Below are 71,381 nucleotides of genomic sequence, written 5' to 3' on the forward strand. Positions count from 1 at the left end.
ACAAACAATACAAACTAAAGTCCAGTGAACCATAGTGACAGAATTTTAAGCACTTTCAATGTATTAACTCCTTTACTCCCATGACAGATGTGTGTGTGTGTGTGTGCGCGCACGCGGACGTGCGTGTGCATGTGCGTGCGAACCCACACACACGCGTGCATGCTGAAACTGAGGCATGAATTCAAGACTTGGAGTTCTTGCTTAGCTTTTTCACTCAAGGCTGGCATTCTACCACTCCAGCTATACCTCTGTTTCTGGTTTCTTTGTTAGTTAAGTGGAGATAAGAGTCTCACGGACTGGTCTGAGCAGGCTGGCTTTAAACCTTGGTCCTCAAGATTTCATCCTCTTGAATGGCTAGGATTAAAGGTATCAGCCACCAGTATCCATGCATCCAATCAATATTTTCTCTTCTCACATTAAGGCGTTTGGGACACACTAGTGAAAGATGAGGGCAGAAACTGGGACTGTCCCTGGCCTGGCTCTCATAGACCACACTCAAGAGTACCCAGGTTGGGGCTGAGAATGTGGCTTAGTGGTAGACTGCTTGCCTAGCATGCATGAAGCCCTGGATTCGATTCAGTACCATACACACAGAAAAAGCCATGGTTGGCGCTGTGGCTTAAGTGATAGAGTGCCAGCCTTAAGCAAAAGAAGCTCAGTGACGGCATCCAGGTCAAGCCCCACAACTGGATTGGAAAAAAAAAAAAAGAGTACCCAGGGTGGACTCTCAGAAACTACTGACTTAATTCCAGTGAGCTGACAGGTTGTCATGTAACTGCAGCTAGAAGACATCAGATAAGTCACACTCTGCAAGGGCACCTTGCAAATCAAAGAATATGACTTAAGTCCAAGGTTCTGTTGTCATTATTACAAGGGCAACTGTGTAGGTAACAGAGGTCCTGAAAGCCTAACAAAACCTCAGAGACAGCAGGATGCAAACATCTGACACTTCCATGAATTCCTTGCTCCCATTTCTCATTAGCAGAGCAAGGGCCAAGCCTTGCCAGCACCTGGTTGACTAGGTTATGCTGCTACCCCCAGCTCACATCAGTTTGAACTGTCATGTATTTTCTGTGGATTTTGGACTTCTCAGTCCAAGAGCTGAAATGACAGCATTGTAAACCCAGGTCTTCCCCTCCGGGTTAAGGCTGTTCTGACAGGCATGGAGAGGTGGTGGGGCGGGGGGGGGGGAGGGGGGAGGGAGAGGGGAGGGGAAGGAGGTGGAAATCTTACTGTGCATGGGAGGTCTTTGTCCATCTCACGGAACACAGAAATCCAGCCATCCTGCCTGGCAACATTCCAGTTGGGATAGTCCACGAAGGTGGCCTGGGCCATGATCTCCTCTTTGTCATTGCAGAGGGTGACGGCAAGGTTTGCCTTTTCTCTGTGGAATGATTACAGATCCAGATCGAACACATGAATCAAGATGACCAAAGCAGAAGTGAGAAATAGGTCATTTTCTCCCTCCCTGGGCTCCTGGAGCTTAGTCTCTACTGCCTGAGGGCTAACATTTCAAGAGACAGGAATGACACTGTAGCCAGCTGAGGGTAGAACTTGAAGGATATTTGTTATTATCCACTCAATTCTTATTTAAAATTACTTTTCACTAGATAGATGATATAGTTGTAGAATCAGCTGTTTCCTTGGAAGACTGGCTAGGAAAATTACAACTGTAGTTTTCCCTATCTTAATCTCCATGTCACCAATACCTGTGTCAGTCTAAACTCACATTTAGGATGGCCAATGGTCCCTCTGCACAGGACTGATGGGATTCCCAGGACGTGAGACCTTCAATGCTAAAACCAGCTAAGTCCTGAGCAAACTGAGATGACATGGGCTATTGTATATCCATCAGTATTCTGGCCCTGGGGCTTGAACTCAGGGCCTGGGTGTTATCCTTGAGCCTCTTCATTCTGAAGGCTAGCACTCTAACACTTGAGCCATACTGTCAGTTCTGGCTTTTTCTGAGTGGTTTATTGGAGTTAAGAATCTCCTAGACTTTCCTGCCTGGGCTGGCTTAGAACCACAATCCTCAAATCTCAGTCTCCTATGTAGCTAGGATTACGGACATGAGCCACCAGCATCTGGCCTGGATTAGATTTCTTTGATTTGGTTTTATATAGGATCTATGTAGCCCAGGCTGTCTTTGAACTCTCATTATCTTCCCGCTTCTGAATTACCCAAGTATATCACTATGCCTGGTTGAGACTTTTATTTTTAATACTGGAGGGCAGCTCTATGTGGAAATATACTTCGTTTGTTTTTAGAGATGGAACTACATGATCCATAATGTTTATGACCTGTTTTTTCGATATGATAGTGCATCACATTACTAGAACAGTTCATCAAACAATCCTTTAATACCTATATGCTTCCTGTACTTTTAACATCATATTTTTCTTTAAAACTATTTTTGACTTAAATAGAAATACTTTAACAGAAAATTTATATCTATACTATAAATGGAACACTAGTCTCCTTTGCTATCACTAGGAAGACACTTTTATAAAAAAATAAAATTTTAGCTAGGACCAGTGTCTCTTGCTTTTAATTTTAGCTATTCCTGATACTAAGATCTGAAGGATCACGGTTTTAAAGCCAGCTCTGGTACAAAAGTCCTCATGATTCTTTCTCCAAAATAACCAGCAAATAGCTGGGCTGGAAGCATGGCTCAAGAATGTCAAACTGCAACAATGAGATGTACAAGTCCTTATGTCAGAAAAACGAAAAATTATCTTTACAACTTGGGCGGGAGGGGGGGGTTTGGAAAGGGATGGGAAGGGAAAACAAAGGAGGCAACAATGGTTGATAAGAAATGTACTCATTATCTCGCCCATGTAATTGTAACCTCTCTGTTCAGTATTTTCACAATTAAAAAAAAAGAGGGGCTGGGAAGGTGGCTCAGTGGTAGAGCACTTGCCTTGCATGCCTGAAGCTCTGGGTTCGATTTCTCAGCACCACATAAGCAAAAAGAAAAAAGCCGGAAGGGGCGCTGTGGCTCAAGTGGTAGAGCACTAGCCTTGAGCTGAAGAGCTGAGGGACAGCACCCAGAGTTCAGGCCCCATGACCGGACCCCCCCAAAAAAAAAAAAGAATGTCAAACTGAGCAAGCAAGCTAAGCAAGCCTGAAGCCCTGAGTTCCAACTCCAGTGCCACAAGATGAAACATTTAAAACAAGAGCTGCTTATGTATGTGTGAGTGTCACTAGCAGTAGGGCATCTCTGGGAAACATTGTGCTTAGGATGTCAATCTTGGCACCTGCAGTCCATCAAAGTGGATGGCCCCTCCAGTTGCTAGAATATAGTATCCACACAGGGGACCCATTAGCAAGAGGATACAGCCCTCCATGTTCTGAATTCAATGAATCCAATTCCCCTCATTCCATCCCTGAGATTATCTCCCTCTAGCTCTTAGTCTTTGGGACTTTGCTGCCCTGGATTCCCAGAACCATGACTTATGGCCTCAGGCTGGTTCAGATGAGAAAACACCCATGGCACAAGACTCCCTATATATCAGCTGGAAAAAAGAAAGGAAAGAAAGAAAGAAGGAAAGAAAAAGAAAGAAGGAAAGAAAGAAAGAAAGAAAGAAAGAAAGAAAGAAAGAAAGAAAGAAAGAAAGAAAGAAAGAAAGAAAGAAAGTGATCATGGTAGTGGTGGTGGTAAGGGAGAGGTGGTGGGGAGAGGGCGGCCACCATCCTCTCAGGGAAGAAGAGACATTGTATTCCTGGAATCCCAATTTTAACTTGACATGCATTTATCCATGGGAACCGTGGGGATGGTGCTTGGGCTCTGTAGTGTAATTAGCATGGTACCACCCTGCACAGACAGTATAGATTAAATAAGCTTTTGCCAGTTGGCCTGGGAAACCAGCCAGCAAAACTTTGTCTCAATGGGAAAACGCTCTACAATTTCCAAATGGCTACCTATCACAAAAAGTAACTTTTATAACATTATCCTTTTGTGTATATAATGTCTACCTGCTATTATTTCTTTAGTCATTACTATTTTACAGGGCAGATAAAAACCATCTTGGGAGTAAAAAAAATGGGAGCCCAGAGGAAGAAAAAGCGAAAGGGAGAGAAGGCATATTACCAACTAGATTTAAATCGCTCTTTGTAGTAATCAAAACTACAGAAACACTGTTAATGTATAAATTATTATATACAGATGTATACATAATGTATATACAAATGCATACACAAATTATGTTCTGATAATAGAAATTAGAGCTCATTTCATTAAAGCTGCATTTGTTCAATTTGTTTAGTAAATTTCCTAAGGGCAGCAACACTTACTTAAGTGCACTAGATGGAGATCTTGGTGTAAGAACATCTGCCTTTCTTTTAACTTCGCAAACAAGACACCTTGGTGTGGCCTAGCATCCATCATACACAGTGCCTTGTTCTCTCCTATCGCCTCCATGGAGTCTGCTCTGGACCTGGAGGTGGCTTCCAGCTCATTCCTTATTCTCTGCCTTGCCAAATCCACTGATTTTTGCCCTTAAAATGTAGCTAGATTTTTAAGTGAAATTGACTTTATTCATTCTGTATCTCTGTGCCTGAGCAATCCATTAAAAAATATAAATAGATGAGAAAAGAAACTAGTTGTTAAACCTTGAGATTGGACTGTCAAGGAAACAGACTATTTGGGTACCTATATCTGTTTTGGAAGTTCCAGTAAATGACAATATACATATTATTTTGCTTTTCAAAAGTATGCTAATTTCTAAGGTGGGCCAAAACTTTTTCTCTTGAGCATGAGTATAAATGGTAAAATATAGTCTATTCATTGTTTGTGGTGTTTATAAAAATACTGTTGGGGGCTGGGAAGGCGGCTCAGTGGTAGAGTGCTTGCTTTGCATGCATGAGGACATGCGTCTGATTCCTCAGCACCACATAAGCAGAAAAAGCCGGAAGTGGCACTGTGCTCAAGTGATAGAGTGCTAGCCTTGAGCTGAGGAGCTGAGGGGCAGTGTCCAGGCCCAGAGTTCAAGCCCCAAGACTGACAAAAAAATATATATATATATACATATATATATACATATAGTTGGCTTTTGTTTACTGTCTTACTAGTTTTAGTGTCCATAGTCATCTATAATTAAACAGAAAGGAAGGACAGATATTTTAAGAAAATTAAATCTATATTTTCAAGTTTAGAACATTTTAAGCAACGGGTAAGAGCAAACCCAGGCTCAGCCACTTATGTCCAACTCCTATGTAAAATGGTTATAAAAGCACAGCAGGCATCTCAGAATCAGTAAGACAATGCTGCTAAGCACAAAGCCTTATAAAAGTAATATTATTAGGTTGTCCTAAGTGCCTCCACAAGGGGCCGGGGCAGCTGAAGTTTTCACAGAGCCCATGAGAAGTCTTTCCATTTGCATTTCATTAGACACAGAGATTGGTTGTTTCCAGTGATTTGTTGCTGTACATTTTTTTTTACTACACTGTGAGCTGCCTGTTTCTCCAACCTAAGTCCCATAAGGACAGAGGCTAATAGAATTCTTAACTTTGTTTTCTAGTGCTGAGGATCAAGCCTAGGGCCTTATGCATGCTAGGCAAATGTTCTGCCACATGGCTAGTCATGTCATAAAATGGATAAACACTCATGAATTCACTCAGTTATATACTTACAGAAGATAGATGATATTAAGTCTCCCAAACAGTTTCTGGGTAAATTTTCTGATGAGGTTTTTGATACAATAAATATCCTGTGATTCTGTTCTGCGGCAATGAATCACCTCTACCTTCCCTCTGGGAGAAGTGAGTATGGACATTTTTTTTCCTATCCAAAAGAGAGAAAACAATCTATTATTAATCTGAAATGACCCGCTGGTTTGTTTAAAGTACTCATATAACTGTACAGTTTCTATAGGATCAGGACAAACATGTATGATTATATATGTATGACTCAACACTGTGTGTGTATTTCCCCTGGCAGTAGTCACCACAAACTAGCCAAAATGAAAATTAGCCTATCTAACACTTTCTGCAATTGTATCCTTTGTTTCCAACAAAAAAACTGCTTTAAAATATTCTAACAGTGGGATTATAAAATGTTGAAAGAATTTACAGATTTGGTTTCCTTCACTGGCCACCATGATATGTTATCAAGAGTTAGAGAGGACACAGGTATAGACAGCTGTTGTCCATCTTTCAAATAGGAGTTTCCCAAATCGAAGCACAAGGATGGCAGTTCTGTGAGTTATGTTGATATTTAAAAAAAAATTCTGAGGTCACATGAATGCAGAAAATCCTGCTAGCAATAGCCTTTTTGAGGAGTCACCGTGTTGACTGCACGGGTTTAGAAGTGTCTTCAGAAAGCCCAAGTACTAGGGTATGGTTGCTGGCCTGTGGCACTACTGGGAACTGGTGGAAGCTTTAGAGTATAGGGTCTACATGAAGAAAGTCAGCTCGCAGGAGCAATATCAAGGAGATATTGCTTCCCCACCCCACCCCCAAGTCCCTTCCTGGCTCTCTGTTTTCTGGCCATGATGAGCTGAGCAGGCTTGTTCCACTATGATGTTCCTAGGTCCAAAGCAATAAGGTTAAGAACCATGGACTAAAACCTCTGAAAGTGTGGGCCAGAACAAACCTTTCTTTTTTTATTAATAAGTTCTTTTATTGTGAAAATACTGTACAGAGGGGCTACAGTTACATGAGCAAGGTACTGAGTACATTTCTTATCCAGCATTGTTGTCTCCTCCTTTGTTTTTTCCCTACCATCCCTTCCCTCCCACCTCCTCAACTACACCCTCCCACCCCCCCCAACCCCTCCTAAATTGTAGTTTGTTTTTCAACATAGTGTCTTGTACATCTCATTGTTGCAATGGGTGAATCTGTATCCCTATTTAAACATTTTGTTTTTTCCCTTCCCCTCTCCAAATTATGCCAACATCAAATACAGTGAAAACAGGGGTTATAACATGGGGGAAGGGCATACAAAGCGACAAAAAAAATCACAAGGTACCTTATAAATATGTTAGAAACAATAGCAAGGAATAAAAAACCATTTGTGTCCCTATTTTGGGGTTCATTTCCCTTAACACCATCTTATCTGAGCTATTCTGCTTGTCCCAGACATATACTAGTTATTGCAAATAAGGGAGACCATGGAACCTATGTTTCTTTGGGCCTGGCTTACTTCACTTAATATAATTTTCTCCAAGTCTTTCCATTTCCTAACAAATGGGGAGATGTCACAGAATAAACCTTTCTTATTTATAAGTTGATAAGTATCTCAGGTTATTTTGTCACAATCATGGAAAGCTGACTAATCCACCCATTAAAGACTTCGAGAACTCCCACAATGAAGTAGCCTGCTTTCTTTGTAAAACAGCATTTTCCTCATCTTTAGAACCTTTTTCTTATATTTAAGTAGTTGTACAAAGGAGGTGGCATATAACAAAATAGTGTGTTAATACAATGAATCTTCATCAGCATCACCCCCTTCAACATTTGAGCAGTCTTTATTGGCAGCCAACAGTGGAGAGTATAAGTTCCAGAAAGACACTTTAGAAAATGGTTCTGATGGTTACTATAGGCTACAAACTGGTTTCAATCTCTCAGTCTCTCAATGTAGGTCTGTTTGTTTATACATCTATTCCCTCTCTTATTCCTTCCCCTTTTTCCTGTGGAAAAACTGATTTGTTATTAACTAGTGGGCTTACAACAGGGAAACATTCTGGCATTGTTGGAAGGCTGTCTCGTGCCAATCCCCTTCATAGATAACTACTGTCCTGATTTCTATCACACAAATGATCCTGGGAAATTCTGAATGGAATTGTAGGGTGTATGTGCATTTTCCTACAAAATGTAATACATCATTTGGCTTTGCGAGGTTTGAAAGCACTGGACTGAGCTTCACAGTCAGCAGAGAAAACAGAAAGCCCAAATCCCCCAACAACAAATCTCAAAGAAACAACTGCCTGATTAATAAGTGGGCTAACGACTTAAAGAGAGACTTCTCCGAAGAGGAAATAAGAATGGTCAATAGACACATGAAGAAATGCTCAACTTCTCTAGCCATAAAAGAAATGCAAATCAAAACCACACCGAGATGCTACCTCACCCCAGTTAGAATGGCTATAATCAAGAAATCTAGTAACAACAGATGCTGAAGGGGATATGGAGTCTATTTTGCCTTTGGTATTAGAGGATGGTGGAGAACTACCTGTTTCATGTGCTGTGTGGCCACTGCTGTGCACCCATTGTAGTAGGGTGACTATAGTGAACTATGGAGTCTAGTTGGATACTGTCTTGTATAGGTTCATAATAGTAGATTTTCATTTTGCAAAAGCAGAAACCCAGTATCTATGTAACATCTAACTGCCAATAAACACTTTCAAGCTGCAACAAGTCCACTCAAACTCTTTAGCTGCCAATAAACATTTTTTTAAGCTGCAGCAAGTCCACTCAAATACTAACACTCTTTCTTTGTAGATTACCAATATGGAAAAGCCCAACAATCAGAAAGTTGTTTTCAGGGAAGGGAAATGGGCTGTGGTAAAGAACACAAACTAGGAAATCAGAGTATCAGGGATGACATCTTCCATCACTTTTTAGTCATGCAACTTTGGGCAAGATACTTAAACTGTATTGCTTCAGTTTTCTCATCTATAAACTGAGATAGTACACAGAGCATAAAAGCATTTTATAAATGAGTTAGGATATGCAAAACACTGGGGTCAATGTGTAACATCCAGCTAACTGTTAAGAAAATATTAGCTATCATTACTAATATTATTATGGAACATGGATATTCTTCTCAGGTTCCTAAACAGCACACACCAAGAAGTTGCTCACAGCTCCTGGAGCCTAGAGGGTCCTCATCCTCACCCCCTATAGACATGCCAAGCCAAGGAACCCAGAGATGGACAAGGCTTTCTTGGTATCTCACACTTTGCTGTGAATCTCTATATTGTTGGTGACCACAGGGCCAATCAATCCTGTTGTTACTGATACATTTACTCCTAGGTAAACGATGTTACTTTCTTAGGGGTCTATTCAAGTTTTGATGACAAAACAAGTACTTCCTTTCCAATAGCTTTATAGATCTCAGTGGCAGGCAATCATTGAATCCATGACCTATGTCAATTATTCGTAGCTTTTTATTTTAAAAATTAGTTTTTAAGTTGGACATCTGTGCTTACACAGCTTATGCCTATTATAATCCTAGCTATTCAGAAGCTAAGACTGGAGGATTGCAGTTCAAAGCCAGCCCAGGTAGAAAAACCCATGAGACTCATTACCAGTTAACTACCAAAGTGAAGCTGTTACTCAAGTGGTACAGCACTATACTAGTCTTGAGCATAAAAGCTCAGGGATAGCACCCAGGTCCTGAGTTCAAGCCCCAGAATCAGCTGGGGTGCACACATGCACAGAGTTTTTAATTATATACACAATCAATTAATAGCCAATCATAGTGAAAAGCACAAAATTTCTTTATATATAAATCTGAATTCTGTTTATTACAGTAAAATATATAAATACTTAATTGATCATTTGAACTGTATTAGTAGTAGTAAGTTCATTCATACTATTGGACAGTTACTACTACTATCCACATCCAAAATCTTTCATCTGAAATTCTGTTTAAATATCTTTGTCCCAAAGGCCTCTTTTTTTCAGACAGGTAGAGTATACTTTAAGACAGGATTTTCTATTTTAGTAGGTTCAAACATGCACCACACATTCTGGAATATGTATCAGAGCCTATTAGGTAGATAATCATGAAAAGGTAGCACATTTCTCAGCTTTTTTCACTCCACATTTGGGAAAACATTAGCAAACACTAAAATGGCAGACTTGTTTCAAAAGAAGCAATCACTCTGTTTCTAGATATCAGCTAAATAAATGACTACTCAATTACATTTGCCGTACTCCCTGTGATCCTGTGAAGACATGGCATATTAATAGAACCAGTGTGTATGTGTGTGTGTGTGTGTGTGTGTGTGTGTGTGTGTTTAAGCAAGTGTTATCCTTTACCTTAACTGGGTAAGAATAGACTTTAAAATGCCTATACTCCTGTCAAAGCTAGACATAAATACTGTCATTCCTGGTTTACGTTTTAATTGGAAAACAAAAGGGGAAAGACAACTAGTTTATGAAACATCATATCATAAGCTATACTACGTATACATAAAAATTGTAAGTAAGAAAGAAAAAGTGACAGATTTTGAAAAAAGAAAACTCAGAAGTGTGGGAGGAAAGGCAACTCTTCTACCTAGATGGCAATGGCTGAACAGGAGGCTGAGCATTGACGGAAGTGATGGGACCACACCTAACCACAAGCTCAGCAGAGGTTTTCCACTCTAGGACAACAGGACAGACCTTTTCAAACACAGAATTGAGACTAAAGCCACATATTCTGCAGGGACTTTGGAGGACTGGGCCCCTGAGTGAATGCAGAAGTCTGGGAAAATCACTCACACACACACACACACACACACACACACACACACACACACACACACACACACACACAGAAGCATTGAGATTTTTCTACTCAAAGCTTTATACAATAAACAAAGTAAAACTTGTAATCCCAGCTACTCAGGAGGCTGAGATTGGAAGAATAATGTTCAAAGTTGACTCAGGTAGTTAGGGAGATCTAGTAAAACCAACACACCAGGTGTAGAGGTAGGCTTATAATCTCAACTGCAGGATGCATAGATAGGAAGGTGGCAATCCTAGGTTGGTCCCAGACAAAAGACACAAGCCACCATCCGAAAAATAACTGAAAGAATGAAAGGGCTGAGGTGGTGGTTCAAAGGGAAGAACACTTTCCAAGAAAGCACAAGGCCTGGCCCTCAGTTCAAAACTCCAGTATTGCCAAAAAGAAAAGGGAAAGTGGGGAAGAAGGTAAGGGAAAAGAGAGGGAGAGTGGGAGAGTAGAGAAAGGGAGGGAGGGAGAAAGGTAGGGAAGGAGGCAGGCAGAGGTAAAGATGGAAAGAGGGAGAAAGGGGGAGAGGGAGTAGAGAAGTTGAGAAGAGGGGAGAGAGGAGAGAGGGAAGGAAAGAATATTGTTCTCATTCTAAAGTTTTTGGCATCCCCATCTACACTACCTGTGTACTATGGGGAGTCAGCAAGAGCTTTAGATAATATTCTGAAAGACACTATAAAACAAGTTTAATACAAATGTCAACTAATTAGATGACTTATTAAATGTTTGATTACACTGGAATTCCCTAAAATCAAATGGAAAAAAATAAAAAGTGTGGTTATAAAGCATGAAACACTGAATGAAATCTGTCTTAGAAGAATTCCAGAGAATAAATGAAGTGCTTGAAAATAATGGTAAATGACTTTCAGAACTGAAGACATGAATTTTCAGTTCTGAAAAGGAAAATAAAAATAAACACTAAATACACAGTAGTGAAACTACAAAACCCCAACATGAGGAGAAAACCCTAAAGCAACTAGAGAAAAAACAGAAGACCTATTGAAGACTGTTTCTCATCAGCAACATTAGAGCCTGTAGGCCACAGGTTGGAAAGCTTCTTTTCAAAGGACCAGATAAGGGCTGGGAAGGTGGCTCAGTGGTAGAGCGCCTACCTTGCATGCATGAGGCCCTGGGTTCAATTTCTCTGCACCACATAGGCAGAAAAAGGCTGGAAGTGGCACTGTGGCTCAAGTGGTAGCTCACTATCCTTGAGCTGAAGAGCTCAGGCCCAGAGTTCAGGCCCCACGACTGACAAAGAAAAAAAAAAATCAAAGGACCAGATAAATATTTTAGGCTCTATGACCTACATTTCCTCTGGGAAGCTACTCAACTCTACTTTAGCATAGTAACAGGCAGAGCCAAAAATCACCCAAGGAGGGCTGGGAAGGTGGCTCAGTGGTAGAGCGCTTGCCTTACATGCATGAGGCCCTGGGTTCGATTCCTCAGCACCACATAAGCAAAAAGAAAAAAAGCCGGAAGTGGCGCTGTGGCTCAAGTGGTAGATTTAGCCTTGAGCTGAAGAGCTGAGGGACAGTACCCAGGCCCAGAGCTCAGGCCCCATGACCGGACCCCCCCAAAACAAAACAAAAATCACCCAAGGAATGTCTATATTGCAGTAGGATTATACTTATAAGCATCAAAATTTGACTTTTACATAATCTTCATGTATGGTGAAATATTCTTTCCATCTTTTCAAAGGTAAAATAGGGAGGGCTAACCAAGAGAATGAAGGATAAATATGTTCCACGTGGTTCATTTGCATATATAGAAATAAAGCAATATCACAGATTTCATAGTTCTACGAGGAAAACATTACAGAGAGAGTGGAGGTTGATAGAAATACATTGCTTACCTGTATAGAAATGTCACAGTGGCAGTAGCCTTGTACAACTAGTTTATGCTAATAAAAAAGGTAAAATAAATATCCTAAAATTCACAGGGTACACAAAATAGGAGATGAGCTGAAAATTTGCCATACGGGTTGTAGTTTTCACTTTAAAATATTTACTACTAGACTACTATTTTAGAAATACAAAGAGAAAAGTTACTATTAACCTGGAATGCTCTGCCTAAACAATCACCAAAAAAAATGAAGATGAAATCAAGACAAAATTATTGGTGGGAGTGTAAACTTGTTCAACCACTTTGGAAAGCAGTATGGAGGTTCCTCAAGAGACTACATATGGAACCCCTATACCCAGCAATCCCACTTTTGGGCACTTACCCAAATGATTACAGACAAGGCCATACTAAAGCTACCAGCAATTGTTTATCGCAGCATTATTTACCATAGCTAAGATATGGAACCAACCCAGTAGATGAATGGATCAAGAAAATGTGGTATGTGTGTGTGTGTGTGTGTGTGTGTGTGTGTGTGTGTGTACAATGGAATTCTATGTCTCCATCAGAAAGAACAATACCTCCCCATTTGTTAGGAAATGGAAAGACTTGGAAAAAATTATATTAAGTGAAGTAAACCAGGCCCAAAAAAACATAGGTCCCATGGTTTCCCTTATTAGCAATAACTAGCATATGTTTAGGACAAGCAGAAAAGGTCAAAAGCTATGTACATGACCATATAAGATGATGCTAAGCAAAATGAACCCCAAGATAGAGACACAAGAGGTTTTATCTTTGTTGCTGTTGTTTTTAATGTACTTATAATGTACCATATGATTTTTTTGTTTCTTTTGTATGTTCTTCCCCCATGGTATAACTCTGTTTTAATTGCATTTGATTCCAGTGCCCTGCATCTTGTATAAACATTTTTCTAATTTGGGGAAGGGAAGGGAAATAACAAAATGCTGAAATAAGGATATAGGTTGACCCATTTTAATAATGAGATGTACAAGACACTAATGTTAAAAACAAACTTTACAACTTGGAGAGGTGGAGAGAGGTGTTGGGGAGGTGGTGAGGGAAGGGATGATACGGGAAAAACAAAAGAGGAGGTAACAATGCTCAATAGGAAATGTACTCATTACCCTGCTCATGTAACTGTAACCCCTCTGTACGGTATCTTTACAATAAAAAATATATACAAAAAAATAAAAAGAAATCAAGACAATTATATACACAGACTGAAAAAAATAGTATTAAAAATCTTTGATTGAAAGAACCAGGCAGATATATTTCAGAAAAAAAAATTCAAATCAGAAATGAGTGGCTTACAAAGGAGTGGCCTGAAAAAAAAAAGATAACCATCAATTGACATAAGCACTGATGTCAAAAAGAATAGTAATAGCCAGGCACTGGTGGCTCACGCTTGTAATCCTAGCTACTCGGGAGGCTGAGATCTGAGGATCACGATTCAAAGCCCGGCAGGAAAATCTGTGAGACTCTTAACTTCCAATAAACCACTAGAAAACTGGCTCAAGCAGTGGAGCTTGAGCTGAAGAGCGTAGGGACCGCGCCCAAGCCCCGAGTTCAAGCCCCACTACCGACAATAAATAAATGAATAGAATAGTAATAATTTTCCCTTTAAAATGACCAATGTGACAGAATGTTTGCCTAACATGTGCAATGAAAAGAAGAAAAGGGCAACAGGAATTACTAAACATTAAAAACGTGAGATACAAGCATCAGAATCAGAAGTACTTTAAGGTGCTTGAATTTTTGAGTCTTGCTAACTTGATGGCTTAGGATTAAAAATAAAAAAGGGATTAATGCACAAACTAGCCCGACTCTTTTTAACTTTGGGAAAGTAAGATACTTTAAATCAGTTAGTGATGGAGAACTATTGCAACTATTTTGATATTGTTTCTGGCCCACGGCAGTTTTAGAAAGCTGTGTTGAAATATTTGAAATCAGTATTAATCAACGTTTCTCCGAATACCGAAAAAGTCTTTGCAACGGAGGGAGAAGCCTCTGAACTCATGAGCTACGACGCCATGACGAAACAGAGGCGCAGGTACTGGAGTAGCAGTGACAGGAAGCCAATCCAGACAAAACCAAGTCAGAGCCTAGCTCTAAAAACCAGCTGCCCACGGTGGATCTCACCTACACGCATCCCCCGCACCTGGGAAAAGCAGGAAGGATGATGGTCTGACCCTAGCAGGGACCCGAGGCGGGGCGGTGTCTCCCTGCGGTTGGTTTCCCTCGTAGCAGGCCCCACGCCACGGCTGGGACACGACCCTCGGGACCCCCCCGACAGTCGGAGCCCGGCAGCTCGCCCGGGGCGCGCAGGAATGGTAGTTTCCCGGCCAGCAGATAGATCCCAGATTGCTTCTAGCTCCCCTCCAGGGTGCCACGGCTCGGCCACCCTCCTAGCCTCCCTCAGGGTCGCCCCGGTCCCTGAGAGGGACCTGGGAGGCCGCCCTGCGGTCCCAGACCCAGGTTGTGCAGCCCTGCCGGGCCAGCGCCACTCACCCCTCAGCTCCGCCGAGCCGCCGCGCTCCGCCCACTCTCCCAGGGAGGAGGACGCGCAGCCGGTTACTACGGAAACGGCGCCGCCTTCGTCACGGTGCGTGCGTGGAGGTCAAAGGTCAGCCCTCAGAGTTCCGGTTCCGGGACTCGGTTTGTTGTGAGGGGAAGCTTCGTCGAGTCGGCGAGCTGTCCGGCTGGGTGTTTTTGGGGGGTCCGAGTGTGTGCGGGGATCTCCTCCTGCAGACATGGCGGCCTCCACCGCGGCCGGGAAGCAGCGCATTCCTAAAGTGGCCAAGGTAGGTGGCCCGATCCGCCTTCTGGTGAGCAGGGGGCCTGGGGCGAGAGGCTGCCCCACGCAGCCCGGGTCGTTGTCTGCGGGAGCGGCTCGCTGCTGCGCCGGGGCGAGGGGGAGGGAAGGGGAAGGCACAGGGGAAGAGGGCCGCGGCACCGCGCCCCTGGGCGCGCGGCTCGCCTCCGCGGTGCGTCGGCCGCGGGAGGAGTGGTGTCGGCCTGGCGAAGACGTGCTGCGCAGCGCCCCGGTGGGCAGCCGGGCCTGGACGCGGGTCCTCTTAGTCGCGGTAATCTGTGCCACGAGCCGTGGCGCCCACCGTAATCAACGGCGGGGGTTGGGGGGACGGATAATCCTCTAGCGAACTTGGCGGTGGAAATGACTAAAGCCGAGAACTGAGGGTTGAACAGCTAAGAGAGATTGGAAGTCGACGACAGGTGTTTGGGGCACTGGGGCACAATTGAAGCAAGAGTTGTGTTGTCTTGCTTCTGACGACGTGGCAGGCCTTGGTCTAATCTTAACTCTTCTTCCTGCCTGTCTCCCCCCCCACGTCCCCCCACACACACTCGGCTCATCCTTTCCCCACCCCTCCCACACACCCCCTCCTCCCTCTCCTCCCTTCCTCCATTTATTTATTTACTTGCTTAGGTTTTTTTTTTTAAGAGCTATAAGGCCCTTAAGTCCCCATTAAATATGAACTATCATGATCAGTTCCCCATGCATGGCGTTAAATAATGTTTCTTAAGAGCAAGTCCATAGGCATATGGTCAACGTAGTTTATTTGCACCGAACCCGTTGAAATCGTTTAAGTCGGGAGAGTGACAACAGGTGAGGTTAACGGGATTGTTTACAAGTGTAAAAATACCACAGTGAAATCCCCTTTGTAAAACGAACGGATGCTAATAAAGCCGTCAGACACTTAAAACAACTTCTGTTGGATGCTAGTGGCTCACATAGAAATAGAATGCTAGGACATATCTAATTTAAACGTTACTTGTTAAGCACATTTAAAAAGCAAAAAAGTGGTGTTAACTTTAGTGCTATAATTGTATTCCAGCATATCCAAAAATATTTTAATGTTTACTCATAATGAGAGGAAGTCTTAAAGACCATTGTATATATTGCAACATGAGTCATCCCAACTTGTGACTTACAGGTAGTGTTGGACAGCACAAGTCTTTAAGACCCCAAGAAGATTACAGTGTAATGAAAATACCTTTAGATTAATTTTAAATGCCATAAAAATCAAATCATCCACCAAGGTTATTGAAATATGTATTAATCTATGGTAGAGGTCATAATGCTAAGAAGTAGTACATATTTGATAAAGCAAAAATCTCTGGTGAGAACTTTACCTGAACAGCCTCATGTTTATTATTATCCTCATCTAAAATGAAAAAAGCCTGCCCTTCTCACCCTTTTTTTTTTTTCTCTTGAGAGTTTTGCCCCTGGGTTGGTAATAGATCCTGTGTATGAAATAGAAAATGTAATCTTTTTTCTTTTTTGTATCGTGAAGAAATGTCAACATGTGGTATAGGAGGAGATCTTTTAATCATGCTTAGAAAGTTCACATCCAGAAAAAAAGGGGGGGGGGGAGTCAGCGGTTAAATCTCTGAAGCACACTACCAAAACATAGAAATGTCTGTCTTTTCGCTCCCCCTCCCCCTGTTTCCTTCCCTTTGAAATGTTTATTTGATTGTTAAAATTGATTTTCACTCCCAATTTTAATCAGAGTATGTTTTACATTAAGCTTGAGGGCATAGCTGTGACTCAGTATAAATACATGCAAGTAGTTTTCATTTACATTTACAAAACATTTTTAGTAAAAATATAGAAGTTCAGTTTTCCATTTAAAAAGACTTTTTTTTTCCTTGTGGTAGAGCTTGTACTCAGACCCTGGGCACTGGTCCCTTAGGTTTTGTGCTCAAGGCTAGTGCTCAACCACTTGCGCCACAGCCCTACTTCCAGCATTTTGGTGATTAGTTGGAGAGAAGAGTCTAATGGACTTTCTTGCCTGGGCTGGCTTCAAACTGCCAGTCTTTTGAGTAGCCAGGACTATAGGCATGAACCACTGGTGCATGACAAAAATTTTGTTTTTAATGGGTTGTTTAGCAACATCCTTCCATTGACACTTCAAGGAAGGAAAAAAAAAGAAAACTAGCTAATAGTAGGATCATCTAGTACCTAAAGTTTGGTGACTAGATAATTCAGACTTCATTGTAGTTTTAAGTATTTTCTGTGTGCAAATTAATTCACTTATATGAAGAAATGTCTTCTTTCTTAAAAGGTAAAAAACAAAGCTCCGGCTGAAGTACAGATAACTGCTGAACAACTCTTAAGAGAAGCTAAAGAACGCGAGCTTGAGCTTCTCCCACCTCCACCTCAACAGAAGATCACAGATGAAGAAGAATTAAATGATTACAAGCTAAGGAAAAGGAAGGTCAGTTCATGTGATATCTTTCAGTTTATTGCCAAGAATTCATCCGTATTTGAAGAGTTCCTCATTTTTGATACAATGAGGTTAACGTTTCCAGCTACATGAATAATACAACATTTAGTGACCAGAAAAGTGTATTTTGCCAAAATATATAAATGTTACAAGTGGTCCAGAGCTATAATTTTTGGTGATGTGTCACAGAGTAGCAGATGGAATCACTGGCACTTGAAGAGAGGTACACCTAGCAGGGAGGCGCCATTGTGCACTTCTGTCTGAACCACCATCATTTGTAGTAGTTACTGCTTAGAGGAAAATCATGAAGAGAGCCTTTGGGATCTGATTTGACATCACTCTATGTGGGATTATTATTTTTAAAATATAATTTTATTGATAGTAAGGTATTGTATAGAAGGGTTACCATTTCATAAGTCAAGTAATTAATCTTTCCTTTTTTGACAGTGTCACCCCATCCTTTACTTTCCCCCAGTTCTCCCATCTTTTTCCATATAGTGTATACTGAGTAACATGATTGCATTTGTTCAGTCTTCCTCCCTATGTAGTGTTACATTCTGTGAATTACTGAGAGGACTTAAAAGTAACATTCAAAAATGTTTTCTTTGGGGAACAGGAATAGCGTCTATTAAAGTATCAGTTGTCAAGGGCAGCAGGAGAAAATATGAAAACTTCTGCCAACAAGTCTTCATTTTGCTTGCATGTAACAACTGCATATGTAACTTTCAATAGTGAGTTTCTTATTCCTCAAGGACTCCAGGATGTAATTTCTCTTAAACAAGAACAAAATAATCTTCTTAATACTTGTTTTTAGTGTTTATTATCTTTCAGTAGTTGTGCAAAGGAGTTGCCATTCAACAAAGCAGTTTATGAATACAGTGCCTCTTGATGAGTGCCACGCCAGCATTCTCACCCATCCCTCCCAGCCCACCTCTTAGTTTTTTTCTTAATTGTGTTTGATATGCATTGAATTTCTGACTGCATTCTCCCCTACTTTTTCTCTTCATTTGTCTACCCCACTCTCTGCCTCTTTCAAGGATCTCTTTCTAGGATTTTATTTAGTTGAACTGTGATTTCGACTTTCTAAGGGATTACATTGAGTTCTCCCCTAAAACTACTAGTATTTCAGTTCATAAATTTGTATACACTTGTATACAACCCAAAGTATTTACTTATATATTTATAAACTAATTCTAGCTTCCACATACGAGAGAAAACATGTAACCCTTGTCTCTCTGGGACTGACTTCACAACATAATTTTTTCCAGGTCCTTTTCATTTCTTTGCAAATGATGCAGTTTCTTTGTTTGTTTGTTCCTTCCTTCCTTCCATCCTTCCTTCCTTCCTTTTCTTTTGTTCATTCATTCTTTTTGGTCAGTCGTGGGGCTTGAACTTTGGGCCTGGACGCTGTCCCTGAGCTCTTCAGCTCAACCCACAGCACCACTTCCAGTTTTCTGGTTGTTTATTGGAGATAAGAGTCTCACAGACTTTCCTTCCTGGGCTGGCTTCGAACCGTGATCCTCAGATCTCAGACTCCTGTGTAGCTAGGATTAGAGGTGTGAGCCACCAGCTCCCAACTTGCAATATCATTCTAATGGATGATTAAACTACCATTGTGTATATATACTGCATTTTCTGAATCCATTCATCCTCTGAAGGGTATATGGACTGATTCCGTATCTTGCCCATGATGAATAGTGCTTCAGTGAACATGGTTGAACTGGTGGCTTTAGTATATCTAGCTTGTAATCTTTTGGATAAATTCCCAAGAGTAGGATTGCTATTTGGATTTACTTTATGTCTTTCTCTTGCCTTACTGCTTTTGCCAGCAATTCCAGTAAATTTTTTTTCTTTTTTTTTTTTTGGCCAGTCCTGGGCTTCAACTCAGGACCTGAATACTGTCACTGAGCTTCTTTTGCTCAAGGCTAGCACTCTACCACTTGAGCCACAGTGCCACTTTCAGCTTTTTCTGTTTGTGTGGTACTGAGGAATTGAATCCAGGGCTTCATGCATGTTAGGCAAGCACTCTACCACTAAGCCACATTCCTAGCCCCTCCAGTAATATTTTGAAGAGGAGTGGAAAAAGTGGACATCCTTGTTTCCAATTTTAGAGGAAATGGTTTTAGTGGTTTGTTATTGAAAGCCTTTATTATGTTGAGGAATGTTCCATGTATTTCTAGCGTCTTTTATTATTAGACTGACAATAGACAAAAAGTGAAGGTAATTTTAATATTTTCCTCTTAACATAACCTTTTTTGCCTCTTTTTCAGACATTTGAAGATAACATAAGGAAAAACAGGACTGTGATTAGTAACTGGATAAAATACGCACAATGGGAAGAAAGTCTAAAGGAAATTCAAAGGTGAAATTGCTAATAATATAATTTTTAAATATAAAGGTTTTGTAAGGTAACAGATGAGGAAAAATTTAAGCACAAGTAAAAAGTTGTGCTTCTGGTAGTCATTTTGAGCTCTGCTCCCTGGGAAGCCCTAACGTTTTTTTGAGAGACACTGTGGAAAGACAGTCTTGAGAGCAAGGCAGGAAGAACTTATACTGGTGGTTCTGAATCACTAGTACATGATTGTAGCTAGAGAAGCACATTTCCATCTGCTTTCTATATGGTGAGATTTTAATATAAAATGTCCAGCTGAAAACCAGTGACCAACAAGATAAAAACTGGAACCTGTGCCTCTGTTACCTAGTCTTTCTATGTTCTCCCTTACACCCCTGCCCTCTTGCCTGTTTACTTGGCAATTCCTGAACACATCATTTCTATTCCCTCTTCCTGAAGATGGACATGCCTCCCCACCAATGTAGACCTCTTGGTAAACTAGAACTTTCTTTTAAATTATTAATTCTGAAGTTACCTGCTACCTAGGCTGTTCCACCAGTCATGTACTTTCTCTGCTTCCTGTGTAGATCCAGTATAATGTTCATTACATTGCATTATTATTATATGCTCATCTACCCTTCAGACTTTGTACTATAACTTGAGAATGTTGTGCCTTTTCATCTTTTTATTTATTTATTTTTTTGGCCAGTCTTAGAGCTTGAACTGAGTGCTGTCTCTCAAGGCTAGCACTCTACTACTGGAGCCACAGCACCATTCCAGCTTTTTCTGTTTATGTGGTATTGAGGAATTGAACCCAGGGCTCCATGCATGCAAGGCAAGCACTGTACCACTAAGCCACATTCCCAACCCTTTTTTTATCTTTATGCCAAGAATTTGGTTTGTGGTGTGCATTCAAATAATATAGCGTATTGAAGGTAGTCTGAAATATGGTGCTTCAGATGCTGTATATACTGCTTTTGATACTTTCCAAATCTTGCTTCCTAAGGGCCCGATCCATATACGAGCGTGCTTTAGATGTAGACTATCGAAATATTACACTCTGGCTGAAATATGCAGAAATGGAAATGAAGAATCGCCAGGTCAATCATGCCCGAAATATCTGGGACCGTGCCATAACAACACTGCCACGAGTCAATCAGTTCTGGTAAATTTTTGATCTAACCAAGCAGTTTGTATGTTTATTTTTTTTACAGAGTTGGCAACTTTTTTATATTTTATATTTAACTTTGCATCTTTAATTATTCTATCTTGAAATACTTTAAATATGCTATAAGTGCTTTTTAATTTCTATGTCATAATCTTAATGTTTATTAATCATGTGATCAAATTAACATTGTAGTTACAATCTTAGAATCTTCTTCTTGAAGTAGACGATTTTAAGAAAGTATGTGCTTCCCCATGTTTCACTATTTCCTCAGATTTTTATTTTAATAGAAAATATGTTTGATTTAACCTTTAGGAAAGGTAAAATTTAAAATTTCATGTAACAAAGGAAGCAGTGTAAATTGCTACAGATCATGTATTCCCTAAATCATTATGACCACAGCAGGTATTGATTTTGTTCAAGGTACAAGTACACATATATGGAGGAGATGTTGGGGAACATTGCTGGTGCCCGGCAGGTGTTTGAGCGCTGGATGGAATGGCAGCCTGAGGAGCAAGCCTGGCACTCCTACATTAACTTTGAGCTGAGATACAAAGAGGTGGAGCGGGCACGTACCATTTATGAACGATATATCCTTTGGACAAAACTTGGACGGTTCTGTTGTCCTGGCTCCTCTTCCTCTCTTAGAGATGATGTTGGGTCAGGACACATGGTTGTTAATGTATACAGGTTTCATCACACATTTATTTTGTAGGAACATACAACCAGTTTGCATAGCAGTCTGAAAGTTCCTCAAAAAACTAAACATAGATCCTCCCTAGAGCCTAGCCATACCACTCCTAGGCATCTACCCAGAGCATCACAAGCCATGTTCATTGCTGCACTATTTACAATAGCCCAGCTATGGGAACAGTCCAGATGCCCTACAATAGATGAGTGGATCCAAAAAATGTAGTACCTATACCCGATAGAATTTTACATGGCCATTAGAAAGAATAATAATATGTCATTTACAGGGAAATGGATGGACCTAGAACAAATCATGTTAAGTGAGTTAAGCCAAGCTCAGATACATGGTGCATGTTTTCTGTCATATGTAGAAGCTAGATCCAAAATACACTGGGATATGATAGGCATTCACACAGAGTGAGCCAAAGGAGGATACTGTTAGGGGAAAACACAAAGGTATAATGCCTCTGTGTTTCTGGTCATATAAAATATTTATCAAAATGAAAGAAAGTCTCTTTTGGCTCATGTTACCAATTTTTTTGTGGCATCTTTTCCATCCTTAATCATTAGTACAAATATATAATGGTATCGTATATAATGGCACCATTTAGTGATCATGTCCTTTGGGACAGAAAGTAAAAGGATTAATAGAGGGAGGTTGGTATTAGGTTTCCTTATTTGCATGTGAAGAAAACAGACAAGTTAAAAGATATGTCTTAGGGGCTGGGAAGGTGGCTCAGTGGTAGAGCGCTTGCCTTGCATCCCTGAGGCTCTGGGTTCTATTCCTCAGCACCACATAAGCAAAAGGAAAAAAGCCGGAAGTGGTGCTGTGGCTCAAGTGATGGAGTGCTGGCCTTGAGCTGAAGAGCTGAGAGATAGCACCCAGGCCCAGAGTTCAGGCCCCATGACCGGACCCCCCCCCCAAAAAAAAGATATGTCTTAGGTTATATGACTGGTAATCAATTTGAATTTTCTTACTTCATTATACTTGTACTACATTGAATAAGCAAGGAGGCAGATTGAGGTAAACCAGATTACCCCACCCCTCATGGAGATCACAGATTAGTAGTGATACACCTATGTATGTCTTTTATCACCTTTACTCAATGGTCAGGTTTTGAGGTGGCTTGGTGTAGTTTGTTGACTATTCATTTTTTTTGTTTTTGTTTTTTTTCCCCCTGGTTGGTAGAGAGGTACTGGGATTTGAACTTGGACCTTGCACTTACCAGGAAATCACTTTACTATTTGAGTCATGCCTCCAGTACTTTTTGCTTTCATTTTTCAGATAGTCTTGCATTTATTACTAGACTAGTCTGAACCATAATTCTCCCATTTATTCTTACTAAGTAGCTGGGATGACCAGTGAAAGCCACCACTCTGATTTTTATTGGTTGAGATGCAGTCTTGTAAAGTTTTTACTCAGATTGGTCTTGAAATGCAGTCCTCCCAGTCTCAGTCTTTAAGTAGTATTTCATGTGTCTAAGCCATCATGCCTGGCTTTTTCAAGCTGGGGATTGAGCCCATACTATTGATATTCTAAGCAAAAGCCCTACTACTCAGTTTGTTCTTCCATTGATGCTGGTACTTGGACTTAGAGTCACAGACTTGAGCTCTTGCTTAGCTTTTTCTGCTCATGGCTGGTACTTGAGCCACACTTCTACTTCCAGCTTTTTGCTAGTTAATTGGAGGCAAGTGTTTCTTAAAGATTTATCTGCCTAGACTGCCTTTAAACTTCAGTTCTTAAATCTCAGCTTCTTGAGTAGTTAAGTAGGTGTGAATTGACAGTGCCCAGCCCTTATTTATTTTTTCAAAGTTGTGTTGTCCTTCCTGGTATTCCCTTAATTCTCCTGCACTTGTTCTTGTGCACCCGGATGTGAAGAACTGGATCAAGTATGCCCGCTTTGAAGAAAAACATGCTTATTTTGCCCATGCAAGGAAAGTGTATGAGAGAGCTGTTGAGTTCTTTGGAGATGAACATATGGATGAACACCTTTATGTGGCCTTTGCCAAATTTGAGGAAAACCAGAAAGAAGTAAGTATATTTCATGGACTTGATTATATTACTAAACAATTTAGCAAAAATCACATCTATACACAAGATAATTTGTTTCCTTTTTTTCTTATGCTTAAGGAAAATGTTTTCAAAATACAAAAGCAGTGTCATACAGAGAATAGCATATGTATGTGGTGGCTGTACAGATTGGGAGCTGAATGATTATAAATTATATATTCGTTGTGTTTTGTTTGAAAAAAATTAAGCCTTTAAATCTGAACATCTGTAAATAAGAGTCATTTGGCATCCTCACTAAAGACTTTTGTAGGAAATAAATCTGGGAAACAAACTAAAAAGCCCTTAGAACAGAAAACATCATTTAGAATAAAAACAGACTATCCCCAAAGAAGTCCATAAGGCATAAAACTGTATAGACTTGAAAGAGATAAGCCAAAGTCTTAACAGATAATTACATGATGGGGGTTCAGATTATGCTGTAAAAAGGATGCACTGAGGATTTTTTAGTGGGAGAGAAACTGAATATGATTTATATTTAAAGAGATCTTCTGGCCAGTTTATGGAGAATAAATCAGGAAGAGGGTGGCAAAAATGGAACTAGAGAGGTCAGTGGGTTGAGTCTTGAAATAATCTAGTTAGGAATGGAGATGTGTCTGCAGGGGGAGGAAGAGAATAAAAGGTCTGTGCTGAAGAGGTAGAGTGGCAGGGCTTGATGGAGTAGTAAATGTGGGAAATGAGAAAAGATCCAAGGTGACTCTTGGTCTTTCAGTGAGAGCCAATAAATGACTGAATGTATTGCATGCTGAGAAATGAGAATGTTTCAGGTTGGATGGTGAAAAAAAACATAAGCTCAATTTTGGTCCTAGAAATGTTAGGCAAACAGTGTTAAATGTAGAGGTCAAGGAAGCGTATCAGTTCTTTCTGACAGAAATATCTTCAATAAAAGAGAAATCTTATTCTGGATATTTTGAGGTCTCAAACTGTAATTTGCACGTAATTTATGTCAGTTACTCTCTAAGCTCTGACTAGAGTGGAAAAATGGTGTTGAAGATAATCATCTTTGTTTAGTTTGAAAGGGTACGAGTCATCTACAAGTATGCCTTAGATAGAATTCCAAAGCATGAGGCCCAAGATCTCTTCAAAAACTATACTATCTTTGAGAAGAAGTTTGGTGACAGGCGGGGTATTGAAGATATCATCGTGAGCAAACGGAGATTCCAATATGAAGAGGAAGTGAAGGTGAGTCTATTGTAGGTTAACTGCAGATAACTGAGATACGCTAATTTATACTAGCTACAGAAATATAAGTAACAGCAAATTAGACCATCAGTGATTATTCTTGGGATGTGTTTGTGATGAGTTGGCATCTGTTTCAGACTAGTTGGAATAATGACTGGTAGAATAGGCAAACAAACTATGCTTTATAACTCAATTGTGGAAAGTCCTTTTACTAGCTGCTGACCATGTACTATGGCATTTAAGCAAGAGCCAGGCTTGGTGGATCATTTCTGTAATCCCAGAATTTAGGATAGGTAGAAGCAGGAAGATGGCAAGTTAAAGGCCAGCATGGGCTCTATAGGGAGTCCCCAACAAATCCAGGTGTTGTGGCTCATGCCTAAAATGGCAGTACTTGAAAGGCTGATAAAGGGAGATGAGAGTTTGAAGCCAGCCTGGGATAAATAGCAAGACTTTTGTCTCCAAAACATTTTTAAAAAATGGGAGAAGGAGGCAGAAGTATCACAAGTTTAAGACCAGCCCAGGCAAAGCTTGCAAGACCCTATTTTTGAAACATGAAAGTAAGGGCTGGGCTTCAGTGGCTCACGCCTATAATCCTAGCTACTTAGGAGGCTGAAATCTGAGGATCATGGTTCAAAACCATCCCAGGCTTTGAATGAATTAGGTTTTGCCAGGTGTAGTCATACAACTTTTGTTAGTTGTGGGGCTTGAACTCTGTGCTTGGGCATTGTCCCTCAACTCTTCAGCTCAAGGTGAGCGCTCTACCACTTGAGCCACAGCGCCACTTCTGGTTTTCTGAGTGGTTTATTAGAGCTAAGCGTCTCACGACTTTCTTGTCTGGGCTGGCTTTGAACTATGATCCTCAGTTCTCAGCCTCCTGAGTAGCTAGGATTACAGGCATGAGCCACCGGCTCCCAGCTTGACAACTTTATAATCTCAGCACTAGTGAGCTAAAGCAGTAGAACCCAAATTCCAGGCTTGGCCTAAACAAAGAAAAGGCAGGCTTTGGGATTGTAAGCATAATGCCATTGTAGTTTTATTATCAATACAGTGATGCACAGTCGTGTGCACTTAGAATAGGAACCTCATTATTGAGTAGTTACCTTGGTAGAGAAAGGAGCTTTCTTGTGGAGCAACTAGTCAGTAACGTGCCCTCTGTATTTCTTTTCTCATTCCTTTTATGCAATTTTTAGGGATTATGTTTTAAAATGAGGTAACAAAATGCAGAAGGAAAAATTCCTAAAATATAGAAAGGTATTTTATTGCCTTCTTTCATCTCGTATAAACTTGCCAGTGTAGATTTTTTCACTTGTTTTTCTAGGCTAATCCACATAATTATGATGCGTGGTTTGATTACTTGCGCTTGGTGGAAAGTGATGCAGAAGCTGAAACGGTGCGAGAGGTTTATGAGCGAGCCATTGCCAACGTCCCCCCCATTCAGGAGAAGAGGCACTGGAAGCGCTACATATATCTTTGGATCAACTATGCACTCTACGAAGAGTTAGAGGCAAAGGTAAAAAAAGTAATAAATATGTGCTGACTCTGGTTTTTTTTTTTTGATGTTTTGATTTTTTAAATTTTATTGTAAAGTTGCTGAACAGCGTGCTGACTCTTAATGATTTCTTTTCCCCTCTACTCACAACTTCTCTGTTATGGATAGCAGCTGTCCTTTAAAAAAAGACATTTGGTTTTAGTTTCTTATAGGTCTCGATTCAGTCATATAGATACTCTCAGATACTCTCTATAGGTACTTTAAATTGTCAGTGTACCTGTTAGAGATGCATGTGAGAAGATACTCTCTATAGGTACTTTAAATTGTCAGTGTGCCTGTTAGAGATGCATGTGAGATCTTTGTGTTTGAAACCTTCAGGCGCAACACCATTTCATTTGGAACTTGAAAGACAGTGACATAGCCCATGATTTAAATGTTATCATTTCCTAATTTATCTGCTTTCTCATTAATAGGAATCGGTTAGGTTGTACATTTTTGCTTTTAGTAAATACCAGTCACATTTTCAGAAATTGGTTATGTGCAAATAGGTAAAGATTAACCCTTTATTGTTCTGAGACTATAAAAAATCTTTTGTTTCTTTATGCTGTCAGGCAAAAGGCCTTCTACAAAGAAGCGCTCAGAATTTGATGGCCATGTTGTTGGTGATTCTTAAAGTTTGATGGCTAAAGGTAGTTTATACTTTCTGATAATAAACAGAATCTGCATTTGAAAGTAACAACTTGAGAAAAACTTATTCCATGTTGGGGATGTACATTTTTACTAGTATTCATAAAACTAGAAAGTAGTAAAATTAATTTTAGTAACAGACCTCAGTGTTTTGTCACACTTTCTTACTATAGGATCCTGAGAGGACAAGACAGGTATATCAAGCCTCTTTGGAATTAATTCCTCATAAAAAGGTATGCTTGCTCAAAAGTGTTTAGTCTCAACTGGGTCAAAATCCTGTTGCTTGTGAAATAATGGGATGAAATAAAACTTACTGAATATTTCCCAGTATGTACTAGGCACATGGAAAACAAATGAAATCTCCTTGCCTCTGTAAACAGACTAGTTGGGTTTATTTCAGAGGATAATTTGTGTTGAGTGACAAATGAATAATATAGAATATAATAAAGATAATGTAGAAACTCACAAGAAGCTGGGTAACTTGAAAAGTATGAGTAGAAAGAGAAAGAGACCACACAGCATGTGTGGGACACAGAAACCACTATGCTGACAACTAAGCGCACACATGTATGGATTAATACTGCCCTACCTGGAGTTGGGAGATACCTTACCTCTGCCAGGTTTCCAAGCATAAGAAAAAAATGTTTCCTGCTCTGGAAGTGTTGACTGACTTACCTTCCTAGAAAAGAAGGAATACTCTGCCTGACAAGGAGCTCACAAAATGAAGCCTGTTCCTAAGTAGAGCATATAGTATCATGAAGTACATGGCATATCTTTAACTATTGGGAAATAGTCATCTCATTTTGAATTTTTAAGGAATTTAAATTGCCAGTGACCTTGGATTAAATATAATTGAAATGAATCTTTTAAACTAGATATTTCCATGCTTTTGTTTTCTAGTTCACATTTGCCAAAATGTGGTTATATTATGCACAATTTGAAATAAGACAGAAAAATTTACCATTTGCCAGAAGAGCTTTGGTAAGTAAAAAAATATATATGCTTATGTTTTATAAAAGGAAATTAAAGTTTTCATGCCTAAAGGTCATACAGTTCCTATGTTTAAAAATCAGCAGATAGGGGCTGGGAAGGTGGCTCAGTGGTAGAGTGCTTGCCTTGCATACATGAGGCCCTGGGTTCGATTCCTCAGCACCACATTAGCAGAAAAAGCTGGAAGTGGCGCTGTGGCTCAAGTGGTAGAGCTCTAGCCTTGAACTGAAGAGCTGAGGGACATGCCCATGCCCAGAGTTCAGGCCCCATGACTGACCAAAAAAAAAGCAGCTATTTATACTATAAAAGTGTTCCATTTTATGGATATTCCACATCATGTTTATCATCTCAAAATAAGTAAATAAAACAGCACAAGGGCATTGTGAGGTATGTTCATGATACTAACATTCGAAAGGCTCAGGGAAGAGCACAGCCTAGGCTACATGGAAAAACCCAATCTCACAGAAAATAAAGCAATAGGCATATATTTCTTTATAGCCTAGTCAGAAAACACACATCCCTTGAAAAAACACTGGGCTTAACAATGGAAAGATGTAGAACTACTCATTACTAGAACTAGTGATTTGTTTCTATGGAGCTTCCTCTTACTGTGTCCTTAAGGTTTCTTAATAGTATCAAATACTGTTTAAATACAATTTTCCTTCAGATATGCTCTTTTATTTCTGTGGGCAGCAAGTCAGGTTTTATTCTTTGATGCTTTTACATTTAAAGAAGGTTTTATGTATCTATATCCCCTAAGGAATTCTGAGCTAAATTTAAAACCGCAAGTAGTTTTCTGTATAATTCTAGAATACTACCCTTTGCTAACTAGATACCAGTGACCACAGGCCATCTTGTCAGCCAAAGGAATGTCACCATAGAGCAACAGAATGGCCTCTTGTGTTGATTCCACAAGGTTTTTCCTCAGCAGAAGACAGCTTCTAGGACAGGTTAAGGATGATTGCACAAGTTGAACCCACTAAGGTATCACAATGGTCTGGTCGTTTTAATTTTCCAGGGAACTTCTATAGGCAAATGTCCAAAGAACAAGTTATTTAAAGGCTACATAGAATTGGAACTACAGCTTCGAGAATTTGACAGATGTCGGAAGCTTTATGAAAAGTTCTTGGAATTTGGACCTGAAAATTGTACCTCATGGATTAAATTTGCAGAATTAGAGACAATCCTTGGTGATATTGAGAGAGCCCGGGCAATCTATGAATTAGCCATCAGCCAGCCACGCTTAGACATGCCAGAGGTGAGGATCTCAATTTCAATGTAGTTTCTACACAGTTCTTTAGTATACTATACCTGTTTAAATTTGTTTGGTGTTTCAGAGTACAGAGATGACCCAAATTACCTAGTCTCAGATTAACATTTTTTTCTATTTGCAAGGCAGGAAGAAGTGCTGATGAGTCAGCTTTAAAATCAGCCCCCTACATGTAGACCAGAGCAGTTAAACACAGATGAATTTAGATAAAATGGAGTGGATGATTAGTTCTCTTCCTTAAACAAGGAAGGCTAAAGGGAATGTGGGAAAAGCCTGGCAAAGAAACTGCCAGGAACTGCATTTAGCAGTATAAAGGGATGAGAGTAGTGAATGCACACCCTACATTCTAGAATAGTTTTGCCACAAGATGGCACCACACTACAGCCAGCTAGGACCAGTTTGAGTCTAACAAGAGCCAAGTTAACAGGACCCTGTATGTTAAGCTTCAAGCCTCGCTGACCTTACTAGGGTGGGGCTTTCTGTATCACCTGGTTCTGTTGATCTCAGCCTTTGCCCTGAACTGCTAGTTCCTAGGTGTCCAGGCCAGTTATCTTTGTGCCCTGACAGGCTATAACTAAACATTTTAAATTTGAACTCAAGTAACAAGGAATTTGCAGTGGAGGTACAAACATATGTAGTGGCTGACTTGGTATATTTTCTTCCAGAAGTTATTGTATGTGGAAGGATCATGAAAGTACCTAGAAGTGAGCTTAAAACTGAATCTAAGGTCTTTTTTTTTTTTCTATATCTTGTAGAAGTCTAGCTAAGTTTTGACAAGCTTATTTTACCCACATGCAGTCTATTAATTGTGGCATGAAAGTCCATGTTCCTAGATGTAGGTTACAGTGATAACATGCTTCTACTCAGTGCCATTTAACTCAGTGTCAGGATTGACTAATTATGCTGTTTCTTAGGTGCTTTGGAAATCATACATTGACTTTGAAATTGAGCAGGAAGAAACTGAAAGAACACGAAATCTTTACCGACAATTGCTCCAGAGAACACAACATGTCAAGGTATCCTGTGCCTTGTAAATCTTTGATTTTGCAGGAACTAGCAGTCCTAAAAGTTATACTGTATTTAAGTGATTCTTAAAGAAAATTTATTTTAAATATTTTCTTGATTTTGGAGAGAGCTTATTTTTCTTAAGTATCAAGATTTTAGAACATTAAGCTTATATATAGTCAGTTTATATTGTATATAAATATCTTGAGTGTCACAGAATTGAAATATAGTTTGACTATATCAGACACCTAATTAACTATAGAAATATACTGCTTCATTACTTATGAGGAAGCACCCAGTCTATGTTCATGTTCTTTGGAATGCCACTGATGGACACATATATAAATGTCATGGGCTAGAAATTTATGAATTGTACTGCATTCTGGTCTTATGGGTGACATGGTTAATTTGGCTCTAACTTTTTTTGAAGGTATGGATCAGTTTTGCTCAGTTTGAGCTGTCGTCAGGAAAAGAAGGAAGTGTGGCTAAATGCAGACAGATTTATGAAGAGGCTAACAAAACCATGCGGAATTGTGAAGAAAAGGAAGAGAGACTTATGTTGCTAGAATCTTGGAGAAGCTTTGAAGATGAATTTGGAACAGTATCAGATAAGGAGAGAGTAGACAAACTCATGCCAGAGAAAGTCAAGAAGAGAAGAAAGGTCCAGACTGATGATGGGGTAAGAGCTGTTCCTTGGCACTGTTCACCATTGATGAAATTAGAAATGCATTGGACTGAACTTTGTGGGGCTTTTTTTTCTTTTTTTGGTGTGGGTCTTGAACTTGGCCTGAGCACTATCCCTGAGTCTCTTCATGCTCAAAGCTAGCTCTCTACCATGTGCCACAGCATCACTTCTGATTTTTGAGTTGTTAATTGGAGAGGAGCCTCATGAGGACTTTTCTGCTTCAAACTGCAATCCTCAGATCTCAGACGCCTGAGTAGCTGGGATTACAGTTCTGAGCCACCTGACTTTAACTTTGTATTTTAAAATAGTATATGTACTTCCTAAAATGGAATTCTGGAATAAGTCAATTGCCATCTGGCTAGTTGGGAAAGGTAATTATCGAGAACATAAGCAGGAAGTCATTGTGGAGAGAAATGAAACATTAAGCCAATCCTAAAGATTTGTATGATTAGTGGAAGGAACGTGGGGAGATCTGAAATTTCAGGCTCTTATGCATAAAAAGACAGGATCAAAATGCTAGCTTTTCTAGAACTTGAGGGACTTACATTAGAGGAAGATAACTTTTTAGTGTGGTGGTGTGTTTTGTTTTTGTCCTGGGGCTTAAACTCTGGGCCTGGGTGCTGTCCCTGAGCTCTTCAGCTCAAGGCGAATGCTCTATCACTTGAGCCACAGCACTACTTCCAGTGTTCTGGCGGTTAGTTGAACTTTGCTGCCCAAGCTGGCTTTGAACCATGATCCTCAGATCTTAGCCTCCTGATTAGCTAGGATTACAGGCATGAGCCACCAATGCCCGGATAGTGGGGCCTTTTTATAAATCAAGGGAGAGTGGAAGCTGGCAAGGATGGAAAACATCTAACCATATGGCCCTGGAAATCATTTGGTACACGACAGGACAGACATGTATTCTTGTCTTCGTCTGCCTGTGTCTGTCTGTATTGATAATATTGTATGGCCCTACAAATGTAAATTCCCAAATGAACTTTGGCTAAAAAAGGTTCCCCACCCATTTAGGGCAGTATTTATAATTAAAATCAGTGATCTGAAACTTACAGGCAAGTATGAATAATGTAATGCGTACATTTATGACTGCTACTAAATTAATGGCACTTTAATTCTTAGATTGGCCTTTAATTTTGTACAATTAACATCAGTTAACACTGAACTTTGTTTCCCAGTTAAAAACTCTCCACTTTATGTGAAACCTTCATGTTTCAGCCATGCATTCACTTGCCTTTCATTTCTTCAGTCTGATGCAGGCTGGGAAGAATACTATGACTACATCTTTCCAGAAGATGCTGCCAACCAACCTAACCTCAAGCTTCTGGCTATGGCCAAACTTTGGAAGAAACAACAACAGGAAAAAGAGGCTGCTGAGCAAGACCCTGATAAAGACATTGATGAAAGTGAATCTTGAACACTCATTCATATTAAGAAGCATTTAATGTTTTTTTTATAAACTTAGTTTGGGACTCTTGACTCCTGGAACTTTTTATATATTTCACTAGAAAGGGTTTCAAATCTTTGACAGATATATTTTTTAATTATTATAAAAATGTTTTGTGTTAGTGAGGGGTGGGGAGTTGCAAGTAAAATCATTTTTAACTGATTTTTCTTTATTCAATTATGTCCAAACTTTTCTAATGTTTGCCATATATATTGTATTAGGAAATGTAGTTAAGGTAATGCTTAGCATCTATTTTGGGCAGACATATTTTGAGTGTTTGTCTTTTTTAAAAGTTTTCATGTTCAGTCATACCATTATTTTTCAGGTATAGTTTTCTGATGCTTGTTTTCTTCATGAAGATGTATGCATCCATCTGAAACCTCTAAATTTTTGCTGTTAAGTTCAATTCTCAGCACTTTCCTTAAGTGATTTTCAGTTTCCTCAATGGGGTAATTCTTTGATGGCACATTCTGAAGATTAGAAAAGGAATATTCCTGATGCACAGTAAGTGTTCGGTAAACTATTTGCTCCCAGCCACTTGTGTATATTCATTCCTTTACAGAACTGAATGTGTTTAGGTTCGTTTAGCTCTAATAACTCATAATACCAGCAAATGTTACCATTCTTGTGCTATGTTAAGCTTTAATATGTAGTTACCATAGGTATTCCTCACACAAGGAACCAAGAGTATTAGGTGTCAGTTATGAGTAGGCGTAACTGTAGCACACTGGGAAGTATTAATTGGTACTTCAGGCAGAAAGAATGCAAGGTTGCTGGAGTTTGGGAAACTATGACATCTTCTCTATAGAGCTACTTGGTATTATTATTAATCTTGAAATTAAGATAGTATATGAAGGTGGGATAAATGTTTTTCATCACTGGAGCAGTTGATGCTGAGTCCTGAGATCTGTTAGCCAGTAAGGAGGGAGTTTTTGTGATTTTAATTATCCTCTAGGTGATTTTTCAGAGTTAAGGGGTCAGAATGCTGGGATCCGAATCTGTGAGCATGTGCCATTGGCTTTTAAGAGGAAGTTTTTCTCTTGAAAGACCAGAACATTCTTTCTACTTTAGTGTATCACCAAAAGACTTCTAGGCTCTCTACCATTTGAGCTATTCTGCCAACTCAAGGTTTTTTTCTAAAGGCTTTATTTTTCCCTAAAGCTTTGTAACAAACTGTGATGGAGTATGTCCCTAATATTTAGTAAGCTAAAGCAGAAGGGTAACTTGAACCCAGGAGTTCCAAGCCAGTGTGTACAGCCAGCAAGACCCTAATTTCCTATTGTGTGTGTATGTATATGTGTGTACATATGTATGTATATATACACACATGTACATACGTATATTTACATACATGTACGTACATACATATATATACATATTTTTAATTAGTATAGAATAGAATTTTCTTTACTCTGTGGGTATTTCCCATATTACAGGTAATGAAACTGAACATAAAAATACATGGTATGTATGATCCAATTATATGGTTTTGGGAGATAATGTTTTTTCCTCTTGAAAAAGCAGACTTTAAGCACAGAAGTAGTAGAAGCATGGATCCAGGACCATCAGTATAAAAACAGGTAGGCAGAAAGAAGGAATCTTATCTGGGCAGACATCATTTCAGATGTTCACATCTTTCAGAAAACATTCATAGTCAACAATGTATTTTATTATACATCTAAATTTATACATATTATATATGCTTTTAAAGCTTCAATCAACAGTTCAGTACAAAATAAAAAATACATGTATATACAGCAGTGGTTCTCAGGCACAGAATTGAGGTGGCTGGAGCAATATGCCTATTGTGAACCATGATAGTGGAACATATCCTACTACATAGCTGCCTTCTTGACTGGATTTTATTACAGCAAACCTATTTGCTGTAAAACAATGAATGAGAGTTGGAATCGGTATATGTTCTTGAAGTCTTACTTCTCCTAAAAGAGCTCCAATGTCATTCATTGAAAATACATAGACTACAAACTATCTGGAACATCTGCCTAAGAACCACTGCCTATGGTTATTCAATGTCTTCAGGCCTTACTGGATGAGGTAAGGGTATGATGGATTTCTTCTCAGTATCCCTGGAAAGTGCTTTCCTCATATCTGTTAGGATGAATAGCAATAGGTTTTAATTATATCGATTAAAGTTCCCAAAAGACCTAACCAGAACCCACCCAGGAAGTAGCTTATCAGAGAAATGGTTTTTTATTAACAGTGAAGTAATAATCTATAGGAGTTAAGTATAACTAAGGTATATTAAAAGATCAAATGTGATTTTAAATTTATTAAGACTATACTTCTTTTGGAGTTACTGTCAGGAAAGGGAGCTTACCATAAGCATCTTCATCAGGCTCCCCATTGCTGGCTGAATAGTACTCTATGACTGTCCTGTATACACTGTAGCCCAGCCGCTTGTACATGTTAACTGCAACTTGGTTAGACACTCGTACAAAAAGATCAACAAAAAATCCACCCTTTCTTTAAACAAAAAAAAAGAAAATGTTAGGAAGTAATAGGACTACTCAGAATGGTTATTATTGATGACCTAAAAGCAATTTTAATTATTTAGGATTTATGGCAATCATTTTGCAGTACAAACCTGGTTCCTAAAAATTAAATTGCTATGTGGCCATGGCCCAAGTATAGGTAAAGGAAGCAAGTAACAGCCAAGTCTCTGCTTAGTAACATCCCCTTGTTCATTCAGGTCCTACCTTTCATTTCTAGACTCTCTCCTTCCCATCTACTATAAATTTACCATCAACTAGTTTCTTCTGCTTATGAATTTCAGATAAATAAGAAGTAGAATCCTACTTAATACATTTCTACCATAGTTTTACCTACTGATTAAAAATTCTATGAATCAGCTGGATACCAGTGCTTTACGCCTGTAATCCTAGCTACTCAGGAGGCAGAGATCTAAGGATCATGATTTGAAGCCAGCCAGGGTAGGAGAATCCCATGAGATTCCTATATCCCATTAACCACCAGAAGTGGTGCTGTGGCTCAGAGGGCTAACCTTGAGTGAAAAAGTTCAAAGACAATGCCTAGGTCCCAAGTTCAGACCCTATAACCAATTTAAAAAAATCCTGAGGCAAGATTGCTGGTTTGAAACTTAGTTTGATAGGTTACTTAAAATACTATGCAACAGATATTATTAGGTGCCCTGAAAAGCCTGAAGATACTGACCCAGAAGAGGTTTCTTGAATTTGCTCTGTATCCTTAACCATTTCTGCCGGAATGTTCTCTGAATCTGTTTCTGGGTACATATTCAGTTGTTTCATGTTTCTCTATATGCAGTGACCCTTACTTCAGCTATAATGGAACTATTACCAATACACATGTCATCTTTATTACAATTTGCATTACTTTAAATTTTTTTCTTTTTCTTAAACAGAATATAGGCAGTTCGGTCTCCGTGCTAGTGGGGATGTAACCCAGGGCCTTTCACATGCTGGGTAAGCACTCTATTGCTACTGGAATCCTGAGTCCACTAATATTTTGCTAGTTCCTCTTTAATGTATACATGTAAAGATACATACATATAAGCAGATACCTTAAAAGTCATCCTAAAAAGGGAACTTAATTTTCTACTCAGATAATAAGTTCTATATGTGGAAGGCAGTTTTAGACCCCATTTCTAGCTCTCTCTCTGCCACACAATAATGCTTTTTTTTTTTGCCTGTCCTAGGACTTGAACTCAAGACCTGGGCACTATCCCTGAGCTGCTTTTGATCAAGGATAGCACTCTACCATTTGAGCCACAGCACCATTTCAGCTTTTGCTGCTTATGTGGTACTAAGGAATTGAACCCAGGGTTTCATGCATGCTAGACAAGCACTCTACCACTAAACCACATTCTCAGCCCCTGCTTTTTTCTTTTCCCCCAACAGATATCAGTAATACTGTGTTAAAAAACTTTTTGAAAAATCAAAGACGAGCATAGATCTTCATTTCACCACTCAGTTCCTTAAGTCTCTGAATTCATGTTCTACTTGAAACAGAACATTTATAGCCACAATTGTTTCTTTTAAAACTTGCCTTTATTAAAGCTAATAATAACTGTGTGGAAACTGTAATAAGTCTCCAGAACTGTCTCTCCACCTATCCTCTTGGTCAGAGACATTTCTCTCCTAAGATAGGAGCTCCTATCACTTTTTTGTGATTTAAAAAATAGAACACACACACGACAATCAATGGAAAATAGGAGTGTAGGTAGTTGTATGTACTAAATCTGTTCCATAGTTTGAAGTCATTTAGTGCCCAACAGGTATATACCCATTAAAACCCATGGCTTAAATAAAAATACATTTTAGCTTGGGCATATCTGTATTTCTAGCAATCAAGAGGCCAGTCTGGGTTACATAATGAAATCTTCTCTTAAAAAGAAAAGAAGAAACAACAAGGAACACCAAAAAATATGTCCAGGGCAATCTGAAGAGAATTCAAGAGCATCTGCTTAGTGACAAGAACATTAAAAGAAACATTACTTGAAGGCTGGTCTTTGATCAGTTCTGCAGCTTACAGGCCTCACTTTGCAAACCAGGAACAATAATACCATTCTTTCTGAGTGACAGAATTGTTGTGCGAACGATAATCCTATAAATGTTCAACAAATAGATGATTAGAGTTCCTAAATTATAAAGTAGTGTGTTTGAAAAACAAGATCTCACCTTTCTGAAATCTCTTCTAATAATTCCATAAGTTTAGCAGCCAAACCAAGGCGTCGAAATTCAGGGGCAACAGACAAAGCTGTGACATGTCCATGCCATTCTTCTCTAGCAACTGAGCCTTCTGCTTTACCCATAACTATCAACAACAAAAAATACAGGCAATAGTTAAGACACACTGATTTACACAGAATATAGTCAGTGCTTGATGCATCATTGTTAAGCAGAAGTGGGGAGAACCTTTTTTCTGTCAAGGGCCATTTGGATAACAAAATTATCAATACAGGCATACAGCAACAGGCAGCTGACGCAAAGCATATGTAGTTTTGTCCCACCATGTACCAGATGATTTGGTTGGTTTTACACAGCCCACCAAAAAGGGAAACTAATGACAGGGCTTTTAATTTTTTTAAGTTTTTAAAACCATCAATTAATGATTAGTACTTTTATATGTTTCATTCCAGAGATAGATTTAGGTAATGTTAAAAAAAAATGATAGAGTAAAAACACAACTAATTTTGAACAAAGAACCTGAATATGTATCTCACATACATCTAACATTTCTAGTGAGTATGTCCATATAGCAGATACCTCATAGCTCAAGTTGTTAGCAAAGCAACTAAGTAAATGATGATGTCTTATAACCTTGCATTATATACCAAAAAAAAAAAAAAAAACAAATTTAACATACAGAATGAAAGATCCAAGATGACTTGAGATGATTTTATGTTAGGTTCACAACTACATACCCTGGACCTAACACAATGCCTAAAACTGAAGAGACAAATGTAATGTTGAATGACTGAAATATAGAATTGGGAGGCATCAAAATTCAAGGGTATCATGAATATGATGCCTCCAATTGTATATCATAAAGCAGTCAGGTTGAAATCGTGTATTAAAAATCTTACCTGCCCTAAAAAGTACTACAAGTATTATACTTACTATAACCCATTAATTCTCCACCAGGCGCCTCAGCAACAATGAAATACTCTGGCCAGTGGGCAAGATACTGTAAGTAAAAAGGAATCCCATACTAGAGTCCTGTTAAGGAATGTGAAAAGTAATGGACAATAAGAAGTTCTTCATTTAAAGGGAAATTCTGAAAAAAAGTTTTCTTAAAAAGTATATTAGTTGTAACTTTATCCTCAATTCTATATATGAAAATTTTCTATAAGACATTAACATGGAATATTTAGCACTGATTTTTTTTGCCAAACAAAATACCATAAGAGATAAAACATCATCCTAAAACCAGGCCTCCAAAGTTCTTGTCAAGTCTGATTTCCTACTGGGAATGTCTCTGGGTGACATTTATTATCACCTGAGACTCTTACTTGTGTACCGGGTGTCTTCCCTTGAACTGTGGATGTCAGGTTTACTCTCTGGTGCTTGGCACATAGCGGATGCTCAATACATTTATGGTTCCCTAACTGGATTGGAAAATTAATGGCTAGTTCTTGCTTTTGTTCTAGCAATAAGATGTTAACTGATTCAATTTCTAACAGCTCAGCTAAAAGCTGATCAAGAAGAGTAAATGCTGAGATAATTTGCTTATCACTTAACTCTTCAATTCTGGGGTGTCCTTACAGCTGTATTTGTTTTATGGTGCAATTCTTTAAGAAAACATCATCAATAATACATGAAAGTGTTCCTGGGAAACCTCTTCAGTGTTTACCATTGCTTTGAAAACTCCTCAACCCTTGACATGGCCACCCAGCCATTGATAACCATAACCACCTCTCCAACCCCAGAAACAGCCATCATATCTCTGGCCTCCTAAATCAACCACTAGGGTGAGCCAGCAAGTTATGTTCAAATATGTACTCATTTGTACATTGAGACTTTTACTGTAAACTTTAGTCACTGGAGGCACACCATCTAAATTAACTCACATCCTAACATTTTCTTTTACTAGACAGTGAAATTCTGAAGGTTTTTTTTTTTTTTTAGTTTTCACTCAACTTTGTCTGATATATTGTCATGTTGCTTGTACCTGCAGTTAATTTTTACTGCAGTTAATTTTTACTTATTCACTTGCATGAAGAGACAAGTTAAACCTCCCTCCTGCCAGACAACCATCTGTGGCATAAATTACTCAATTTTTTTTAAAAAAAGTCTCACAAATGCAATTTAATTTGTGCAGCTATTTAACACCATGGATATGTTCCAGTAAAAAATTGCTAGCAACAAGCATGCATCCAAATGTGGCCCAATGACCTTTGTTTACCAACTTCTGACATAAGCTGCTTCTATTTCATAACATTTTTAGCTTTCAGGAAATGGAATTATGATACATTACATTTCCAAAGAGCCTTCTAGGAAAAACTGTACCAATTGGTAAGGCCACTAAAATTTTATATTATTTCTTAACTCACCATCGTGAAGCACTGAGTTCCAATATCATAAACATGGCTCCTCATATTTGTTTCAGCTTCTGTATCTTTTGACTGGTGAGACTGAACTCAGGTATTCTTGGTATGTACATTAGTCTCTGCAATTCTCTTTTGGTAAATTAGTTTGTACATTAGTCTCTGCAATTCTCTTTTGGTAAATTACTAGTTAACAGGTGGAGGGGCACAAAAACAATCCAGAAGTCCAATTTGTGTTTTAAGCCAGATTGTGAAGGTTGTCGTATTATTTAAGCATAATCAAGAATACTCTGTCTTTACATAGTTTTGACCATTTTTTATTGGAAGAATAATAGAAATTGCCAGCTGTTATTCCAAGTCTTTTATTCCTTTTAGTATCAAACCTTGACATACCAAAGAACTAGGTAGTGGAGGAGGCAGCCATTGATCAGTGAGACTCAGGTCTGAATGGTGCTTCCCAAAGATACCCTTATAAGGGAAGGACACTCATCTCCCCTGTCGATTCTTCTGCCAGAAACACATATGAGATGGTTTGCCTTGGCAGTCATCTGGAACAGGAAAATTAAGGCTACCTTGGTAGAGTGGATGAACTACAAGAACCTGGCTGCTGCTGATTTTATGAAACCACCGCTTTCACAGAACGGGCTGTCATCTCCATACTTTGTTCACATCAGAAGAAAATAAGCTGTCTTCCTGAGGTCACTGTACTTTCTGATGTGTGCAGCATGCAGAGGAGCTGTAATGTTACTGATTTATATAACAGTGTGTCAGGCAGATTTAAGGCAACCATTTGTTTCATTTTTTCAGTGTGGTTTGCTTTCCCAGTTAGGAATTTTTAAATTTTTCATTACCCAATCTGTTTTTCCTTTTGTTTTCTTTGTTCTTGGCAAACCTTTTTTTTTTTTTTTTAAACAAAAAGGATACAGTTTCTGTAAGAGGATCCAAGTTACTGGAAGAAACAAGAGAAATATCAATAGTAAGCAGTGTTCACAAACTGTAAAACTTTAAATATGCCACAAGGAAAATAAAAATGTGCTTAATATATACTTTCAACTACTTAGCAGCTATGAAACAGCAAATATGAAAGTACCCATACTTTTTTTTTTTTTGGCATGTTATGGGGCTTGAACTCAGGGTGTGGGTGCTGTCCCTGAACTTTTTTGCTCAACGCTAGTGCTCTACCACCTTGAGCCACAGCTCCACTTCATTTTGGGGGGTGATTAATTGGAGATAAGTGTCACATGGATTTAACTGCCTAGGCTGGCCTCCAACCTTGAACCTCAGATCTCAGCCTACTGAGTAGATAGGATTACATGCATGAGCTACTGGCACCTGGCACTTATATACATTTTAACTGCTGCTTTAATAATGATTCCATCAGAAGTTTCTCTCTTCTAAATAACAAAATATTAAGAACAGGGAGTCACAAGACTCACAGTCAAACTTGCCTGTTGCTATTGTCTTTCCACAAGAATCCACCTACCTGTCTAGACAAAGGGTCTTTCCTCACAACTTCTTCCTGTTTCACCTTCTAATGGTTGGCATTCTCCACACTTTTTTGCTTCTCCATTCCCACTAACCCTGCTCCTTCAACTTTACCCTAGTACTGAGGGTGCCTCCCAGCATTTCCTTGCACATGTTCCCCAAATTAACATTCTTAAAACCGATACCCATCTTCAACCAGTCTTGGTTCTTCCCATTCAGTTAACTGTACTCCTTACTATTTCTATTTTGTTATGTTCAACTGTTCCATTCCTAGTCAGATTTTTGTTTGGGACTCAATGTTTGATTCTAGACAGTCACACTACATTTCTCTAGTTCAGTAGTTCTCCAACCATTTTGGTTTCCAAAATCCCTTTCACACTAAAACATTGCTAAGCTTGTGTTTATTTGGCTATATATTTATATTCTACAATGTAGTCACTTAAAAGGACTGCGTATTTGCCAGGCACCAGTGGATCATGCCTGTAATCTTAGTTACTCAGGAGACTGAGATATGAGGATCACAGTTCAAAGCCTGCCTGGGCAGAAATGTCCCGGAGAGGGGCTGGGAAGGTGGCTCAGTGGTAGAGCGCTTGCCTTGCATGCATGAGGCCCTGGGTTCGATTCCTCAGCACCACATAAGCAAAAAGAAAAAAGCCAGAAGTGGCGCTGTGGCTCAAGTGGTAGAGCACTAGCCTTGAGCAAAAGAGCTCAGGGACAGCATGCAGGCCCAGAGTTCAAGACCCACGACTGACAACAAAAAAGCAAAAGAAAAAAAAATTGCATATTAACATGAATAACCTTACCAAGAAATCTTTTTAAAATACTACTGACAATAATGGCAATGGTTTAACACTTTCACACTGTCAGTTATGCCTGGTACAGATGACCACGTATTTGAAAACTCCATTGTACTGTAGTGAGAAATGAGTATAAAAAGACAAAAAATCAGGATCAAAACAGCTGTGGCCCTGCAGAAGTCCTGAAACAATCCTGGGGAGCCCTGGCACCCTGGCCCACAATTCTTGGCTTCTTCATCTCCTCCATCCTCAGCTCAGCTTCCCAACATGCTATCTCAACAGTGCAGCAGAAAGAAGCTCCACCAGTCACACACTGAGCCCACAGACGATTCTGGCTCTTCTGTCAAACAGTGGAGTACCTGACAGACCTGGCACACTTTACCCCTACTCAGAACACTGTCCCTTCAATTATTTCTCTTTGGCATTTGTCAAGAGAAATTTCTGCCCCTTTCCTAGAAGAAATACCAAATACGATGCACACTTAGCTACTGGCAGCTTGACACAGTTCCCACTCTGGCCTGAAGTTCTGTCTCATGGGCTTGAGACCCGACCACTGGGTTTTCCTCAGTTGGATTCAGTCTTCCTTATTCTGGCTCTTGACATCGCTGGGTATTTCCTAGAGGCTTTTGTTTTCTCTGCACTCATATTCCATAACTGGTGTGATCTAGCCTCTTGGTCAACTGTCGTCATCTACATAGCACTGAAGCTAAAATGCTACTCCAGACTTCAGACTCCCATGCCCACGTGACCACTCCACCTATGCGTCTCCATGCACTTGGCAGAGAAGCCCAAGTCTTCACAAGACCTTGGCCTTGTAGTTTGACATCATCATTATTTACACTTCGGCATGCACTCCAGGTGTTCTGGCCACCACCTCCTGTTCGTATGAACTTTGCACTGATGTTCCATCTGTCTGGGAGACATCTGCTCCCTATTCACTTCCCTAACTTCCCCAAGTCTCCTTCAGCTGAATCTCCTCTCACCCTTCTGTGTTTTTTTTTTTTAACTCAACACTTAGTTTCCCAGGTTTTATTTCTAAAATGTAAATGTCATAAAGACACCAACATTTCTGCTCATTGCTGTTTCTAATACTGGCACATAGTAGGCACTCAAATATTTTTCTATGAATATGGTTAACTAATTGCAATAGTCTACACCCATTGCTTTTTTATTTCCTAACAAACTGACCTAATAAAAGTAGTAGGAAGATGGTGTTCCCTTAGTGACATATTCTGAAGAGGCCTTAGCACATCAGGTGATCTGCAATGTAATATTTTAAGTGTCTGCATGTAATTTTTTCTCTATCCATTTTCATATAATATAGGGTTAAAACTAACCAGTTTAAATAAACTGGCCAAAAGACTTAGCCTGTTTATTGCCAAATCTTCAGGTACTATGTCACCTCCCAAACCCTAAAACTTTGTCAAATCAGATGCTTCCCTGATTTACCTTCTATGAGAAGAAACAAGGTTTTCTGTCAAACTGTCTCCACCACTGCATACTAATATTTCCTGGTACAGATAATTTCCTGGAATGACTTGCTTCTTCACTTCAATTGTAACTGTCACCTGTGTTCTTTGTAACCAGCCAGCATGTCAAAGGCCAATGGAGTTAAAGAATAGAACCCCCTTGATTGGGAACTTTCCACTGACTTTACCACCATCCTCCAACTGTAACCATCACCAGTTCTGTTCCCAGCAACCTGTGACAAAAATGTGCATCTTTGCCTCAAAGGGCAGTATTCCCCCATCTCTGTAGGAACCTTTCACTGATGGTTCAGTGCTAACTTCCTTGTATAACCAAGCATAAAGAAGACATGAACCTGACTTGTTAGCAACAAGGAGGACTGTCACCCCTTGAGTTAGGATAAAATGAAGCAGTCCACCCTGTCTAGTGTGCCTGCCTACCTCTGGGGAGAGTGGCAGAACATCCTTCTGCACAAAAGTTAACTGCCTTGGGAAAATGTAACTCTCGTGTGTTACTGTCTTAACACCAGGGGGTGGTGAGTTTCCACGAGTAGGTGACTCGTCTGGAATCCCTCTTCCATCTGGGAAGGAGAGGCCCTCGCTCCCCCTCCAGAGGAGACACGTCTTGCTGCCTGCTTGTGGCAGCCTGTGGTTGGGCTGGCACAAGCGACTTCTTGGATCAGCATATAAACGTGGACTCCTGGAGACTTTGCCATTGTGGGTAAAGGAGCTCTAAAGACACTTATTGTGATGACCCTGTAAGTCTATTCACGGGCCAGAGGCAAGAAACGGGTGACAAAATATTGCTCTGGTGTTTAGGACTGTGAAAAATGGTATGATGTGTGAATGAGAGGGGGCAGGTGGCACAAATAAGGATGAAATCCTGATCTACCCTACAGGAGCAAGCTCTTGTGACTAATGTCTGTCTTGGATTCTATTTCAGTCTAACTGATGCTGGGTGACTTGCCAATTTGCTGAGGTGCCTAAACCCCCTGGTGGGACAGGGGCTAAGTGAAAAGGATTGAAAGAAATATCCAAGGAAAAGAGAAGTCTAGACAAATCCTCCAGACTGAGATCCACTGTCTTTCCTTTCCTCCTAAGTTCCCTACCTCCTTGGCTCAGGCACCAGTCCAGTTCCCTTCTCCCTCCCACTCCCCTAGTCATTATCCCTCACTGCCCTAAAAACAATTCACCTGAGACTTTGAAAACCTCCCCTTTTCTCTAGCAGGTTTTCTCTTCATTTCTCTCTGGATAGAACAGGCAGGGTACCCACTGAAGGGTGGAGCCTGCCTGCTGAGCTCATCACATACCCAACTATTCCAGGGCTGGATTGAGCATGAGACCTCCAGGAATCCCAAGCAACACTACACATTCCCCTGAGAGGAGGCCCTGCTGTTATGTAGGGTAGGGACCGAAGTCTTTTTACCTCTCTATAAGAAGAGGCTCCACCCCCACCCCCACCCTAAATCTTGTGGGCAACAGGAGAGAATAGTTGCCACTATTGGGCAGTCTTGGGGATAAAACAGTTTTGCCTTGGGTGATACACTGATCCCGAAGCACTGATTTTAGGATCAGGCACAGAAAACACAGGAACAAGGTGCTGTGGCCTGCATCTGGCTTTACTCATCTCTGGCTTTTCTTGTCAACCCCAGGGTCTCTTCCATCTTCACTTGAGTCTGTTCCTTGAATAGAGGTTCCCCTTCGGGAAGGGGATATTGGATTTATCACCCTCACTAATTCTGAGGTCAAAAACCTAAAAAACAAAAACATTGTAACCTCTGCTGCAGGGCCCTTTCAGAGTCTCCAAGCAAGTCAATCCGTTTCCAGGCTCACAACTATTTGGTCTTCTATTTTGCTCTCTCTTAGAAAAAAAAAGGGTGGGGGGAGCTGTTGGCAAAATCCCCTCATCAACTTTCCTGTTCATCCTCATCAACCTAGTGCTGATCTAGACCTAGAAGAAAAGCATAAGCCAGCCTGGGAGGGACCCTTCCTGGTCTTCTTAAACATACGCTGTTCAGACTGCTGAAAAGAGTTGGACCTTACATCCTTGAGTTAAAGAAACTGACTCCAACTCCAGACCCAGTAGAACAGATAGTCATCTCATACCCAGAAAGCACTAAGCTAACAATAAAACTGTAATTCCCCAGGTAATATTATCTGGTAGCTGCTGGTAGGGACCTAAAAAGGCCCAGTCCCAATAGGTTCAGGTCCCCTTAGTCATTAATATTACTAATAGTACCCTCAAATCATCAAGTCTGATGCATGGCAAGCCATGAACTGGAAAAAGAGACTATTACTCATTCAGCTGTAAGCATTTATGTCCTGAGCCCAAAGGGTTTATATATCTCATATATCCCATAGGGGTTACAGTAACTCAGGGGAAGGTGACTGGTTTGCTACCAGATACAAAAATCAAAAAGCACTGTTACCCTAGGATTTTAGAGCAGTAGGAAGGGTATTTGTGTTTGGGATAAATGCAACTGGAAAGGATCCAGTAGGAAGGATTAGGATTAACACAATAGACAAACCTCAAGTATTACTTAAGACAACAGAGTGAAAAATGCAGGATCTAAGACAGACAGCTGTTAAATTAGGTGTGGGGACACCAATGCCTGGCTAAAGGGGATTAAATATTCTGTCAGCACATTAAATAAGAGTGACTGTTAGGTCTGGGTGACAGAAAGACCAAAGGCTCAAGCCATCCCATTCCTGCTGTGGTGGCACTCTAATTCAAAAGGCACAACATGTATTATGGATTTTTTCTAGGCACTAAAATTGAGGAGTCCTATAGGATGTTGTCACTGCTGTTCCCAGAGACCAAGAGTCCTGTAGGTTACCCACCCCACCAGGACTATCAAATTACCTTCCCTAGACATTAATTATACCTCATACCTTACCAGGCCAAGGGGGAAAATGTACAAATATGTGTTGTTTTTAACTAGCCAACCATGTCAAAGGTATGAGTCCTTACCAATGGAGTTAAAGAATGGAACTCATTTAAGTGGGAACTTCCCACTGACTTTACCAACCTCCTTCCACTGTGGCCATCAGCAGCGCTATTCCCAGACCCATTTCTAGCAATGACAAGAAGAATGTGCACCTTTGCCTCAACAAAACAGTACCCCTCCCCATAGGAACCTTTCACTGGATGGCTGAGTGCATTCTAACCTCCTTATGTTATCCCATTACCCATTAATAAATGTAAAGAAAATATGAACCTTACTCCTTAGTAACAAGGAGAAGGGACATCACCCCTGAGTTAGGATAAAAACCTGGCAGGCCACACCACCAATCACCTCATACTCCCACTGAGTTCACTGGTTATGTGTAACTTCATATAGAACAACTGTACATGCACACATTTCTTGCACAGATTTATTTTCTAACCAGCACTATAAGAAATATTTACAAAGCACTTGCATTATATTGGGCGTTATTATTAGAGACTATATGGGAGGTTTTCAGGGCATTTATAATACAACACTATTGTAAATGAGGAACTTGAGAGCATCATTAGGCTTTGGTGTCCATGATGGGTCCTGGGAACAATTCTATGGAGTCTCAACATAGACCAGTAGTTCCCCAAGTGACAATCTGAATGCCTAAAATATTTTCTGAGGTCAGGGATCTACTTTTTTAAGAACTACCAAGGGGGCTGGGAAGGTGGCTCAGCGGTAAAGTGCTTGCCTTGCATGCACAAGGTCCTGGGTTTGATTCCGCAACACCACATAAGCAGAAAAAGTGGAAGTGGTGCTGTGGCTTAAGTGGTAGAGCGGTAGCCTTGACTCAAACCAAAAAGAGATACCAGTACACCACATAATTGTAAAGGCTAAGGATTATTCCATAAGCCCTGAGAACAGGTATAGGTGATAGTAACAATTCAATACAGGCTCCATACAACGTTCCCACAGGATTAAAAAAAAAATCTCAATCCATCCACAAGAGTCAAAGACGTGTTTCACCTGTTTTCTCCCTGACTGCTCAGTTACAGACACCCATCACTGTATTCACACGGATCTATGTTTTCCAGCCACACCTATTCTCACCAGTGCGCCTCAACTCCTTCCTCCCAATACCTCCTTCGTGTTTCAAGGTTTGCGGTGACTCTTTGAGAGATTCCTAATCGCTTCATTGCCAAGTTCTTCCCACCCTCCTGACACTTGAGTCACAACCCCTTGGTCTCTGGTTACCTGGCACTGACTTGCCCTGATGGTATAGGTGCGCAGGCAGAAATGTGACAAAGGCCATGTAGGCGAAACGTCAAGCGCAGAACCCAGGCAGGTGTTTGGACAGGAGCGCGCCTCAAACAGTAATACATAACCTTTCAGCAGGATGCTCATCATTTTGCATGCTAACGTATCTTCTTTTGGAAACTGGTACTTGGCAAGTCAAGGGTCTTAAATCGGATTGGAAGAGACTGCCTGGAGGGGGGGGGCGGTCTGCGCAAAGCGGGTTCTTCCCCAAGCCTCTCCCCACTCCACAACTCAATAGAGAAAGAGAGAGAGAGGAAAGAGGTCCGGTCCGGGGCGCGCGCGCACCGTGTCACTCCAGCGACACGGACCCGACAGGGACCGCCCGTGCCGGGGCTCCGCGGGGACGCGCTCCGGCCGGGGTCGGCCAGCGCCTGGGGACGTCGCGAGCCCGGGCCCGCTCCCCCGTCCCGCCGTCCCCCCGCGCGCCCTCCCCGCGTCCCGGGGCGCCAGCCCGGCCCCACTGACACGTGGGGTGACGCTTGGGCCGCGGTGAGAGAGGCCGGCGCACCTCCACCCCGCGGCGCCCCGAGGACGGCGCCCGCGTCCCCCGCCCGGGGTGAGGGCGCCCCGGCCGGGAGGGCGCGGCCGGGCTCGGACTGGCAGGACCAGACCAGAAGCGAGCGACCTGCAGCGCCCACAGGTCACTCACATGTTGTTGAAGCGGAACAGGTCGTCGCAAGTGAAGGCCCGCAGGGTGGTCATCGCGCCGCGGCCCCGCACCGGCTCACCGCGACCCCGCGCCCGCGCCGCCGGAAGTCACTCAGCGCGCCGCCGACGCGGGGAGGGGCGGAGGGCGACTTCCGGGGAACGAGCTGCGACCGGGCTCCCTCTGGTGGCTGCATCGGGAATTGCCAGGCCTAGGGAACTAGGAGGTTCCTAGAGGAGGTCTGTAAGCCAGGTGTGGGTGTCGGTGCCCCAGAGTTGAGAACATTAAAAACACAGGTAAGGTGATGTTAGGAAAATGAACCCTAAGATATGTATTTAAATGTTTTTTTTCTTTCGTGCATTTGTTTCTAACACATTTATAAGATTATTTCTTTGTGGCTTTGTATGTCCCTCCCCCACAGTATAACACCTGCTTTCACTGTATTTGATGTCGGTATAATTTATGGAGGGAAAGGGGAAAAACAAGTCGTTTAAATAAGGATACAGGTGGATCCGTTGCAACAATTAGAAGTACAAGTTGTCATGTTGTAAATGAACTTTACAACTTTGGTGGAGGGGAGGATGGGGGGGCGCAGGGGGAGGCTGGGAAGGGATGGGAAGGGGAAACAAAGGAGGAGGCTACAATGCTTGAGAAAAAATGTACTCACTATCTTGCCCATGTAATTGTAACCCCTCTGTACAGTATTTTCATAATTAAAAAAAACAACAGGTAAAATCTGTTTGCTAGTAACATTTTTACCAAGGCTATGCGAAATATTTCAACATGTCATGAACACAAAGATATTAATGAAATATTTTTACCTTCTTTCAATTGTAAGACTTTCAAATCCATGGTGTCGTTTACATCTGCTTCATACCCCAGAGTGAAATTGCCATTGCCAATGCTTGGACCACATTTGTTTTATACAACGTATGTACAAAGGAGATTCACACATCCAAGTGGTACCTAAAAATCAGGATTGTTTTTTAACACTTTTAAGTTTAGCTAAAAGTTAAAAAAAAAAACTCCATTCAGGTGGGTCAGCCACATTTTAGGCACCTGATAGCCCCAGGGTAGTGACTGCCTTAGTGGTCAGCACAGGTGGAAAGGTTTAGAAATGAGTACATTCTGTTGCGTTTGGGTGGTTCTTTTCCTTGGCTCTTCTTTGCTAAGCAGCTATTGTGGTAGTCTGGGAGGAGGCAGTTGCTAATAACTAACCAAGGAGAAGTTTAAGTTCCAAAGCCCACACATGCATAACTCCTCTAGGTCCTAGCTGCTATCCAGGAACCTTGTAAGAATAGGCTGCTCAGATCTGTGGCCCAGCAATAATAGAAGAGAAATCAGATGGCTGAAGAAGTAGTTAGCTTCAGTAACAAAGCTCTTCTAAGGACTTAGTTCCAGACATCGTTTCCAAATCTCAACAAAAAAAGTGTAGCTGGGCACTGGTGGCTCACACCTGGACTCAAGAGGCTAAGATCTAAGGATTGAGGTTCAAGTCCTGCCCAGGCAGGAAAGTCTTTGAGACCTTTATCCCCAAATAACTATCCAAAAGCAGGAAGTAGAGCTGGCTCAATTGGACAGGAGCTAGGCTCTGAGTTCAAATTCAGAACCAGCACAAAATAAAACTTACAAAAGTACAAATGCAGGTATAATAATCCTTGGGAGAGTCAAGTGATGCCTGGGACTCCACAGGTAATGCAGCAACAGCCAAAGGGCAGAAAGAGACAGCGCAGCTTCTACCTGCTATGCATTTAAACAAGGAGGAAATGTAGAAGCAATTGCACATTAGCAAATGTGCCATAAATGAACATTAAAGGATGTGTGTGTTCACACAAGCACATGCACATGCTGTTCCAGAGGCTTGAAATCAGGATCTGAACCCTGTCCCTGAGTTTTTCCATCTCAAGGCTGGCACTCTACCACGTGAGGCACACTTCTATGCCTGGCCTTTTGGTAGTTAGATGGAGATAAGAATGTCATGGATTTTCCTGCCTGGGCTGGGTTTCAAACTTGATCCTTACATCTCAGCTTCCTGAATAGCTAGAATTACAGGTGTGAACCACCAGCACCTGGCTGGCTTACATTTTAAATCTAGTCAATCTCAGATAACTTTAGCAGTTTCACATTGGAATTTGCACCCTAAAATTCAAATTGAATCAATCATACATAGCAGGTGGGAAAGTAAGCTGGTATAGTCTCCCTGGGAAACAATCTAGTAGTTTCTTTATAAACTGAGCATATGGTTATCATTTCACTCAACAACTACACTCTTAAACATTTAGCCACAGAGTTAAATGAAAACTTAAATGTTCACACAAAAGTGTTCCATGCTTATTAAGCCAAATGGTGATGCATGCCTGTAATCCTAGCTACTCAGGAGTCTGAGCTCTAAAAACTGAGGTTCAAAGCCAGAGCAGGCAAACAAATCCAAGAGACTCTAATCTTCAGTTCATCAGCAAAAATCTGGAAATGGAGATGTGGCTCAAGTGGTAGAGTATCAGCCTTGAGCAGAAAAACTCGGTGAAAGCATGAGTTCGATCTCTTGTCCCAACACACACACACACACACACACACACACACACACACACACACACACACACACGGGAGCGCGTGTCTATAAACTGGATGATTCCATTTGTATACCAGTTTTGGAAAAACTAGAATTAATTATAGGAACAGAAATAGATCAGGATTTTCCTGGGGCTGCGTTGGGGGGGGGAAGGGAACACAAGAGGAGCAGGGGTAGGAAGATGACATTGGTGATAATTGTGGTCACATAACCAAATGTGTCTGTTAAACTTCGTAGAATGTATAGGTTAAAAAAAGTGAATTTCACTACGTGTAAGTTATGTCTCAATAAACCTGACTTCTAAAAAGAAAAAAAAATCACCATCGTTTTTACATTATTGTCACAATTTCGATGAATTTATCTGTAAAGCACAAAATACTTCACACCCCCAAAAGATTTCCCCAGTCCTTTGGCCTGGGATATGCTGCTACTGATTTCTCTGTCAGTGCATTCACTTTTATTGTTATCATACAGGAAAACATCATTTCTTTCCTGGTTGCCCATTTTCCCTACATTAAAGATGACTCATAGAACTTTTTACAGTGAGTAATTCCTTTTACTGCTTCCCTGGAAAAAGCTACATTTTTTGTTTTGTTTTTTTTTTAAACCACATTTAATCGCAAAACATTTTCCTGCTCATTGAAACAAAACACCATGTGCTGTCTGTAAATAATGCTGACCCAGATTCACATCCCTTCTTGCAAAATACCCCATTTAAAACAAGCAAACAGCTTGGTCATTTGTCTGTTATTGTTTCTTTTCCTCCAGATCATGGGAGAAGTATAACGTGCACAATAAACATCTCTCTCTCTCCCTCTCTCTCCCTCTCTCTCTTCTCTCTCTCCTCTCTCTCTCTGTATCTATATCTATATTTGTATATCTATATTTATATAGGTACATTCTAGGCTAAAGAGTTCACAAAAGAACAGCTGGCATGCGTAAGTGCTTTCATTTAAGAAATTATGTTTTTAGCCAGGTGGATCACACCTATAGTACTACCTATTTAACAGGCTGAGATCTGAAGATAAAGGTTTAAAGCCAGCCTGGGCAGGAAAGTCTATGACACTCTTGTCTCCAATTAACTATCAAAAAACTGAAAATGGAGTTGTGGTTCAAGGGGTAGAGCACCTGCTTTGAGTGAAAAAACTAAGGCATAACATCCTGGCCATGAATTCAAATACTAGTGTCAGCACAAAACAAATAAACATTATGTTTTATAAAATAATACCGGGCAGGGTAAACAGGTTGGCCCTGGCCATCAATAGAATAAGCTATCTTCAGTTTTGCTAACTAAGGTATATAGATGCACTTACCATGGAAACTTGAAACTGACTATAGCTTTCAATTAAATAAGGCAAGCAGTATACATCATTTCTCTACTAATACCTCACTACAATAAAAAAAATTAAGGCCTAAACACAAGAGACAAGAGATCCGAAGAGGAAACAATAGTTTCTTGACAAAGTGATTTTCAGCAAGGTTTTGCCTTATTCCTAGCAAGCAGCACAGCTGTTTTCTTCTCCTCCTTTTTCGGGATAAAACTACAGTGCATCTACTACATTTATCTGCACAAATCCCAGAGCCCCAAATATGCTCTGGATTAATGTTGTTAAATTAAACTACAATGCATGTGTAAGTCATGTGGGATTTTGTTAAAACACAGATTCTGGATTTCTTGTTTGCTTTGTAGTGCCACAGATCAAATCCAGGGCCTCCCTTGTGCTAGGCAAGCACTCTACCACTTAGCTACACTCTCAGCTCAAATGCAGATTCTAATTCAGCACATTCTAATTCAGAGATTCTAAGATGCTCCTAGGGAGTCTGGGGGTAATTGGTCCATGGATTAAATTTTCAACTGAGCCATCTTACACTATCTGGGATATGAGATTTTTGTAATCATTTTTGTACTCCCCCAAGTATTATATTTACACATGCTAAAAAAAAAGCAGAAGCACCAGGTGCCTGTGGCTCACGCCTGTAATCTTATCTACTCAAGAGGCTGAGATCTAAAGATCTGAAGATCGTGGTTCAAAGCCAGCCTGGGCAGGAAAGTCTGGGAGAGTCTTATCTCCAATTAACCACCAGAAAACCAGAAGTGGTGCTGTGGCTCAAGTGGAAGAGCAATTGCTTTGAGCCCAGGCCCAGAGTTCAAGTCCCACAACCTACAAAAAGAAAAAAAAAAGAAGCTTTCTAGGGGAGCTGGTTCATTTATATACTTACTTCTAACCGGTTAAAGAGCATTCAGCAAGTTTTCATTCTTTGTAGTTTCTCTTTTAGTTCCTAAGTGATATTTATGTCTATTCTGTACACATTACACATCAGTAAATTGAACAGAAAGGAAAATGAGATAAAAAAAAAGGGACACTGCAATCTGGCAAATAAGCTTATTCTTCTTAAACTGTAGAACTGACAGGCGTTAGGAAGTCTAGATAAAAGAAATAATGAAAATTAATTCTATCAAATGCCTCATTATTCTGATAAAACACAATGCTTTCTAAGAGTAACCCTGTCGAATGACAGAAATGCCCATATTAGTATCTAAATAAGTAATGGATATAACATAAAATTGGGCAAGTGACTATCGTACTTTTAAACGAAAATTCTTTCTGGGGGCATTACACTCCTGTGGGGGCAGATAGGGCCCATCCCAGGCTTTTGCGCTTGCCATGACTGGAAAACCACCAGGGTTTGTCTCTGCAACTTCTCTTTTGCTTTTTCTAGGCACAAATTCTACTGTAGAGAATTCTAGGGGGAATGAGCATTTAGGCTGGGCGTCCTGTTTGTGTATGTTTATAGATCATTCTCTCGTGTTTACCTTTATAGATCATTCTCTCTCTCTCTCTCTCTCTCTCTCTCTCACACACACACACACACACTACCACCAACATCTCCACCATCAATAATAAAGTTAATGAACAGCATAGCATTCACTTTTTGATCCTCTCACATTGGGTTTCCTGCCTATATGAACACAAAAGACAGGAAATTCTTCTCTCTCTTCTCCCCCTCCCATCCAATGCCCTTTCCCCCTCTTCCACTACTTTTCTCCACTCCTCCCCCTCCCCCTCCACTCCCCCCTCCATCTCTCTCACTCACACACACATACACACATTCACACATTCTGGGAATGGAATCCAGGGCCAGGCCTCACTAACTAGGCTAGCACTCTACAACTTACCTACATTCCTACCATATAAATATGTGTCAAGGGCTGGGAAGGTGGCTCAGTGGTAGAGCGCTTGCCTTGCATGCATGAGGCCCTGGGTTCTATTCCTCAGCACCACATAAGCAAAAAGAAAAAAGCCAGAAGTGGTGCTGTGGCTCAAGTGGTGGAGTGCTAGCCTTGAGCTGAAGAGCTGAGGGACAGCGCCCAGGCCCAGAGTTCAGGCTCCACGACCGGACCCAAAAATAAATATGTATCAATACTGGTGCTTGAACTCAGGGTTTTGTAAGTTTTGCTTGGCTTTTTTTACTCAGGGCTCACATTTTATTACTTTTCTATCTAATCACTTGAGCCACACCTGTACTTTGGGCATTCTGGCAATTAATTGGATATAAGAGTCTCATGGATTTGTCTGCCTGGGGTAGCTTTGAACCATGGATCCTCAAATTTCAGCCTCCTGGGTGGCTAGGCTCACATGCATGAGCCACTGATACCTAGCTTAAATATATGCTAAAAACCTTTCTGTTACTCCTTTTCTTGCAACTTCACGTGGGAGCTTTGTGCCAGTCGCCACTCATTCTTTTATGTGAAAAACAAAGAAACAAAAACAACCTAAAAAGCAGATCACTGTTTTTAGAGAAGTTGTCTCCTGAGACCAACACCAGCTCTTTCCTCCATTCTCTCTCCCTTTCTGCATGTCTTCCTCTCTCCCTCTCCTTATTATCTGCTTATAATTCTTCAATATAATCTTTTAAAGTGTATTTCCAATTTGATTAGGCCTTTTTAAAACCAAATGGCAAACAGTACTTTTGCTCTCAAATTCACCCCCATGAAAATGGTCTGAAAAATGACGATACTTAGGATTGTACCTTCAAATACTGCCAGATGATTGAAATACTGTGTCCACTGGATGCTGTGGACCTTGGCAATCTTTCTGGGCCATTTCTCTCAGAGGAATCAACTTGCTTCACGTCTCTAAATGAACCAGAGGTCACAGCTGCAGTGGAGGTGAGAGCACACTTGTGAATGGAAGCATTCAGGCTGGGCTTCCTGTCATCTATGTATGTTTGTAGATCTAAAGTTGTAGCTGCCACATGGGGTGAATGATTTTAACATTTTCTATTTCTATGCTGTGTCCCCAAGGGGTGGGTGGGTGGGAGGACACTTGGCAGCACATCCAATATCAAAAACAAAATTCCTTCCTCTGGCTGGTGGTCCACTTTGCACATATTTTTAGCTTTGGAAATGCGTTCTCCTCTCCCTCTGTGCAGCATGTATATTTTTACTCTTCTGATTCCATCCTCACTTCCACAGAGTCTGTTTCCTGGCAATTTGAGAAGTGAGAAATGCCTGCGTGGAGGAAAAAAAAAATGAAGACACATGGTGTGTTGAAATTCTGACAGGGAAGCATTGCCCAGTGACAAAACCAGGGCTGGTCTTGTGATGTTTCCTTTTGCTCACATTAGCTTTAACTATTCTCATCTGGCTCTTGTCTTGCCAGAAGCTCCTCAAGCTGTCTCCAATTCAGATATCGTGACCTGTTTTCAACCCACTGAGGGCTGATTTCTAAGTATGAGAACAGCACGCTGGGCTTTGTTGAGAACGTTAGGAGAACACTTCCTCGGACTCACCTGTGATCCTTTAGCCCGTGGCAAATAACAAAAGCAGGTGGATCATCTAACCCTTGTTGTGATCTCTAAAGAGCTGCCATACTGATGGCTTAGAAATGCTTCTAAACTCATGTTTTCACTCCACAAGGATCGAACGTTCACAGAGGATCTGTCAGGCCGGGTTCCAAGGATGAGGAATACAACAGTGAAGAAGGCCATGCCTCTGCCCTGTTAATTTCGCAACCACACTGAACTCTCAGTCAGGACAAGCCAGAGGTTGCCTAAGGACAGGGAGGAGCTGTCTGCAGGGTACTTACTGTGTTGAGTAACTGTGATTTGTTTTAGATGCAACTGAGCCAAGTTCTATGTAAAACCCTTTCAGATCAGAGAATGACTTTTTTTTTTCTGTGCTGGTATTGGGGCTTGAACTCAGAGCCTGGGAGCTGTCCCTTAGCTTTTTTCAGTCAAGGCTGGTGCTCTACCACTTGAGCCATACCTTCACTTCTGGCTTTTTGCTGGTTAACTGGAGACAAGAGTCTCATGGACTTTGCTGCCAGGGCTGGCTTTGAACCTCGATTCTAAGATCTCAGTCTCCTGAAGAGCTAGGATTACAAGTATGAGCCACTGGTACCCAACCATGAGGAAAACTTTTGTTCTCCTCGCACTTAACTTTTGCCTCATCAGTCCATAAGCTTCTGAACAATGTGAGCCTTCTGTTTACTCTTCCTGGATACTCTAACCACAACCACAAGCTCAATCAGAAGTAGACCATCATGTAAATTTCATGTTCCATTTGCATAATGGTCTTTTGGTGCCTTATTACACTATGACTCTAAAACAAACACAAACACACAGAGAATATTGGAAAAACATTATTTTTCACACTGGATTATGGTACAGTATTACAATGTATTATGTGCAAAATTTCATTTAAAAAATCATTTACAAAAGGAAGCACAACACAGTATGTGCTGAGGGTTCTAGTACAACAAAAATCAAGGCTGAAAAGGCTCAAGACACAAAGCCCCCAAATTCGTGATGACACATCATAGCACAAAAACATAAATTTTCAATGACTTGCGTTACATTGATATATAACCTTCCTTGTATGGGCACCCACAACCGTTTTTTAATCAAAAATACATCTAACATCACTGTCTATTGCTTTGTTTAAAAGACTTTCTTTTTGGAGTGCTGAGGATTGAACCCAGGGCTTTATGTATGCTCAACAAGTGTTCTACCACTGGGATGCACACTTGGCCATTGTATATTTGTAGTACACAGAGTTTCTTTTTTTCTTCTGCAACAACATCTCATTGAGCTCAACAAAAGCCACATTATACATTACTTAGTGGCTGCCCCAACTAATTGGATGGTGCTAGGTTTCACTGATGTGGAAATTGAGTGAGGGGAGATATCCTTGATTATTTTTTTTCTCATGGGCTTTTTCAACATTTCCTAAAGCAGGTAACGTATGGCATAGACTTTTGCCAAATCTCATTGCTTATTTACAATATTTTTATCATAGGTTCCTTCTGACTCCTTTTCTTACATTCCCCCATAAGCCTGAACCAGCAGACTGAGCTCCTTAGTCATGTATCAGAATCTACATTTCTCTCTCTACCTCTCTCTACATTCATTTCTTTTCTTATTCTCAGCATCAAATGGAAAACACACACACACACACGCACGCACACACACACACACGCACACACACACAGCATAACACCCCTAAATCTGCACAAGGTAACAGTACATCAGATTTCCAAAGGCATTCTGTGGCCAGTGTCAGGAATACATTGCTCTAAGAAATCCAGCAGTCTCTCTCCACAAAGTTGCCAAAATATCCAGTTACAGAAGAGAGACTTTTAAAATGGGATACTCTCAGATCCAGCAAGAGATTTATTTTCAAATATTAAATGTTAAAATCACATGCATAATTATAGAAATATTTTAAAGTTACAAAAATAGTTTAAAAACCAATCCTGACAGTTAACCGGCAACTGCTATAAACATTTCTAGAAATATATAAAAACACAAAGACTCTTTGTAAAAAAAAAAAAAAAAAGAAAGAAAAAGAAAGGAGAATGGAAAGGAGAGGAATAAAGGAGAGGTGAAGGGAAGAAAAAAGGTGGAAAAGAGGGGGAAGAATGGAGCCATCTTCAAAACAAGAGAAGTACCTGACGCACTGCCAAGGAACAGTCTTGTCAAACACCTGCTGTTGAATTCAAGAGAAGAGCTTGTACCTTTAAATGTTCATTCAGCACATACACATACATGGAAATCAATGTGGTGTGTGGAAAGGCGGTGGACAATCTCAGAGGACATTTGAACCACCAACTGCGACTCTCCACTGCTGGAGGAGACATTTTAACTGTTTCAATTCCAACTACCTTGCCTGGCAATGTGGCTAAAGATGCCCTTGACCGAGTCAACCTGTGGATGGATGGATGGCTCAGTCACTGAACTGAGGGGGTCTTCCAGGAAGTGACTGCCTTCCAAGCTCAAGTATGTGGCAGCCAGAAGGCTAGAGTAAGCTCCCTTGTGGAAGCACCAATGGGAAGTCCCGTGTGCTTTCTATGAGGGGGTGAGGTCTTCTCCGTTCTGGAAAATGACACCATAAGGATCATTCTTGATGCGCTTGTATACAAAGTGGAAGATATGGGGCTGGGGCCGACTATGCAGCTCAGCCTTGATTTTTTGAGGGTAAGTGTCCTCTGCCAGCTGCTGCCACGTTTCATCCACAAAGAGAAAGAGGCTGTACTCCTCAGGGTCTTCCACCTTAAACTTCTCAGCACAGAGCTGACACACATCTTCCGTGGTGATGTAGGGTCGCACAAGAAGGGTCTTTCCTGTGCAGCCACTGTTGACCTCTTGGAATGCAACCCGGAGGTAATTCTGCAGATGGAAACAGATGTCAGAAAGAAAGAGACAACCAGACAGCAATAAGCCTCATGGTGAAAGGCCAGTGCCAAGGTGGTGGAATCTGTGAGCCATTGCATGGCTCTGACTTATCTGGTGATATCTGAGGTTTGGCCATGAAGCTTGAATTGCAAGGAAAGAGGCTGATCTGAATTTGGGCCAGGAGAAGGACTACAAGATGGCCCAAAATGGTCACATGTAGCTCATTCGCAAACAGAAGCAATAGGAAGCCCACCAAGCCCTGGTTCCACCTTGCTGTAGCCCTCGTGAAAGCCTACTTAAGAAATCCCTGCGTAAGAGTGTGAACCACTTCTACAGTTGGGATTATTCCCAGCTTGAAACATAAACCAAAAAGCAGAAGAATCGGATCCAGGAGTCAGCAGGAAGAGATTTTAAACACCCAGACCCAACAGCACATAACTGTGCTTCCTTTGGCCACAGTGTTTTTCTCTGGAGCCTAAGCAAGAGCAATTATAATTATGCTGGGTTGAGCCCTAAGAAACTGCTGATGTTTGAGCTCCCTGAACAATGATTTCATGTGGTTAAACTTAATAGGAGGCTCCAAGTGGCTCTTGGTGTAATGTTTGGGAAGGGGAGTGGAGAGAAAAACCCAGAGGGAGGAGCATGTGGAATCTGCCAGAAGACTGGAGCTGAAGTGGATGAAGCCCAAAGTGGCAATGCAGGGTAATGCAGAGAGACATTTGCAGGCTTGGACTTGAGAATGGTGCCATGTGTCTGCCATCCCGAAATACAGGAATTCTGTGGCCTCCTACAACAGCCCAGATGAAGGCACAGACAGTCCAAAACTCATAACCAGAGTCTCCTGGATTTAGGTTTCCCTGGATAACTCCTTCAGCATCCCCGTCCTTAAGCGTGACATTTCCACATAAGATGGAGAAGGCCCAGTCCAATTTGACTTGCATCTAAAAAGCAGTTTTTATTCCCTTTTTCTAGACCTGGTGACTCTGCTTGGAAGCTTGCTCACTGCCTAGGCTCTTTTATGGTTGCCATGACGGCTGAATAGGCAACCTAAGATGTTTTACATCTGCTTCTACAGAGGGCATTTGTCAGCCGATGGCTTTGCAGAGGTGAGTCAGTGGGAGGATCCAGACTGACACTCTTGGATTTGAACACATGGTGTTTAGAACACAAAATACATCCCATCAGTCCACATCCCTTGTCCTCTCTCCCACACCATCCTCTCTGCCAATCCTTAGCTCTAACACTAGGTATACAGCATTTCCTCAATGGTTGCTGAAGAGTGAAGTCTACATTGTCTCTACTTAACCCCTGGAGAAACTGAGGCACAGGGCGGCTAGGGAACTTGCTCATGGCCACAGAACTAGAATGGGACAGAGTCAATCTTCTGCCTTTACCACCTCCCATGTGCAGTGGTGTTTGGGTATGTGACTTCCGATATAGCAGTTCCAGCTTTGGGTGCTGAGAATTTCGGCATCTCCAAAGTGAGCAAGAGAAAGGGGAGGGCGTTTGCCAAAGAAAGAGTCTACATGGTGACTCGGAGCCTCCAGGTTAGAAGCTGCCGATGGATAGACAGGGGGAAGAGAGAGGTCCTTGTGGCAGGTAAGGAGATGGAAGCGTACATGTGTCTCACAGCAGCTCAGGAACTCTTTGCATGGTCCAGGGACCTGGATGTGCTAAAGCACTTTACACTTGGATGTTCTTAAACAGCCCCCAACGGTGAGGGGAGCACCCAGCATGCCTTCTCAATTTCTAGATTTATTATCTGAAAGAAATTTCTGAGAATTCTGTTATCTTAGAGAAGAACATGAGGATGTTGCCTTTCAACCATGGGTTGTCACCAAACAAAATGTGTCTTTTGGTTATTTTCAGAACATAGGAAGGGGAAGGAAGGCAAGGAAAATGAATTGGGATCCATCTTGCCTTGCTTTTCTAATTCTCTGCTAGGAATCTTGCCACATGGCACACAGAAAACAAAGCACAGAGGGTTTATTGTTTCATTTTTTTGGTTTGATGTTGCTTTTGTGCCAGTCCTGAGGTTTGAACCCTGGGCCTGGGCGTTGTTCCTGGGCTTTTTTTTTGGCTCTAGGCTAGCATTCTACCAGGTAAGCCATACCTCCACTTCTAGCTTTTTGGTGGTTCACTGGGGATGAGTTTCACAGATTCTGTTGCCCAGGCTGGTTTTGAACCATGATCCTCAGACCTCCTGACAAGCATGACAAGCATGAGCCACTGGGGCTTGGCTCATAGTGAGGTTTCATAATTCCATCTCTAATCTTCAGACTCTCATTCAAAGGCGTCTGCAGATTTAACTCATAATTGTACAGATGGCAAGCAAATCAGGAAACGTTGGGTTGTGCCAAAGTTTCTGTAACCTTCATCCCAGTTCTCTTGTATAAGAAACAAGCTTGCTGGGAATTGTCCTTCCCCAGACAGCAGCTATCAGTCATGAAAACTTGAGCCTGAGGACCTGACAGGGATTTGGCTGAGATATTCACTCTCAAAGTCTGCTCTCCCTGATCATGGCAAGAGCTGCTGCTGCTGTGAGATGTGGGGGAGTGAGGGAGAAAAAGGCGAAGGAGAGGCCATCACTGTACCTTCTCTACCCAATGAGCACGAGGCCAACTGTAGCAGGTAATGCAGTATGATACACCTGTGCCAAATTGCTCCCTCCTTTTGGGCTTCCTGTCTGGTCAGGTACTTGGTATCTAGACTAAATGTGTTGGTAAGGAGTCTGCTTTCATTTGACTTAGTTGTCTTACTGGGGATGTATATGTGCGTATATGAATATGCATATATAAATAAATAATCATACATCGTATTTAATATGATGGTGCATTCATTGGAAATGACACTTCAAACTTGGAAATTGGGGGGTGGAGATTAGGCAATGAACTCAGGGCTTTGCACTACCACTGAGCTATACTCCAGTCTGAATGTTTGATCTTTTCACAAGCTAGCCACACTGGTTCAATCCTATCTTGCGATGCTGGGGTGCTAGATGCCGGCAGCGATCAGACCCTCCTGATTGCACAGTGGGTCCCCTGTCATGTAATGATTTGCCAAGTCAGGCTGCTCAGTAGGTGAGAGACATTCAAAGCATTTTCTGCTTGTGGTATATTTAACCTGACAGCCTCTAAGTCAAAGAGCATCCGTATTATACATTCATAAAGCAACAGCAGTAAGACAACAAGGCCCAAGAAGTAGCTTCACACATCTGTTTTCCATCAAATGATTCAACCCAGAAAAGACCCGGGGCAGGAAAAGGGTGGTGGGGAGCTGAGAGGCACAGAGGGAGCCATCTCTGCCTTGCTGGGGAAGGAAGAGGGGACGGCCATGATGGTGGCTCCACGTGCGTACCTGAAAATCATCCACAGAAGGGATGGTCCGGTTGGTGGTTCTCCGTTTGTGCCACTGCCTCAGGGTGTCCCTGGTCTCTGAGCTGAGCAGGCGTGCAGCTTGCTCTTCTTGGAAGTTCTTTATCAGAGACAGTGCTCCGTAGGCACTGGTCAGGTAATAGCCTCCTGGGAAGGGGAGGAGAGGTGAGTAACTCAGAGGATCACTCTGGTGATGACACATGGAGAGGCACTAGTGTTAGAAACCATAACTGTGTTCCCTTATCCCTGGCCCTCATGATGAAGATGGGTCCCAGGATTTCCTGCCCCTTGGAGATCAAAGCCCTGGGTACTAGGTCCTTTCTATGAAAGGGTGTAGGATTTACATGTAACCTATGCACATCTTCCTGTACACTTTTAAAGTATTCTAATCTCCGGACTCTTTCTAATGCCTAAAGCCATCTAAAGACTACTTAAGTCATTGTTATAGTAGTGCATTGTTCAAGAAATACAGACAAGGAGAAATTTTGCATACATTTCATAAGAAGTATTTTCTAGCTATTTCCAATCTGTGGTTGGATGACACAGAATCCATGGATTTGAAGGGCTAAGTGTCATTTCCCATTTCTCCCACAGAAGCACACACCCAAGATCACACCTTCATCTATCCACTCCACCCATCTGGCAGAGGTTTATGAGGTGGCACAGGCCTGGGCCAGAGGCTGGGAGCCCCTGATGAACTGACAACAGTTCTGTTTCCACTGATGGCATTTCCTTTCTAGTAGATGAGATAGTCAAAGACTTTATTAAGGGACAATTGTGAAAGTAGGCTAGCAGGAAAGATCAGAGTCAGAGCCCACTGCAGAGATGGGGAGGAAGTCAGGCAGGTGGGGGGAGGCTGCTCAAAGGCCACAGTCACTTATTTAGTCCATGCATCTCCTGAAAATACTGTTCTTTGGCTTTTAAAAAGCGCATAGTTTTTAATTTTTAGGTAAACAAAATATGTTGAAAGAACTGCATCGTTCACAAAAGCATGAAAACTTAAAATAAGCTCCATTTTTGAAACACTTTTATTATTATCTTTGAGTAGTTGTACAAAGAAGTTAATAATCTCCCTCTTAATTTCCTTTCTTCTTACTTGTAGACAATGCAAATGTCATTTAAGAAAAATACTCAAGCCAGGTGCTAGTGTCTCATGCTTGTAACCTTAGCTACTCAGGAGGCTGAGATGTGAAGATCATGGTTTGAAGCTAGCCTAGGCAGTAAAGTCCCTGAAACTCTTATCTCCAATTAACCATCAGAAAACTGGAATTGGAGCTATGGCTCGAAGTGGTAAAGTACTAGCCTTGAACAGAAAAGCTCAGGAACAGCATCTAGGATCTGAGCTCAAGCCCCACGACAGAACAAAAGAAAAAAAATTAAAAAAGAAAAGCTAGTGATGTCCCTTTGATGATGTATTTAGGATTGAGCTCTTGTGTTCATGGGGATAGAAGAGGCTATGAAATGCAAATGAATGGCTAATAGCTTTGTCCTAATATACAATTTGGTGACTGCCAAGCAATGTAAACAAGGTGCTCAGGAGCCACTAGGGGGCACCTGAGTATGTTTTTAAAATTCCCTAATTGGGTACTATGCATTTTTATATTTAGGGGCATTCTTTATGAAAATATCCATCTAGTGAATCACTACTGTGAGCCTAAGTCAGTCATTGAGCATGGGGTTTGTAAGATATAGAATCCAATCTCTAAAATGTATACATTTATTTTTTAAAAAAACACATGGGCAATTTATCCATGCAAGGAACAAAAGTTTGTTGTGGTTGAGGTGTGTGTGTGTGTGTGTGTGTGTGTGTGTGTGTATGTGTGTGTGTGTGTCCCACTTTTATGGCCAAAGTAGCCAACTGCTCATATAACACTGGATAGAGCCCTCTGGTCATCTGACCAACATGAGGGAAGGAAAAGGCTCTACTGTTTGGTATGTCCAACAAAAGTTGGACATAAACTTGTCAGAGAATGCCTTTGTTGTGTTCAGGTCACGGATGGAGAAGTGTGTGTGTGTATTTGTGTGTGTGTGTATGTGTTGCTAGAGATCAAATTGAGGGCTTCACACATGCTAGGCAAGTGCTTAACGATTGAGCTGTACCCTTACCAAGGTTCTGAAGTTTCCTGACCCACCATCCACGGTGTAAGTTCCCTATAGTAGTTTAGCAACAACTAGTCCAGAGCTCTGGATTGTTGATCTTTATTTAGTATTTGCCTCATGATCTTTATGTAGTATTTGCCTCACAAACAAACCAGCACAGAACTGGCTGGGAAATGACATAATATAGAACTTAAATGGTACACCAAAGACTTCAGATGAAATAGTGATACAGACTTAAGTAATCAGAAGAGCTGTGAGGAGGTTCCAGTATTTAGCGAGACTCAAAGTTCTGCTACAATCCTTGTAGAGTAAAAGGGGGTTCCTTTGGATCACAGGTTTTAGACTCCATAGCTCCACTATGCTCAGGCCACTAAAGAGAAAACTCAGAATACTTGAAGCCTGCATTTTGAAACATGTGGATGCTATTAGAGGAAGGTTTTAGATTTCAGCAAAACTGTAATCCTGAGAAAAAGCTATGCACTTCTAAGGGATTCTATGACGCCTGTTCTGTAAATGAGAATGCCTGAAAAGCCATGTGGTTGCTCCTTTGCAAACCAAAGAGGGCTTTGGGCAGACTGTGGGGAGGACAGATCTGTAAGGACTCACCACAGTTCCTACCAGTCTGCAGAGCTGCTGGGCAGCCTGGTCTGTAAACACAGCTAAGCACATACACTCTCCCCAGGAAGAAAAGCCAAACAGTGCTACATGCAGCCCCAGACACAGCCGGGTGTAATCAGGCTCTAGGGAATATGTGGGCTCATGGATCCCTTTGTGGGATACTAGTATGTCGTCTTTTCTCACATAGGATTCCTGGAGTTGAAGAGAGTCAGATGCCCGTGTGTCTCCCATACTGCCTTGCTTTGGGACACGGCTTGGGGAAGAGGCAGGAAATGGTTGTCCCTATCCTGAAACCACATAGATACAAGTATCTGTTTGTCCTACGTCTATCATCATCCTAACAGCATGGTGGTTTTCTAAGGAAGACTGATGTGTCCTTTTCCCAAAGCCCCAAAAGGCCTTCCTACTTATTACTACAATTAAACATGATTAAAACTAACCAAAAGGAAAAAAAAGTAAAAGGAAAGCATAGCATTGAGACTAACGTGTGTGTGTGTGTGTGTGTGTGTGTGTGTGTGTGTGTGTGCCTGGACAAAGCCACATGTATTTCTCTTCCTGCTGAATTCCAGGATGTGTGGATAGTCCTGGTGGGTTTCCCAAAAAGTGTGTAGATCCCTGGTAGGGAAAGTTCATGAGGGGACAGGAACAGGTAAAAGGATGACAGAGCCCATTTCTGTGTGTGCATAGTGGGAGAGAGCATGGGGATATTCGTTACTCAGCTTGCACTGACAATGCTCAAAGAGGGCCGGGGAGGGCTGGGATTCCAGGAAGCACAGTCCTCTCATAGGAAAACCAAGGATTGATGAACTTGGGTTAGAGGACATTAAAAGACACATTCTTAGAATCACAATACATTTAAGTTCTCTCCATGGGAAATGCCTGGGTGATATGTACCTGGAGCTGGTGGACTTTCGTATTCAAGCTCACACTGAAACTCACTGGTGGAGGGGAAAGGGAGTGAAATCTCATCTTCAGGGTCTGTCTGGTCCCAGGGATATATAAAGAAAAATTAATACAAGCCCTGATTTGTTCTCAGGTAGACTGCCAGCTCACAGGAGAGTCCTACTTCGTGTTGCTTCTCAAGGTTCAAGCATCAGGGGACTTGCTGGGTATCATTCCTGACTGATGTGTAAGGAGGAGGGATTTTTTTCTCCCAGACACAAGGCAGGAACAAGAAAGAACTTGAACTACTAAGGGAAACTGAAGGCAAACTATTTGCGTTTTCCGCCACTGTACTTTAACACTGAGCAGATATCCTTTTGTATACTGAAAAGAAAACTAATGCTGTATGTACGTATGTATCTTTTGCAAATACTAGGATTTGAACTCAGGGCCTCAGTGCTATCCCTGAGTTATTGTTCAAGGATAGTACACTACCAATTGAGCCACAGCTCCATTTCTGGCTATTTCTGCCCTTTTCCTGCCCTTGCTGGCTTTGAACCTTGATCCTCGGGATCTCAGCCTCGTGAGTAGCTAAGATTATAGGCATGAGCTAATAAATAACAGCACTGGGCTGTGCTGTTTTTATTTTTAAACCCTTTTCTTTAAAGATAAAAACAAAAGCCAAGCGTTATTGCACTGATGTGGTCACAGGTTATTTTTCTGGTGATGGAAATATTTGCTAATAAGAAGTTTACAATTTCCTTTGGGAATCAGAGAAAACATTACTTTTGAAAAACGATGTTTATTCTATTGCATGGTATTTTTATTGTCTCTGCAGGGTCTTGTGAAGTATTTATTTATGGCAGAGTTGTATTTTCTCTTTTTACTTCCTGTCTCCCAAACTTTCTTATACTTTTTTTTCTTTTTCTTTTGTGCCAGTATTGGGGCTTAAATTCAGGGCTTCATGCTTGACTTTTTCCATTCCAGGCTGGTGCTCTACCATTTGAGCCACAGCTCCATTCCCTGACTTTTAATTGGAGGTAAGAGCCTTATGGACTTTTGTACTCCGGCTAGCTTTGAACCACCATCTTCAGATCTCAGTCTCTTGAGTAGCTAGGATTAGAGGTATGAGTCATCAACAGCAGGCCTGATTCCCAAATTTTCTTTTCTTTTCTTTTGGGGGGGGTCCGGTTGTGGGGCCTGAACTCTGGGCCTGGGCGCTGTCCCTCAGCTCTTCAGCTCAAGGCTAGCGCTCTACCACTTGAACCACAACGCCACTTCCGGCTTTTTCTCTTTTTTCTTATGTGGTGCTGAGGAATCGAACCCAGGGCGTCAGGCATGCAAGGCAAGTGCTCTACCATTGAGCCACCTTCCCAGCCCCTGATTCCCAAATTGTCTATACCAAATACATATTACTTTTGTAATCAACAAAAAGTCCTGAGCACAAAAGCTCAGAGACAGCATGCAAGCTCTGAGTACACACACACACACACACACACACACACACACACACACACACCCTTGGAGTTAGAGGTAGTGGCTGTTGACCACTATGAATGTACAAGAATACCGGTAAATTCTTCTCTTTAAAATGGTTGTTTATGTTTCCTCAAGTTTTTCTCAGTTACAAAAATAAAAATGAAACAAAAACCCACCAAATCCCTCCGACTTTTCCAAAGTGTATCCATTACCTTCTCCATGTAATAAGGAGGGGTCTAGGAGCTCCATCATGTACTCGATTTCAGTGTCCAACTCAAGCATGTCACACTGAGCTATGACATAGGTCAGGACTGGTAAGAAGTCATCAGCGCCGTACATCCTCCCTGGCAAGAGGAAGAAAGGGCGGGGCAGGAATATTTTTTAAAATCAGCTTTTCCTTCTTTCACATCCTACTTGCTGCTTTTATTAGATAGCAAGGAGTCACTCTGGGGGAAATGAGCTATTTATAAACAGATGTGGGTGTTTCTGGAATCTTGTGTAGTCCTTGACTCTTTCAGCTGCTAAATGGAAAGACAAGCTCTCTGTCAGCACTCCAGATTTTCTCTCTACTTTGTTCTTTCTTTTCCCTTTTTCTCAGGGCCTTGAACTTACAAGGCAGATTCTCTATCACTTGAACTATCTCTCTAGTCACTCTTTTGCATTAGTTATTTTCAAGTAGCCTCTCATTTTATACCCAGTACTGGCTTAGACTGTGATCCCAATGTTATGATCTGCATACGATTGTGTATGTGAACAGAGTATCTTTAAATATTTTTAACTCATAGCAAGTCATATGTGTTAATAATATACTTATGTTAATTCTTTTTATTTTTATTTATTCTTTGTCTTTTCCACTTCCTAATATGTTCATTGTTGATGTGTCATTTCCTATTGGTTTCTGTGAACATTAATCATCTAAGGACAAGATCAAACACAACCTGGAAAAAAAATAACTTTCATGCTTTACTTAATGTGAGCACACTTAACTATGCCAAATCATATCATTTTAATTAGTATACAAAGTGGGTTAGTAACATGTGGCTTTTTTTTTTTTAGTTCTTCTAGTTTTCTTTACAATAGTAGTTTTCAACTGGATGTGATTTTGTTTGCCCGGGGTACACTTGACACTGTCTAGAGACATTTTTCATTGTCACACTGGAGGCTGAGTGTGCAAATGGCATCCGGGATGCTTCTCAGCATACCATAGGAAGTCAGACACTCCCACAAGAAAGATGATCCTGTCTAAAGTGGGGCTAGTATGTAGGTTGAGAAGAATGTGATCCTGTGCATAAGTTATTTGGGGGACTTCATTTTTTGGGGGGGTCCGGTTGTGGGGCCTGAACTCTGGGCCTGGGTGCTGTCCCTCAGCTCTTCAGCTCAAGGCTAGTGCTCTACCACTTGAGCCACAGCACCACTTCCAGCTATTTCTGCTTATGTGGTGCTGAGGAATCGAACCCAGGGCCTCAGGCATGCAAGGCAAGCGCTCTACCACTGAGCCACATTCCCAGCCCCGGGACTTCATTTTTGACTGGGTTTCACTATATGTAACTCAGGCAGGCTGATTCTTGTTATATAACCCAGGCTGGCCTCAAATTCACGATCCTCCTGTCTTTGCCTCCAGACTGCTAGGATTATAAGTATGTGTTACCACACTCAGTTTATTTGGGGAAATTGAATTCATGAACTTTAAAAGATATATATTTCTGTATGTGAATTATGCTTGCGAATTTCAGAGGTCATATTCATATTCATTGCCAGCTCAAGAGTTCCAGTTCTGCCGGGGTACTCATGGCTCACACTTGTAACCCTAGCTATTCAACAAGCTGAGATCTAAGGATCAGCTTGAATAAACCAGCCTGAGCATAAAAGTCTTAAAACTCTTCATCGCCAATTAATCACCAAAAGGTCTGAGTGGAACTGTGGTAGAGTGCTGGCCTTAAGTGAAAAAGCTAAAGGGCAGTGCCCAGGCCCTGAATGTGTCCAACACTGGGGGTATACATGCATTAATGTGTGTGTGTGTGCAAGCACGCGTGCATACAGACACACACACACACACAGTTCCAGTTCTATGGTTCTTTCTCAGTAATTTGCAACCTGAACACACCTTCCTATTTAACCAGTGGTTAATAGAGTCGAATGCTTTCTCTGTTGTTCTGCATTGTCATTCAGAAGAAAACGCTGGTAATTGTCCTAGGAATTACAAACTCAGAGATGACCTGGGAGGGGGTAAGTGCTCAGTCCTCTCTAAGAGGCACGAAAACTCCTGCACACACCAGAGACAGCAAGGGGAAATCCCACAGCTTACTTTCCTTACTTTGGAAACATTTGGTGAACTTTCTATTATATTGCTCGTGCTTGTATCAGCAAGGGCAGGCAGTGACAGGGTTAATGAATCCTCATTATCACGAAAGGCTCTGAGTTTCTGGAACATGCTGCAGATCAGCCACACAAACGTTGGTGATGCCTAATACGTCCATCACACTTGGGACCGTGCACACCTTGTCCACATTCAGTCCCATTTATGACCGGAAGGGTCACCTACAGCTACAGATGCAGAATATAGCGCATGCTAACATAGCTGAAGTGCCTCATTTGTGGAGAGATGGTTGGAACTAAGCTCCTACCACTTCCTAGACAGATGCTTTTCCTGCTGATCCGTACCTAAAATCCTAGTTTTTGCTGGTTATTCTTGAGATAGGGTCTCACTTCATGCCTGGACAACTGTCTGGGTTCCATGTTCCTATGTATGCTAAGCTTCACAGGAACTAGGATTATAGGCATGCACTAGTGAAGCCAGTTCTTCCTTGTAAAGGGGGTCTCTCAAACGTTTCTATCCAGGCTAGAACTGTCCTCTTCCCAATCTCACCTTCCCAAGTAGGATTACAGATATGAGTCACCAGGGCTCAGCGGGAAGGAGGATTAGAACTTAGATCCCAGAGACTGAATTCACCACTACCCAAAACTAAATATTTTATTAAAGCAGCATCCTATAAAACTCTTCTGACCTCTGTCCACTTATATTTATTATGCTCTAAGCTGCTACTTGTGACTCCTCTGGCAGACACTAGAGTGACCCTGGTGTTACACTTGTATGATGAAGCTGCTGGGTAAAATCAAGCAAGGGAGGGGAGGAGATGTGTAGGGGCTTACAGCTGGCAGGAAGTGGCCCAGGGCTGGATGTGAGCAGCCTTACCTGAGTTGTTCTCCATGACAGTGTAAATGAGTTTGCAGACCCTCAGCAGCAGCATGACCTTCTTTTCTGGAGAATACATCTTCTGCATGGTCATGAATTTGACTTTGATTTTCTCTACATCCACCAAATCAGGTGTGGGGGCAAAGACTCCCAGCTCCTGTGGATTCCTCTGTCGCACCAGCTGCAAGTTCTCCTTGAGTTGTTTCCAGGAGCCATCAGCCATGTGGAAGTCTTTCAGCATGGCTTCCACATGCCCTTTAAGGGGCTTCAAGATACACTTGTGCATGGCTTTTTCTAATACCACATCTGCCAAAAAAAAAATGCATCTACTGTGACCATTGTCTGAAGAAAGCAGAAACATCTGCTTTCCCAGAATGCACAGCTGTAATTCTCTGCACTGGATAAAGGAGATGTAGACAAGTAAGAACTTAGTCCCAAAAGACAATGCCAACCAGCAACACAACTCATGCCAACATTTATTTTTTTTACTATGAGCCAGGAAAAGTCAATTTTTGCCAATAGTGCTTCACTATAATCAACACAATTAATCACATTTTATTTTTACTCTCCCCCAATAAATACAAGCAAATCTTCTATATATATATAAAAAACGAAGTATTTTTCTAACAGCAAGAGTCAAATATCCCTTGAAGATAGATTCTGAAGAAATAAATGCAATGTGATCTTGGATTGGATTTTTTATTTTCTTTGCTATAAGGGATATCAGTAGAGCATTACATGAAACTGAATGAAGTCTCCAGGTCAGATAATAAGTATTAAATTGACTTTAAGGTTTATTTTGTGGGTTTGGTACTTATTGTATTTAGGAAAAAAGGATATAATGTCTGGAACTTACAGTGTGTGTGCTTGTGCCTGTGCATGTATTATGGGTGTAAACAAAGAGAAAAGAGAATGAAGTAAATGTGGCAAAGGGCAAAAATTTAGGAAACTGGGGTGAAGGTTAGCCTAGCTAGTTCTGTGTATTATTTGTGTAACTATCTTGTAGTCTGAGATGATTTCAAAATTAGAAGTTAAAAAATGTCAAGTGTGTCTCTGTTCAGACTTGTGGGCAGTATTCTTCTTCCCTTCTCCTTCAAACGCTTTCCCAACAGAGTAGCGTCTTAGTTAATACTAAAATGGCTTAGCGCCATAAATCGGGAGATCTAAGCTGAAAATAACTTATCCAATGATAACTCTCTGCATTTTCAATACAAGCTTTTTCATCTCATGCTCACACATTCTCGTC

General features: G+C 41.1%; 4 protein-coding genes across 5 annotated transcripts in view; 1 reads left to right on the forward strand and 3 right to left on the reverse strand.

Moving 5' to 3' along the window:
• Cfap61 (cilia and flagella associated protein 61) overlaps positions 1-5,774 on the reverse strand; it is a 230,095-nt gene extending 224,321 nt beyond the window's left edge. The window contains exons 1-2 of the mRNA XM_013027044.1: positions 5,632-5,774; positions 1,234-1,384 (exon numbers count right to left, since the gene is read on the reverse strand). Of these exons, the coding sequence (XP_012882498.1) occupies positions 1,234-1,384; positions 5,632-5,774 (294 nt within the window). The remainder of the gene's footprint in view (positions 1-1,233; positions 1,385-5,631) is intronic.
• Positions 5,775-14,952: 9,178 nt separating this feature from the next.
• Positions 14,953-32,576, forward strand: Crnkl1 (crooked neck pre-mRNA splicing factor 1). The gene is made up of 14 exons (XM_013027078.1): positions 14,953-15,102; positions 17,383-17,535; positions 19,815-19,906; positions 20,883-21,041; positions 21,465-21,631; positions 23,585-23,763; positions 24,811-24,981; positions 26,300-26,491; positions 27,331-27,390; positions 28,058-28,138; positions 29,166-29,405; positions 30,332-30,433; positions 30,853-31,101; positions 32,354-32,576. The coding sequence occupies exons 1-14, from the start codon at positions 15,052-15,054 to the stop codon at positions 32,519-32,521; spliced, it is 2,064 nt and encodes a 687-aa protein (XP_012882532.1). The 5' UTR covers positions 14,953-15,051; the 3' UTR covers positions 32,522-32,576.
• Positions 32,577-34,198: 1,622 nt separating this feature from the next.
• Positions 34,199-48,377, reverse strand: Naa20 (N(alpha)-acetyltransferase 20, NatB catalytic subunit). The gene is made up of 6 exons (XM_013027079.1): positions 48,247-48,377; positions 40,521-40,545; positions 38,170-38,260; positions 37,228-37,363; positions 34,890-35,035; positions 34,199-34,660 (listed from the first exon to the last, which is right to left on the reverse strand). The coding sequence occupies exons 1-6, from the start codon at positions 48,297-48,299 to the stop codon at positions 34,575-34,577; spliced, it is 537 nt and encodes a 178-aa protein (XP_012882533.1). The 5' UTR covers positions 48,300-48,377; the 3' UTR covers positions 34,199-34,574.
• An 8,067-nt stretch (positions 48,378-56,444) lies between these two features.
• The window catches only part of Rin2 (Ras and Rab interactor 2), a 199,467-nt gene continuing 184,530 nt past the window's right edge, over positions 56,445-71,381 (reverse strand). The window contains exons 10-13 of one of the 2 annotated variants that reach the window (XM_013027076.1): positions 70,136-70,441; positions 67,155-67,286; positions 61,847-62,010; positions 56,445-58,483 (exon numbers count right to left, since the gene is read on the reverse strand). In XM_013027076.1, coding sequence (XP_012882530.1) covers positions 58,163-58,483; positions 61,847-62,010; positions 67,155-67,286; positions 70,136-70,441 — 923 coding nt within the window. In that variant the 3' untranslated portion in view covers positions 56,445-58,162. The remainder of the gene's footprint in view (positions 58,484-61,846; positions 62,011-67,154; positions 67,287-70,135; positions 70,442-71,381) is intronic. The other variant, XM_013027077.1, reaches the window with a different exon arrangement.

The sequence above is a fragment of the Dipodomys ordii genome, unplaced genomic scaffold, assembly GCF_000151885.1.
Source record: "Dipodomys ordii isolate 6190 unplaced genomic scaffold, Dord_2.0 Scaffold99, whole genome shotgun sequence".
In the NCBI taxonomy this organism is placed as follows: domain Eukaryota; kingdom Metazoa; phylum Chordata; class Mammalia; order Rodentia; family Heteromyidae; genus Dipodomys; species Dipodomys ordii.

Excerpts from the sequence above, each read along its gene's own strand:
- Crnkl1 (XM_013027078.1), top strand. The coding sequence starts at position 15,052 with ATGGCGGCCTCCACCGCGGCCGGGAAGCAGCGCATTCCTAAAGTGGCC. Across the intron at positions 21,632-23,584 it reads ACGTACCATTTATGAACGAT|TTGTTCTTGTGCACCCGGAT; the intron begins ATATCCTTTGGA and ends ATTCTCCTGCAC. Across the intron at positions 30,434-30,852 it reads AGAGAACACAACATGTCAAG|GTATGGATCAGTTTTGCTCA; the intron begins GTATCCTGTGCC and ends CTTTTTTTGAAG.
- Naa20 (XM_013027079.1), bottom strand. The coding sequence starts at position 48,299 with ATGACCACCCTGCGGGCCTTCACTTGCGACGACCTGTTCCGCTTCAAC. Across the intron at positions 40,546-48,246 it reads CTGTTCCGCTTCAACAACAT|TAACTTGGATCCTCTTACAG; the intron begins GTGAGTGACCTG and ends TGTTTCTTCCAG. Across the intron at positions 38,261-40,520 it reads TGGATCCTCTTACAGAAACT|TATGGGATTCCTTTTTACTT; the intron begins GTATCCTTTTTG and ends ACAGGACTCTAG.